Source organism: Gossypium hirsutum, chromosome D10 (assembly GCF_007990345.1).
Source record: "Gossypium hirsutum isolate 1008001.06 chromosome D10, Gossypium_hirsutum_v2.1, whole genome shotgun sequence".
NCBI lineage: Eukaryota > Viridiplantae > Streptophyta > Magnoliopsida > Malvales > Malvaceae > Gossypium > Gossypium hirsutum.
In genome coordinates this window covers 46,434,140-46,505,581 of record NC_053446.1, presented here as the reverse complement: position 1 = coordinate 46,505,581, position 71,442 = coordinate 46,434,140, and the positions used below count along the sequence as shown (strand labels likewise).

General features: G+C 34.9%; 3 protein-coding genes and 1 non-coding gene across 4 annotated transcripts; all 4 read left to right on the top strand.

Annotated features, from left to right (window-relative positions):
• The first annotated feature begins 12,321 nt into the window (after positions 1 to 12,321).
• Positions 12,322 to 13,005, top strand: LOC121222085 (beta-amylase 1, chloroplastic). The gene has a single exon (XM_041101982.1). It carries the CDS (start codon positions 12,322 to 12,324, stop codon positions 13,003 to 13,005), a length of 684 nt encoding a protein of 227 aa, XP_040957916.1.
• Positions 13,006 to 25,100: 12,095 nt separating this feature from the next.
• LOC121222749 (small nucleolar RNA R71) lies at positions 25,101 to 25,207 on the top strand. The gene has a single exon (XR_005920120.1). It is a non-coding gene; the product is annotated as a small nucleolar RNA R71 (small nucleolar RNA).
• Positions 25,208 to 40,143: 14,936 nt separating this feature from the next.
• Positions 40,144 to 43,273, top strand: LOC107941739 (beta-amylase 1, chloroplastic). The gene is made up of 2 exons (XM_016875334.2): positions 40,144 to 41,114; positions 42,749 to 43,273. The coding sequence occupies exons 1-2, from the start codon at positions 40,526 to 40,528 to the stop codon at positions 42,790 to 42,792; spliced, it is 633 nt and encodes a 210-aa protein (XP_016730823.2). The 5' UTR covers positions 40,144 to 40,525; the 3' UTR covers positions 42,793 to 43,273.
• Positions 43,274 to 61,276: 18,003 nt separating this feature from the next.
• Positions 61,277 to 64,219, top strand: LOC107914952 (beta-amylase 1, chloroplastic). The gene is made up of 4 exons (XM_016844023.2): positions 61,277 to 62,056; positions 62,709 to 62,919; positions 63,018 to 63,128; positions 63,217 to 64,219. Exons 1-4 carry the CDS (start codon positions 61,434 to 61,436, stop codon positions 64,021 to 64,023), a joined length of 1,752 nt encoding a protein of 583 aa, XP_016699512.1. The 5' UTR covers positions 61,277 to 61,433; the 3' UTR covers positions 64,024 to 64,219.
• The last annotated feature ends 7,223 nt before the right edge of the window (positions 64,220 to 71,442 follow it).

The window sequence follows — 71,442 nt, the reverse complement described above, 5'->3', positions numbered from 1 at the left end:
TTTACTGAAAATTATTAAAATTGGAGAAAAATAATTAGGGGTTAAAATTACATGTTTAAATATTAATGAGTCAGTTTCATAGAAACAAATGGAAACATCATCCAAATTTTGTACTAAGATAATTAATTTTTAGCAAAGAAGGATCGAAGCTGTCAACATAGAACAGTGGTAAGTTCGAGATTTTAACTGTACTTTTTGGCTAAACAAATTCTGAAAATTTATGGTAGAAGTTATTTAGTCTAGTTCAAAGACAGCAAGCGTTTTTAATTCAAAATTCTGTAGCTCAAGATATAAATAATTTAGTAATAGTGGCTCAAAGTAAGACAGTTTAAAGGAACATATAAGTAAATAGTGAAAACATATATGAATAATTAACTAGCACGGGTTACATTAAAAAATGGATCACGTGGCAAGGCTAATTTGGGTCAAATGGGCCACATGGCATGTGAGCCCATTTTTTTGAAAAGTTCTGTATGGTTGCACGGGTTGCCCAAGTCGACTGTAGACCTACTGTAGGGTCGATAAGCTTTACTTAGACTCCTATATGTGATCTGTCTGCTGATTCCTATACCAAGTATGACTTATGATACCTGAATGTATGTACTATTAATTGCATATGGCATGACATATTTTGTATGTTGCATTGCATCGGGGTGGGTTGAGTTACTTGGAGGGAGTGTCTGAAATGTTATTAAGCTGTCATCTTCGCAGCTCATCTGCAACCTTCTATTATGTGCCACATTTCGGGACAGCATGGTGTGTAGGAAGAGGGGTTGATTTAATCCCTACATGATGTGTAGGGTTGGACGAAGATGGTGGTAGAGGCTAGTGGGTAGGATTCTGATTTACTGGATCTGCATTATGTATTTGATATGGGCCAAGGCCAATGTATTTGAGTCTGTATCTGAATAGGCTAAGGCCAAATTGATTCTGTGATGGGCACAGGCCCCAGACTGTATCTAATGAATCTGTTGAATATCTGTAACATTTTCTGTGGGGATTATACACTGAGTTTATAAAAACTCACCATTTTTGTTTAATCTGTACAGGTAATCCTCAATTTGATGGTCAGTACAGCGGAAGACTCGATGGTGGACACATGTAAATTTTAGATTGTTTTCCGTTAATGCTAGAATTTATTACTTATTGAGGTTTTTGATGTAATTGGACTATGGACGGTTGGCTTTAAATTTGGGAATTTTACTGTTTTTATGGGTTATTTTAAACTACAACTCAACAAACACGGTTTTTCTAAAACTAAGGTTTAGTAAATACAAATGATTTTTCTTAAATTAATTGGTTACAAAAGCTTTCGCTAAGAGACAAGTTTTAAAGCAAATCAACTAGTTTTTTTCCGAATTAAATAATAGCTAACTTACTGTAGCGATTTTTAAACTCAACAATCTTGTCTTCAAATCCCTTTGCATGTGACATCGCCAGATTCGACCATAACGTCTAAGCTGGGTTTGGGGTGTTACATTTAGTGGTATCAGAGCCAGGTTGTAAAACTCGGCTGTGGATTTGGATTTTAAAACTTGGTTTTAAGGAGATTATTTTTAAATAGTTTGAAATAGTTTAGACTGAGTATGTGGCACACCGAGTCTCCAACGTCGATTCTGTAAGTGTTCTATTTTTGAAAATATGATTAGCATATTCTAAAACTACTATAGGTAGTACATTGTAACTGAAAACACTTTAGATAATATATATTGAAAACAGTAGCGAAACTAAAAACTGTAGTAAGATTGCAATTTGTGATAACAAACTCTAAACTTCTAATACTGTTTCGCATAAAATATCTACTAATAAATATCGAAACTGTAACTAATTTATAAAACTATTAACACAGATAGGCTACAAATTTTACGATGAGCGCACGAGGTATCCACGAATGGGGTATAGAGCCTAGGTAGAGGCCGTAGAGGGCTCGAGCTGATCCTCGTTGTTAGGCAGCATGGCGAATTTGATACTAGTGTGAGCCGATTTCACCTGCTACAGATACTGGGTCTCATGATCGCATAGCCGGGGATGACGCCATGTTCAGGTTATGCTAGGGATATTAGAGTGGGTCACTAGACCAATACTGATCTGAGAGCCGAGGTCAGTTACAGAACGACTCTGGTCTAATGGGGCTAAGCTATTCACGGGTGTCATTGGAGTCGCCCCTAGCGTGACCGAGTACTAGATCGAGGCCACGGAAAGAATCATGGACGATCTAGACTTTACCCTGAACAGAAATTGAAAGGGGTTGTTTCTTTGCTTCGCGATGAAGCATACCAATGGTGGCTAACCGTTAAGAAGGGCACTCAGCCAGAAACGACTGATATGAGATTTTTATAATCTACTTTCTGAGGTAAATATATGGGGCAAGCTACATTGACGCTAGAAGATGTGAGTTTCTAAATCTCACGTAAGGGGATCGTTCAATGGTTGAATATGAGGTCGAGTTTCTAAGATTAAGTCACTATGCGCGAGGAATGGTGACGACTGAATATAAGCATTGTGTCCGCTTCGAGGATGGACTCAGGGACATTTTGAGTGTTTTGTTAGCTCCGCAGAGGGAGCGTGAGCACTAGTAGAGAAGGTAAAGATCGCCGAGGAGGTGAAGTGCGCTGAGCGCCAAAACCAGGATAAGGAGAGAGGCAAGAATAAAAGGGATTCAGAGCCCTTGAGTTCTGCGATGAGACCTAAGAAAAAGGTCAGATCTGGAGGGCCAGTTAGAGTTGGGGCCCCTGTTGCATCTACTGGGATCATGCTTTGTGGGCATTGTAGAAGACACTATCTGGGCGAATGTTGGAGGATGACTAGGGCTTGTTTAAGATGTTAGTCTACTGAACACTGTGTCCGAGAGTGTCCGCTGAGGCTTATCAGGTGCAACCTGCGAGTTCTGGTACTGCACCACTGAGGGTAGTTCAACAACCGCCTAGGCCGTGGTCAGGCTAGGGGTGTAATGGTATGGTCGTGGGCAGAGAGCACCGAGCAGAGGTGCTGGCCAGGCTGAGGTGAGATAACTGCCTTAGTTATGCTACTCGCCGTCGAGAGGATAGAGATGCTCTGGACGTCATCACGAGTACGTTTCTTATTTTGATGTGACTTACATTACATTGATAGATATAGGATCTACGCATTCCTATGTTGCCTGTTCTATTTCTAAAAACCTAGGGATTCCGGTTGAGAGTACTTCTAGTGAGGTGAGGGTAATTTGTTAGAGTTAGAAAACTGTACAAGGATGTTCCTTTAAAGGTTCAAGGGACGGTATTTCTGGCTAATTTGATGGAGCTTCCGTTTGGGGAGTTCGATATGATATTGGGGATAGACTGGTTGGTCAAACATCGTGTCAGTTTGGACTGTGCGACTAAAAGGGTCGTATTGAGAACTGATGAGGGTAATGAAGTAGTTGTGATTGGGAAACGTCGAAATTACTTTGGTAATGTGATCTCTGCACTGGTAGCTAAAAAACTGGTTCGCAAGGGATGTGAGGCGTATTTGGCCTAAGTAAGCGTTTCCGTTTCTGGGGACTCTACTGTAAAGGATATCAAAACTATGAGGGATTTTCTGGACGTCTTTTTGAGGAGCTACCGGGTTTACCTCTGAATCTGGAAGTGGAGTTTGGGATTGAACTTTTCCCTGGTATAGCTCCGGTGTCTATCGCTCCCTATCGAATGACACCAAAGGAGCTTACGGAGATCAAGGCTCAAATTCAGGAGTTATTGGATCGTGGGTTTATCCGCCCTAGTGTGTTCCCGTGGGGAGCACCGGTACTATTTGTTAAGAAAAAGAATGGATCCATGAGGATGTATATCGACTACCGATAACTAAATAAGTTGACTATTAAGAACAAGTATCCACTTTCGAGGATTGATGATTTGTTTGGCCAGTTCTGAGGGGCGCTTGTGTTCTCTAAAATTAACTTGCATTATGGATATCATCAGTTGAGGGTTAAGGAGGTTGATGTGCATAAGATGGCATTTAAGACTCGTTATAGTCACTACGAGTTCCTAGTGATGCCATTTGGACTGACTAATGACCGGTAACTTTCATAGATATGATGAATCGATGGTTTCTGTCCTACCTGGATCGGTTTGTAGTGGTGTTCATTGATGACATATTGGTTTATTTGAGGACTGAGGATGAGTATGATGAGCAACTTAGGATTGTTATTCAGATTTTGAGGGAAAAATAGCTCTATGCTAAGTTCAGCAAGTGCAAGTTCTGGTTACGTGAAGTAACATTTCTGGGTTATGTGGTGTCTCTGAAGGGATTCGAGTTGATCCTCGAAAAATTAAGGTTGTATTGGATTGGAAACAACCTAGGAATGTGTTTGAGATTTGCAGCTTTTTGGAGCTAACAGGTTATTATCGACGTTTTGTGGAAGGGTTCTCCTTGATCGCAGCATCATTGACTAAGCTTCTGCGTAAGGGAGTTCCGTTTGTCTAGACTGATGTGCAAAAAGAGAGCTTCGAGAAGTTCAAGGCTGTTCTAACTCAGGCTCCTGTTCTGATACAGCTTGAGCCCGGTAAGGACTTTGTGGTTTACAGTGATGCTTCACATGTCGGATTGGGGTGTGTATTGATGTAGGATGGCAAGGTGATAGTATATGCATTTCGTCAGCTCAAAACTTATGAAGCGAGCTATCCGATGCACGATTTGGAGTTGGCCGCCATTGTCTTTGCATTGAAAATCTGGAGGCATTATCTCTACGGTGAAAAGTGTATTATCTACACTGATCATAAAAGCCTCAAGTATCTCCTCACTCAGAAGGATTTAAATCTTAGGCAGCATAGATGGGTTGAGCTACTTAAGGATTATGATTGTACCATTGAGTATCATCCCGTCCAGGCCAATATGGTGGGTGATGCGTTGAGCCGTAGAGCTATGACCGATCTGAGAGCGATGTTTACTCGACTTAGCCTATTCAATGATGGAAGTCTATTGGTAGAACTTTAGGTCAAACCGACATGGATTGAACAGATTCGAGGTAAATTGTTAGGGGATAAGTCTCTTAGGTTACGTTTTCATTAGGTTGAGAATGGTGGCACTACTGATTTTGGGATAAACAGTGATGGGGTACTTTATTTCTGCGGTTGAATTCGTGTACGAAATTATGAGCATTTAAGGCAGTCGATTCTGAGAGAAGTGCATGGTAGTCCCAATACTATGTATCCCAACAGAAATAAGATGTACCGAGATCTTCAAGAATCGTACTGGTGGCCAGGGTTGCAGCGTGAGGTTACTGACTTCGTTGCTCGTTGTTTGACTTGTCAGCAGGTTAAGGCTAAACATCAATTACTTTCGGGTTTGCTGCAGTTGGTTAAGATACCGTTATTGAAATGGGAGCGAGTAACGATAGACTTCGTTAGTGGGTTGCCTCTAACACCCACAAAGAAGGATTTTGTCTGGGTCATCGTGGATCGATTGACCAAGCCTACTCACTTCATCCCAGTAAGGACAGGCTTTTCTCTTCAGAAATTAGCTAAGCTCTACATATCGAAAATAGTGAGACTGCATGGGGTACCTATCTCGATCATTTCCGATAGGGATTCTCATTTCACGTTTCGGTTCTAGAAGAAGCTTCATGAGGCTCTGAGTTTAAGATTAGACTTCAGTACTGCTTTCTATCCTCAGACAGATAGTCAATCGGAGAGGGTGATTCAGATACTGGAAGACATGTTGAGGAGCTGTGTTATTGATTTCCGAGGCAGTTGGGAAGAGTACTTATCATTAGCGGAGTTTGCCTACAATAATAGCTTCTAGTCTAACATCCAGATGGCACCTTACGAGGCACTGTACGATCGTAAGTATCGCACTCCTTTATGTTGGACTGAGTTGGGTGAGCGACAAGTTTTGGGTCCTAAATTGGTGTCTGAGACTAAAGATAAGGTTAGACTGATTCGAGATCATCTAATAGCGGCTTCTGACAGGCAGAAGTCCTATGCAGATCAGAAGAGTAAGAATATCGAGTTTACAGTGGGGGACTTAGTTTTTCTCAAGGTCTCACCATGAAAAAAGGTTCTAAGGTTCGGTCGCAAGGACAAGTTGATCCCCCGATTTATTGGACCTTACCGCAGTCTAAAACGTGTGGGACCTGTCACTTATCAGTTAGAGTTACCTTCGGAGTTGGACAATATTTATGATGTTTTTCACGTCTCGATGTTGATGCGCTACTGCTCTGATCCCACGCATGTTGCTTCTGTTGAGGAGATTGAGGTTAGGCCAGACATGACCTTCGAAGAGGAGCCAGTTCAGATTCTGGATCGTGATGTAAAGGTTCTTTGGAAAAAGTCTATTCCCTTAGTGAAAGTTCTGTAGCGTAATCATAGCACTGAGGAGACTACGTGAGAGCCTGAGGATGCGATGCGTCAGCAATATCCTCATATGTTCTTATCAGGTAAAATTTAGAGGACGAAATTTTCTTTTAGGGGGTAGAGTTGTAACGCCCCAAAATTTTTAATTTCATTATTGTGAAAATATGACTAAAAAATCTGTCAGCTTTAGTGGTTATATGTTCTAGGAGTGTTTGGATGGTCCCAAGTTCAAGCCTTCGCTTGGGCAAATTTTGGTATTTTGAATGAATTAGGTCTTACTCTTGTTCAGTAGGTTTTTATTTGATTGTTGGGTAAATTATATCAGAATGGGCTTGCTGGTTTGGTGGTTAAATGGTGTGTTATTATGATAGAGGTCTTGTGTTCGAATCCCTATGCAGGCAAGGGTATTATTTTTGCTCAGATTTCGGGATAGAGTTGTATAATAGGGGGATTCTGAGTAGTGGATATGTAGTGGGAATTAGGGGAGAAGATTAAGGGATTTTGAGGGTTATCGAGATTTTATTTTATTTATTTCCCCATAACCGAATTTAAACTCTCTTTTTCAAAAAAAATGATGCCGTCTATTCTTCTTCCTCTCCTCTTGCCTAAATTCTCTAAGTTTTTCCATCTTTCTCTTATTTTTCTTCTTCTTGATTTTTCCCTAATCCATTTATTTCTTTCGTTTTCGTACGCAGTTAGTGCTCTCTTAGTTTCGGTAAGTGTTTCTCTTCGTTTCTGTCATGAATAGTGGTAATGTTTTTCTCTACGATTTGAGCGTAGGGGGAGGCTCGAATTGGTGAATTCAGTGTTCTTGTCTTAACAATAGTTAAACGGAGTGTTATCATTGGTGGTAAGTTGGGTTTCTGTTCGTTCTTGGTTGTCAATTCTCTTGTAAATCCATTAAATTGATGTTGAGTATCATGATTTTAGGCCTTGAAGTGCTCAGGAGTGATTAGGTATCAAAAAGATACCAGGTGTGTACCCGAAACGCAAAAATAAGGGATTCAGCAAAAATCCGAAATTGCTTGCTATTTGGACAGCAACAGTAGGCTAACTTTGAAAAATATCCATCAATTGTGGAAATCGAATTATAGGATGGAAAAAATATGAAATTAAATCTTATTTAGTCTAGTTTCTTGTAGAAGAAACGGTGTAAGTAATGGAATTGTAAATCGTGAGTTATAATAAACTTTGTGAGACAAGGTCAGAATGAATTTGAGTTTCCCTGTTCTAACTTTGGAAAATTATCAAAAATTGGAGAAAAATAATTAGGGGTTAAAATTTACATGTTTAAATTATTAATGAGTCTATTTTCAATAGAAACAAATGGAAACATCATCCAAATTTTGTACTAAGAGATAATTAATTTTTAGCAAAGAAGGGTCGAAGCTGTCAAATAGCAGAATGGGGGTAAGTTCGAAGATTTTACTGTACTTTTTGGCTGAACCAAAAATTTTAAAAATTTTATGGTAGAAAGTTATTTGAGTCTATTTAATTCAAAATTCTGTAGCTCAAGATATAAATAATTTAGTAACAGTTATTGAAGTAGACAGCTTTGAAGGAACATATAAGTAAATAGTGAAAACATATATGAATAATTATTAAAAATGGATCACGTGGCCAAGGCAATCTGGGCCGAGTGGGCCACATGGGCATGTGAGCCCATTTTTCTGAGAAGTTCTCAAAATTGGTGGTGCCAAACTGTATCGCTCCACCAAAAAAGGATTATTTTTCTAAATCCCCCAATTTTTCAGAAATAGCAATATTTCTCTAATATTTATACAGGTGGCGTTATTCTACATGACTCCACCAAAAAAATGAATATTTTTTATTTAGTTTGCTGATATGGCATGTTGTTGGTGCCAAACTCTTTGTGTCCACCAATTTTTATTGTAAATTTCGAGTCATTTACATGTATAATTAGAAAAGTTGGTCATTTTTATAATTAAATAAAATTTTAAGGCCATTTGTGTAAAAGAAAAAAAACCCTGTTTTTACTTGGGAATGTGGTAGAAGGTCGAGTTTGTTTGATAAAGAACATCTTGATATGGGCTTCATGAATATATGTCAGACTTGACGCTTTCCATATCACAAACTCTATAATCTTACAAGTGCTACTTCGATCATTATTAATGATAAGTAGTTTAAATTAATTTATTTAAGGATTTTACATAAAAATATTAAAAGATAAAAAAATGTTATTGTAATAATATTTGTTACTTTAAAATGTCACTTACCATCATAGCTAGTGTCTAAGACCCTATTAACTAACTTCCAAAATAAGAATATTGTTGGTTAGGATCTACAAAACAATCTTCTTAAAGCTATCCTCCACACCTTAACAAGAGGATAATTCTCTCTTTATGACTCTCCAAAATCATTTTTGATCACCCATTCTTAAATTGCGTATCAACTGTGATATAATACAATATTAACTTATCAATCAAGCACAAAAAAACATCTTATCAATATTATCTACCAAATTTAAAACTAGATGCTAAAATTTATTTCATAATAACGTGGACCACAACATTATTGTTAGTGTACTAAAGCCCAACTTTTAGATTGAGTTTGGATAGACGGTACGTTTATCTGCAATTAATGTAAAAATAGCAGTGATGATGAGATTAGATATTGTATCGATACTATAGTGTGAGACAAAAAGTAAGCTAAACGTATTGCATTGCACCCCACCACCGATCCAAATCCACCCGTAGTTTTTGATTGAATTTGTTGATTTGAGAAAATTAAAATACATGTATAAAAAATTTAATAGAGAAATAAATTCAATTATTTTTATTTTATTCTATTTCATTAAAGATTGTATTATCTTTTATCAAACAATCTAATTGTACTCAATATTTAATTTTAACTAATATATCAAATAAATTTTATAACTTAAATTCAACACTTAATTTTTTAGTGTTTAGTTTTTCAATTTATCGAACATTGTCTAAATAATACATATTTCCATAAAAATTTTAAAAGAGGAAAAAACATGAAAACTATTTTTTTTAATTTTTAAACTATTCGTTAGATGCATTCATGAGTCATCCAGGCTGAATTTAAGTAGGATATTAATAGACTTTATACTTGTACAAGCTCAGCCTAGCTTGAGTTGAAATATGAGTCTAAAGTTTTTTCCAAATTTCTCATATTTGCAAATGGTTGACCAAATCCATTTTAAGCTACCATATTTTCCAAACTTTTTTGAAAAATATTTATATTACTTTTTTAGTATATTTCATTTTCATTTTACAATCAATGTTTGGAGTTTATAATTGTCCCTCTTAAAAATGTCGTATCCAAGATTCAAACCCACATTTATCCAAACTTATTTTGGGCCTAATATTATTATCTAAACATGCCAAATTTCTCAGTGAACATTCAAGTTTGAATAAATAATCCAATCCTTAAACAAATCTACTATTCATAACTTCTAATCCTTAAACAAATTTACATTCAAACCCAAAATATCTAAATTATTACGATAACTAAAGTTCCAACAAGTTTTGTCGATATCCTTAATCCAGTTTATATAATTAAAAAGATATAATGATTTTTTTGGCTCTCCAACTTTCTAAAAAAGTAATTTTGACCCTCTATTTATATTTTGTCTTTTAGTACTTAAACTTGTAATTTTTTTATCAAATCACCCCAAAATGGGTGGAAAAGTTAATGTTTGGTACCTTTGCTAATGTGACATACACGTGGATAACATGCCAATATTTAATTATTTTTTTTAAAATTAAAAACATAAAAAATTACATTTTTATATTTTTAACCATTTAATTTTAGAAATAATTTTTAAAATTTTAAAAAATTAATTTAATGCTGACATGTCATTCACGTGGCAATCCACGTGTATGCTACGTCAGCAAAGTTACAAATGTTAATTTTTCAATCTATTTTGAGGTGACTTGATAAAAAAATACAAATTTAGAGGTTAGAATAGGGGCGTAGCTAGGGGCTGGCAGGGGCCTTAACCCTCTAAAATGAAAAATTTTCTACTTAAACTCTTTAAAATCTTAAAATTTTTATTTAAATTAATAAAGGTAAAATTATCCTTTGGTCCGCTTAAAAATGATAAAATTTTAATTTAATCCTTTAAAAATTATAAAGATATAAACTATTAAAATGATAAAATTATATTTTTATTATCGTAAAAATTATAATTTAATTTTTCCCCAATAAAAATTTTCTAGCTTCGTCTCATATTAGAAAGGGTGAAAAGTTAAATAAAAGGATAAAATGACTCTTTTTTTTTTGGTAATGTTAAAGGATGATTATGTGAATTAAAAAAATATTACACCGATGTAAAAATTTAATTCTCAAATATTCTAAATTTTAATTACTATCTTATCTATGATGTTTCCTACAAAGTTCAAAATTATGGGGTATGGGTCGATTTAATTACTATCTTATCTATGATGTTTCCTACAAAGTTCAAAATTATAGGGTATGGGTCGATTTCACTTTACAAATCTTAAACAAAAAGTTGGCAACAGTCCCCAGAATGTATCCAAGATTCAAGGGTGATCCACACAAGAATCAAAAGTGAATCAGAGCCACCAATTCCCAATCATATGAAATCAGGCCAGACCCTAAATTCGATTTCTACCATTGATTTATACTGAATCACCCGATATTACGGACCTTATGTGTCTTAAACCAACAGAAGGTGGCATTATCTGCTGTCCTACTGCCCCTTAAAACCATCCACCTGTCCCCCTGCTTGCCCCTTGCGTGGACATCTAGGTAGCCTTACAAACAAAACACTAAATCCTCTTATCCTATGTCTTAAGCCGAAAGGATCGGACGCGTGAATGTTCCCTTCTAAACACGTGCCTCTATCTCATTCAGTATTCTATTTTTTAGTCCCTCACTCTAAAAACACGCGTTCACAACACTTATTTAATCTAACCGTCCATTCTCACGTGAGTCCAGTAATCGTAGCTGTTGCCTCCTGGATCGCCCCTCCTCTCGCCATGTAACGAAAAGGACACGTGTCGAGAAGCTAATAAATTACAAAATTTCAACATAAACCATGAAATATTTTGTTCTAAGTTTCTAAAAACTCAAAAATTACAAAAAAAAGACTTAAATTAACTTACCAAATGAGCTTGGAACCTCAAAACCTAAATTTTCCCTTTTTCTTTCTTTCTTTCTTTCCTTTTCTGTTTCGTTTGCCTATTCTGTTTCTATTTATCTTTTTCTATCTTTTATTTCTTTTATTTAATTAGTTTAATATAATAACAATAAAATAATAAAATAATATTATTTACTTAAATAATAAGTAAATATTTAATAATTACTAATAAATGTATTTCATTTTTCCACATGTCATATGTATCATACATTTGTCAATTTTTTTCTTTATTTAAAATAATATAATATAATATATAAATATCTTTTACTTAATTAATAAGTATGTATATATATTAATTACAAATGTATACATATATTTATTACACATGTATTTATAATTATCATACACTTGTCACTTTTTATGGTTTAATTATTGGTTTAGTCCTTTCATCTTTTTCTATTCTATAATTAACTTTCACACTTAATTCAATTTAATCCTAATACTCAATTAACTTTAATTCAACTAAATTCACTTAACTAAAATTCGATTGATCATGTAACTAACTGTATAAATATTTTAAATAATTATTTACGAGTCTGTTTTGCTAAAATAGAGACTTGATAATTCACTTTTTAATGCCTACCTTTTTTAAGTCATGGATGTCCACTTATCTTGCCACATAGCGAAAATGTCACGTGTCGAGAAACTAACGGGTTTTTAGAATTAATCCTTTTAAATTTCGTTTCTATAAATAATTCATCTCACAACGCGTTCAACCCTCAGCACACATTCAAAGCCGGAAACATCCCCAACTGAATAAATTTACGCAAAACAAAAAAGAAAGAAAAGGGTGTAAGATTCATTTCCTTTTTTCTTCTCATCTCTGACAGGTAATCGGAAAAGACAAACAGTTCGAATAAATAGAAAATGGCGTTGAATTTGGCGCATCAGATTGGTTCTCTAGCCGGGACACAAATTGCAGCTGAAGTCACCACCGGAGAACAATCATCCTCAGCGACGGCTGATGTGTCGGGATTTCGGAAAGTTCCATTGGCGAATCTCCGATGCAACGCCCCAGGAGAAGCTCTGTCCCCTCCAATGTTAACTCCACCGTTGACGCCGCGAAGCGCGGCAAACAGGTCGGCTATGATGAGTCTGTCGCTGCGTCCGGATCTGTCCGCCGCTTTCCAGGCTTTCGGGACGTTATCACCGCTGGAGACGGCTGAGGAGTCATCGGCGTCGGTGGCGTGGAAGGAGGGAGGGAAGAAAGAGGAGAAGAAAGGGGTTCCGGTTTACGTGATGATGCCGTTGGATAGCGTGACGAACGGGAATACGGTGAATAGAAAGAAGGCGATGAATGCGAGTCTCCACGCGCTGAAAAGCGCGGGAGTGGAGGGGATAATGATTGACGTTTGGTGGGGTCTGGTGGAGAGGGAAGCGACGGGTGCTTACAATTGGGGTGGCTACGCCGAGCTTCTCGAGATGGCTAAGAAGCATGGCCTTAAAGTCCAGGCTGTCATGTCATTCCATCAGTGTGGGGGCAACGTCGGTGACTCTTGCATGTTCGTATTCCTCCTTACCTCTCTTTACTGTTTAACCTTTAAAAGTTAAACCCTTCTTTTTCTTCAAGATCCCGTTACTCAGCTTATGTAAATTTTATTTAAAAAAATAGTAATTTTAAATTAATTTTTGTGGGGATGGGATCCCTTTTTGAAAATCAAGAAGAAAGAAAGTTTACACGTTTGATTAATTATTGATTACAAGTCAATCATTTGCTTATTTTTGAATTTGAAAGAGACGATCAGATGAACCAACGTTTTTAAAAAAAAAATTAATTTTATAATTTTAGAATTAAAATTTTTTATTAAAGCATTAAAAAGTTTCTAATTTTAAAATTATTAAAATTTGGTGTAAACATATTAAAAGTTTCTTATTAGTTTTATAATTTTAAAATTATAAAAGTTATATAAAAAATTGATAAATACAGATACATATTCAAATAACTATAAAGTAGAATCAAATTAGTCAACATCCTCTCAATTTAATGACAAAAACATTTATGTCGTGACACGAGAGCTTAGGTTGAATTACTAGCAACTCCATCCTTACCCTCAATTATTAAAAAAATAGAATCAAATTATTTACAGATGAAGAATAAAAATGGCTATGTAGTGAAGGGTGAGTATTTGTTCCGCGTAAAAATATATGGTACACTATTTTTAAAAAAGGTATATGATAATTTTTTAAAACTGTTTGTAGTAAAAAAAACAATACACCACACCGTACTTATACTTTTTAAAAAAAATTAAAATAGTTGGATTTGGTTGCTTTTTAGAATGCAAAATTACCGAAAGGAAGCGTGGGATACTTCGGAAGATAAATTTTTGGAGAGGAAGTTTGAGATCCAAGTTCAACAAAAGGAACTCTTTTTGAACTTTGACCATAAGAGGTATTGGAAAATCATGGTTTGAAAAAAAATTGGAGTGTCTGAATATCAAATACTCTTAAGAAAGTTCTACATTCTATATGATGACAACAGATTTGCTTCCCATCAAACATATATCCCATTTCTTCCATCTTTCAATTACAAAATAAATTAAACCTCAAATTCAATCTCTTGATAAAAGTATCATTAAAGCTCTTGTGAGTTAGATTATATTTTACTTAATTAATATATGTTTGATCAAAGAACAAATTAATCAGGCAGTGACACAAATGGATCAATTTGTTCTTTAATTTAATGTATAATGGTTAATTTACTTATGTTTTGAGTAAAAGAGGAAAAATGCAATTCAACTCTTAATACAAATATTTCCACGATACTATGAGGGAGTCCATTTAGTGCTTACCGCGCATGTTCCTATGGCTTTTGCTATGGAGGCTTTGGCATGTTCTTATGTCGTTCGCTTAGCTGCTGATCTCAGCCTGCATAAGGTGACTTTTGAAAGGGATTCACTTAGTGTTATTCGCAAGGCCTGCTCTCCTCTACACAATGTATCGGCGGTGGAATGGCTTTTGCTACGGAGGCTTTGGCATGTTCTCATGTCGTTTGTTTGCTCATATTCCTCGCGATTGCTCATATTCCTCGCGAGGGTAATACTATAGCTCATTTGCTGGCTACGACGAGGCTAGTGGTTCTTCTTTTCTGAGCGGTGTCGTCCCTAGTTTTGCTTCTCTCGTAGTGGAATGGGATCGACGGGATATCGATTGGAACGAGAATGACGACTAAGGTGGTTTGTACATATCTTGTTCTTTAGATGGGTCTTTGGCAAGGGGATGCTAATGGGGTTCACTGTTTCGATTGGTTTTCGGGGGATCTGTCGATCTAGGCATCATGGGGGTTGTCCGTGATTAGCTATTGTTGATGTTGGTCACCTCTTGTTCTCTACTCTAGCTATTTGGCGAGCTTGGCTCCATTTTACATGGCTTTGGTTGCTAAGGGCCATAGCTTGTTTTGTTGACAACTCCTTCTAGGGTTTGGAATGCCTTTCCTTTTTTGGTTGGGAGTTGTTCAAACTGGGTTTTTCTGTTTTGTTTTCTTTGTTTTGGGCTTGGCCCGTTGTAACGCTCAAGTTTGTGCAAGTGTACACAGTCGTTATCAAGTAATAAGTAAGTATCGAGTTATCGTCTCCACAGGGATTGTATTTGTGCTAAGTCACTTAATTTGTAAAATTATATTAACAATTTGAAAAATAAAAATATAGTTGAGAAGTGGTATAAACTAGATGCAATGATCCCTAATGTAAATTATCCTAATATGCAGACTATATGAATGGAATAAATTTTAGTAGAATTTAACACAATTTGCAACAATTATAACATAAATAAACTAGGACAATTACTTTAATTAAACTTAATTTATAATCATCATGCTTAATAATATTCGAAAAAACATTCCATGGCAACTCGATCTTTCATGAGTTTGGAAACCAAATTAGGTCCTTTCGGAATCCTTTCCTTAGTAAACCTGCATTTTACTGATCCTTATTTACGAAGGGTTTCTTAGCATTCGTCTGAGGTAACAGGGACGTGTTAGGTTTGAAACAATTTAATCACAGAAATCTAAAAACTATGCAGATAACAGAGCCTGGTTAGGGTTGTTATGCAACCTACAATTTAATCGGGTTAGGATCTAAATTGAGCATGCACATTTCAATTATGCGTCCATTAGCCGTCGTCTGGTTAGGATCGCTCAGCTAATTCAGGTGCATTTCAATCACGTATGAACGAAATATAGACTTGATTTTAATTGAAAACATGATTGACTGAGGCACAAACATTATAAGCATGAATCAAATAAATGTTATTTAATTAAAATAATCATCCTAGCTTAAATAAAATTAAGCTATCATTGTTGTAAACAAGAACAAAGAACACATAGCAAACATCTGTGTATTAAATAAAAGAAAAGAAAGATTAAACCCAATTCAGAGTGGCTGTCACCCAAAACTCTGATTGATGAAGCTCCTTCGTTCCTTTGCTTTGCTCCTATGCTGATGGCTCTCCAAGGTGGCCGACCAAGGGCTCTTTAAGAGGCTAATTTGCTAAAAATCCTTATGCAAGGATGATGCTAGGCGTGAGGGGGAAAAGAAAGCTAAGAGTGTTGAGAGAGGAGAGAATGATAAGGGATGAGGGATGAGGGATGATTGAAAAAGTGAGAAATGAGCTCTTATTTATAGGTGATGTAAGGGAGCTAGTTTGCTAAAAATAGGAGTGTCCATCCTTTGAAACCTCCTCCAAGAGTGGTCGGCCATGAATTGAGGAAATGTGACTGATTTTTCCTTAATTTTTGGTCAATTTGAATGCCACAACAACTTAGGACTAAGACTCGGTCTTCAGCAAATCTTCAGGAAAATCTCTAATTTCTTTAACTCTTCAAGGGCCTTATGCAATTAAACCAAAAATTGGTTTATAATCAACCATGTGCAGCTGAAAATTGGGTTGGCTTGGTCCCCACTTTGGGCGGTTTTGCAATTAGAAGAAAAACTCTCAGACTTGTCAAAAATAACAGATAGTTTGGAAGACCAAATGAATTAATTTAACCACTTTAATTAATCAATTTAATTATTTAATTAAACCCAATTTTATTAATGAAATATTTAAAATGAATTATTAAAATATAACATTATATTTTATTATTTAATTCTATCATGCATTGCCCATTTCATAGCTTAAAAATATAATATGCTTAAATTAATATAAAATAAGCCATTTTATGCATAAAAACTATATAATAAAACATAAAATCACATTTTAATAATTTTTATGTCCTAATTTCATATTTTCACATATTTCATTAATTTATTAAACAATTACTTGGTTTTAACAACAATTTTAAGTAAAAATGTGATGAATTATATTGGAAAAATCCTATATACTTTTCCGTTTACACACCCCCAAACTTAAATCATTGCTCATCCCGAGTAATGTTCATGCACAACACAAGGTCTTGCTAAGGCAAATTTTGCTAAGAGTGTAAGTAGCATTAATCTTCGTCTCATAATCATGCATCAACAAATTCATGCTCATAGATCTTCTTTATTAACAAGTAACTCATATACAAACGTTTTGAAAATTTTATTCTAAGTTTCAAGATATGCTAACATGAATCATAGTTTGCATGTATGTCACAGCCATAGATAATATTCTTCATTCAACACAATTTCTCATCAATCAAGCAAACAATCATAAGGCTTATTTATGATCTTCATATGTTGAACTTAATACTTCCCCTCCAGTAATGTAGGTGACATAATCATCAAATCAGTACGTCTTTTATAAGGTTGTAATAGGGCTAGGTCAAAGGTAAAGATTCTAAGAGATGAGATATTTTAGTTTCAAAAATCTTAACCTTTAACTTGTCCTGGATTTCTCGAAATTCAACCTTTTTCTTCAAGTGAACCTTTGGAACACCCCCAAACTTATTTTGAACTCAAGCTCATACATTTTTCCTTTTTGGAGATTAGGCAAACTTTTCTTTGCTCTTTCTTTATCTTTGAGATTTTTTTTAAGCATAAGCACATACATCTTTATGAAAATTTCCTCAAATGTTGATTCCTAAGACACTTAAGTTAAGATAGGTGTACAAAATTAAGATAATTTAAAAAGATGGTAACTGGCTTATAATGTAGGTTCATTTCAAAAACAGGCCTTAAAGCTAAAAATTGTAGTTTCAAGGGTCTAATATCATAAGGTGGGCTTGAAAAGGCTCAAACGATCCAAAAAAAAAAATGGTGCCTATATCATTTTAGATTTTATGTCCCCTAGGATTTCGCCTCAAGAAAGTTTCTAAGTTAATTCTAAAGATATAAACCTTCATGCATGTCTATTCTTAAGAGAAACTAAGTTTTCATGGCAAACATTACCTAAGACTAAGATCATAAAAACATTCCATTTTTCATGATAACATATAATCACCCAGATAAAATCACCATTCATGCTTGCATACAAGCTATCTTATTAAAAAGAATTTCTCTAACCATTCATTTATTAAAACATACTTATGAAAGAAATGATTGAAACATACTTAAAAATTTTTAAAATTTGAGCAATTTATTTGCCTTACCCCCTTAAAAAGAAGCAATGTCCTCATTGCAAGAGCAAAGTAATGAATGAAAACTGAACACCAGGTAGGGTTGTAAAGAAAGAGAGGTGAGTCACTAAAACTGCTTAAATACCAAGTCTTTCTTAATAAACCAATCCTAGACATGTTCATTCCCAATACCACATCACTTAGTCTTATTTTTTTATAAGGAAGTGTTTATTCATGCTTGCTATGTTTTATTTTGCAAAAACTAAATCCTAATTACTAAAGAAATAAATTCCAAAAGACCTACAAATAATTAAATCAATAACAAGGGAAGAATCCCCCCTTTTATTTTTCTGACTCAATCCCCTTCTCTTCTTTAGCTCCATCTCCGCTTGCATTGTCAGTATCTTCCATCTATGTCTCAAAGATAGCATCTAGGAACTCAGGAATAAAAGTGTTAGAGATATTCTTAAAAGTATTTCGAATTGAATCATCCTTAATTTTTGCATATTTCTAGTAAGCTTGCTGTTGATTTGCATGAACTTGCAGATATCCATCAAAATTGACAACTCCAATTTCTTCGAAGTACTTGCAGGAGTCGGTATTGGAGTTGTAAATTCTGGTTCAACACTTAGCTTGACTGGTCCTTTTTCTAGCTCAACCCTTGGTTTAGAGTTTTTAGCTCCTTCAGCTGGTTGAGGACTATTTGGTTCCTTATTAGATTCTCCTTCTTCAGTGTTTGTAACTGAATCAGCTTCAGTTTCAATTTCATTGACTCTTCGGTTTCTGGCTCAGTTGGCTCCTCTTGCTCGCCTTGGTTTAGCTCATGCACTTTCTCTACTAACCTTTCAAGATCATGACTTGTGATGCACCTTTGTACATACTGCCCCTTCAGATTTGCTTGTGTTTTAACACGGGCTCTTAAGCAAAGTGAAGTGATTAATGATGGGAAATAAGCACTTCCTGCCTTCTCTTTAGCACAATCATGAATTCCTTGAGGATAATTTTCCCAACATTAATGGACTTCTATGTCAAAATTGCATATAATAAGAGCATTTGTTCCATCGAGATGGTGGAACTATGTGAGATAGGCATAAAACTGTAGCAAGTAAACAAAATATTCTCTTCGACAAGAATGGCTCCCATACTTTCTTATAATCCATTGGGATCCCAGATTTGTCACAACATTAAGTACTTGTTGAAGAAAATCCCAATTGATATTGTTTATCATTGGGTAGTACTCATCTTCCTCAACATTAGGTAAATTAAACAAATCATTGATGGACTTAGAAGTAAGAGGTACCTTTTTCTTTCGAACAATGAATTCAGTAACATCTTGTGTAGTCAAACTAGCATAGAATTCCTGAACTAGTTCATCATCGGGAAGTGAACGAGCATCACAGAATTGTTTCCACTTGAGAACATTGATTATCTTTCTAATCGGCACAGGGACAATCATCACGTCATTGCTCTTCAGGTTAAAACCTTTTTTCAACATCATAGATTGATGCTTGAAAATTGAATCAAATCGCTCTTTCACTTCTTCACTGATCAAAATCGGGTTTTCAGAAGTAGTTTTTGACGATCTAGTTCTTTTCTGAGACATGGTATTTTCCCAAAAATTTGGCAAAGTTTTTGCTTGCAGAAGCAAAAGAGAAATCGACAAAAGAAAGTAGAACTTGCTTCAGCAAACTTGTGATAGCAAAAGAGTTGTGGCAGCGGTAACAACGTGCGGCAGCAATGGTGGTGTGCGGCAACGATAACGACTGCTTCGATAATTCTCTTACGACGGCACTAGGTATTTTCGGCCAAAGAAAAGAAAAGGGCTAGAAATTTCTTTCGGGATTGGAGGTTGACGGCACAAAGAAGAGATTTAGGGATTTTAGAGTGGAAGCAAATTGCTTTGAGGGATATGAAAATTAGTAGAATAAAGAGGGGTTTATATAGGAAAAATTTAGGGTAACATGTAGCAAAAATTTAGCTACATTAAAGTTACTTGGGTGGTAAGTAATGGGTGTGATGGTAAGTGTTAAAATTTTCCCTCCTTTTCGTTAACTTGGGCTTCAAACTTAGACTGTATCTTAAAAGAAAACTGATTAGTACTTGGGCGAAACTTGACCCCCTTTATTAACAATAAAATTTAAACAACATAAATTAAACTATAGAAAAAAGAACATTTTAAAACTTAATTAGAAAATTTCTTCTTAACAAATTACATTAAATTAATTCCCATGAAAGATTGGAGGGGTCACAGTGGTCCCGCTTAAGTTCCAATCTCCTTAGACAGAATTAATTAAATGTACTTAATTAAGAAAAATAAATTCTAATTAATTATTTATTTACAAGACGAGTTTAAGAAAAATCAAGGGTCTGTTAATTTGAACTAGGATTCAACTCGCTCAACTTTACCATCCCAGTAGTGTTTGAGACGTTGACCATTAACTTTAAACATACCTTTGTAATTGTCGTACAATTCAATAGCTCCATAAGGATAAACTCGATGGATAGTATAAGGTCCTTTCCATCGGGATTTCAGCTTCCCAGGAAATAACTTCAGCCTTGAATTAAACAACAACACTTTCTGACCTTCTTTAAACTCGTGAGGTTGTATATGACTATCATGCCATCTCTTTGATCTTTCTTTACACATTTTGGGATTCTCATAGGAAAACAACCTCAGCTCTTCCAACTCATCGAGTTGTAACATCCTTCTCTCATCGGCTTGCTTAAGATCAAAATTTAACTGCTTCAAAGTCCAATGAGCTTTATTCTCCAATTCTAATGGCAAATAACATGCCTTTTCCAAAGATTAACCGATAAGGAGTCATTCCTAAAGGAGTCTTGAATACTGTTCGATAGGCCCATAATGCATCATCGAGCCTTCGAGACCAATCTTTTCTGTTAGGGCGTACAACCTTTTCAAGGATACCTTTGATTTTACGGTTCACTCTTTCAACTTGCCCATTAGACTGGGGGTGATAGGCAGTAGCAATCTTTTGCTTCACATCATATTTATCAAGCAACTACTTCGGCTATTTGTTCACAAAGTGAGAACCTTCATCACTAATAATAGCTCTTGGTGTCCTAAATCGTGTAAACACATGCTTATGTAGGAATCGCATGACTACCTTAACATCATTTGTAGGGTATGCTTCAGCTTCAACCCACTTGGATGCATAATCCACAGCAACTAAGATGTATTTGTTCCCATATGAAGAAGGAAATAGGCCTAAAAAGTCAATGCCCCATACGTCGAACAACTCAATCTCTAAAATGTTTGTCAATGGCATCCCATTCCTCCTTGATATATTTCCAGTCCTTTGGCATTTATCACAGTTCTTCACATAAGCATAAGCATCTTTAAATAGTGTAGGCCAAAAGAAACCTGCTTGTAAAATCTTTGTTGCGGTACGTGAACAACCAAAGTGTCCCCCACTTAGAGATGAATGGCAATGATATAAGATTTCAGCAATCTCAATTTCAACCACACACTTTCGGATTATATTATCTGCACACTATTTAAACAAAAATGGATCCTCCCAAAACTAATACTGACTATCATGAAGGAATTTTTTCCTTTGTTAGTATGTTATTTATCGAGGAATTATTCCACATGCAAGACAATTGACAAAATCAGCAAACAAGGGTATTTCATGAATCCGACTTACCTCAAATAAGTGCTCATCTGGGAAATTTTTGTTGATAGGCACACCCGACTGGGTTACCTTATCTTACTCCAACCTCGACAGATGATCAGCTACTTGATTTTCAACACCTTTTCTGTCTTGGATCTCAAGGTCAAATTATTGGAGTAAAAGTGTCCAACAAATTAGCCTTGGTTTTGCATCTTTCTTTGTGAGCAAGTATTTAATGGTCGCATGGCCAATAAATACTATAACTTTAGTACCTATAAGATATGAACGAAATTTGTCAAAAGCAAAAACTATAGCAAATAGTTCCTTTTCAGTTACCGTATAATTGAGTTGGGCTCCCGTCAAGGTTCTACTTGCATAGTAAATGGGGTAGAACACTTTATTTCTTTTTTGACCCATCACAGCTCCAACAGTATAATCACTTGCATCGCACATCAACTCAAAAGGTGAGTTCCAATCAGGGGTAACGATTATTGGGGCTGTAATTAACCAACTCTTTAGATCTTCAAAAGCATCCACACATGCTTTGTTGAAATTGAACACTGTATCTTTCTCTAACAACAAACACAACAGCTTAGAAATTTTCGAGAAATCTTTGATAAATCTTCAGGAAAAATCGACATGGCCTAAGAAACTTTTGACTCCTTTTCACATTAATTGGGGCCGATAATCTTTCAATTACGTCTACCTTTGCTTTATCGACTTCAATTCCTTTCTTTGAGATCTTGTGACCTAAGACAATTCCTTCATTGACCACAAAATGACATTTTTCCCAATTAAAGATAAGATTCATCTCTTCGCATCTTTTCAGTACTTTAGCCAACTTACTCAAACAAATATCATAAGTGTTACCAAAAACAGAAAAATCATCCATGAAAACCTCAACAAAATTTTCAACAATATCAGTAAATATTGCCGTCATGCATCGTTGAAAAGTTGCAGGTGCATTGCATAAACCAAAAGGCATTCGCCTAAAAGCAAACATACTATACGGACAAGTAAAGGTTGTTTTATGTTGGTCCTTCGGGGCTATAACTATTTGGTTGTATCCCGAATACCCATCTAAAAAATAATAGAATTCATTACCTGCTAGTCGATCTAACATCTGATCCATAAAAGGCAACAGAAAATGGTCCTTTCGAGTGGCTTTGTTTAACTTTCTCTAATCAATACAGATTCTCCAACTGGTAACAGTTCTCGTTAGAATTAAATCGTTACGCTCATTTTCAACAATCGTGATTCCACATTTCTCCGGCACACACTGTACTGGACTTACCCACGAACTATCTGAAATAGGATAGATGATTCCTACATCTAACCATTTAATCACTTCCTTTCTCACAACTTCTTTCATACTAGGATTGAGCCTCCTTTGCCCATCAATTCGAACTCTTTCACCTTCTTCTAAAATGATTTTATGCATGCAAAATGAAGGGCTTATACCTCGAATATCAGCTATGGTCCAACCAATTACTTTTTTTAAATTTCTTTAGAACAACAATTAGTTGCTCCTCTTAATCTTTTGTTAGTTTTGCTGAAATAATCATAGGTAAAGTAAAACAGTCACCTAAATAAACGTATTTTAAATGGGAATGAAGTACCTTTAGTTCGAGTTTAGGTGGTTCTTCGATTGACAACTTGGGTTGCACAAATTCTCTGACTTTCAACTCCAACGGTTCAAACCGTGTGGATTAAATATAATTTCTCGGACTGGCTTCCATCAAAGCCATTTTTTCTTCACCTTTTTCATCCTCCAAAGGGTCAAGATCTAAAGCTCTCTCCAATAGATCTTCTTCAAAATTGCTTTCCATAGAAACCAAGGTTTCTATCTCTTACATAACTGAATACTCCTCTGCCAGATCAGGAAATTTCATTGCTTTAAGAATGTTAAAGGTTACCTGATTGTCTTGAACTCGCATGGTGAGTTCACCTTTCTGCACATCAATTAACGTTCTCTCTATGGCTAGGAAAGGTCTCCCAAGGATGATCGGCACTTCTTTGTCTGCTTCAAAATCTAAAATAATGAAATCAATATGAAAATAAATTTATTAACTCTTACCAAGACATCCTCGATCTTTCCTTCGGGATATGCTAAAGATCGATCCATTAGCTGAAGCGTCACAGTTGTAGGTCTTACTTCACCTATCCCTAACATCTTAAAAATATACTTAGGCATCAAGTTGATACTCGCTCCTAAGTCATACAAAGTTTTACCACAGTAAGATTCACCAATGTTACAGGGTATAGTAAAGCTTCCTAGGTCTTTCAATTTTGGTGGCAGTTCGTTTTTCAGGAGCACACTGCACTCCTTTGTCAAAGCAACAATCTCATACTCACTCAGTCGTTTCTTCTTGGACAGTATATCCTTCATAAACTTCACATAATTTGGCATTTGTTCTAAAGCCTCCACCAATGGAATATTGATATGTAACTGCTTTAGAACATCTAAAAACTTCTTGAATTTCACCTCCTGTTTCTGCTTGTGTTGTTACAATCGTTGCAGATATGGAGGTGATGCAAATTTCAGTTGAACTAGACAACTTTTCTGAGTAGGTAAATCTGCATCCAAAGAAGATGTTCAAATATCTGAATTTACTAGATCAGGGTTTACCTTGTCAGACTTTGCAGATTCTAATTCTTCTGGTATAGGAACTTCAACAACTGGTTGACTTTCCTCCTTTTCAACATGCTCCTCTTCGACATCAATTAATCAAGGTTCTAGAGTTTTACCACTACGTAATACCACTACCTTGATATGTTCTTTACCCAAATTTCTTGGATTCTCAGTATCACTCTGTAAGGTTCCTTGTGACCTATTACGAAGCTCCGTAGCTAACTAACCCATTTGGTTTTTTAAATTTTCCAGTGTTGCTGCTTGGCTTTGGATCAAAGCGTCATTCTTTTCCATGTACGCTTTCAACAACTTCTCCAAACTGTTTGATGCCTCAGCTTGAGGTGGTTTTGGAGCTTGTTGATTAAACCCTTGAGATTGGTTGGGTCTTTGCTGCAATAAGTTGTTGTTTGGTCCATTTCCTTGGTTGCTCCAAGAAAAGTTAGGATGATTACGCCGTGAAGGGTTGTAGAAGTTGGACTGGGATCCTTGTCCACTCCTATTTTGATATTGGTTCCCCACATATTACACTAACTCGGGATTTGATTGACAATTCTCAAAAGAATGACCTTCCCCACAGTACACACAGGAAACTACTTCAAACGGACTTGGTGGCTGAGCTGCAAAACTATTAGTACTCTTAGCAGTTAACTGTTTAAACATAGAGGAAATGGACAATACCTGAGCCGATAATGAAGTGACAGAGTCAACTTCATGAACTCTGGTTACTCATCTTCCTGAAGCTGTTCGATTTGTTGGCCATTGGTAGTTACTACTCGCAATCCTCTTGATGATCTCATAAGCCTCATTATAAGACTTAGACAAAATTACACCATTCACAGAAGCATCTACCATCAATCTTGTATGTGCATTGAGACCATTATCGAATGTCTCCAACTGGATACAATGAGGAATCCCATGATGAGGACACTTACGAAGTAACTCCTTGAATCGCTCCCAAGCCTCATACAATGACTCGTCATCCAATTGTTGGAAAGTTGTGATCTCGTTCCTCAACTTAGCATTTTTTCTAGGTGGAAAATACTTAACCAAAAATCTCTCTGCTAATTCTTTCCATGTAGATATGGAACTTGGTGGCAATGAATTGAGCCATGCTCATGCTCGATCTCGCAATGAGTACGAAAACAACTTCAACCTCAGTGCGTCTTCAGTCACACCGACTATCTTAAATGAATCAACCATCCCCATAAACAATCGAAGGTGGAGATGCGGATCTTTCGTGGGAATACCACTAAATTGGCCTACCATTTGTAGCATTTGAAACATCACTGGTTTCAATTCAAACTGGGTTGCCTCAATATCTGACCGTCTAATTCCTGGGTTTAACTCACTAAAAAGTGGAACAACATATTTTCTGATGCATTGATCCCTATCATCAGCAATAAGGATGGGATTCCGTACATGACATGCTTCATTACCTTGGTTTTGATTCTGATTTCCAAAGTCCATCTCGACTTGTCTTTGAGCTGTTCGTTCACGTCTTCTTCGTCTAAAAGTTCACTCAATTTTAGGGTCTACATGGAGTAAATCGATAATTCGATCTATGCTCATAAACACCAGAGAAGAAATTCACAAAAAATAAAAAGAATAAGTTAGTAATGTTAAAAATAAATCAAATTGAAAATAAATAATTTCACGAAAAAAATGACTACCGCAACAGCTGACAATCCTCGGCAACGGCACCAAAAACTTGAAACGCTCAGGTTTGTGCAAGTGTACACAGTCGTTATCAAGTAATAAGTAAGTATTGAGTTATTGTCTCCACAGGAATTGTATTTGTGCTAAGTCATTTAATTTGTAAAATTATATTAACAATTTGAAAAATAAAAATATAGTTGAGAAGTGGTATAAACTAGATGCAATGATCCCTAATGTAAATTATCCTAATATACAGACTATATGAATGGAATAGATTTTAGCAGAATTTAACACAATTTGCAACAATTATAACATAAATAAACTAGGACAATTACTTTAATTAAACTTAATTTATAATCATCATGCTTAATAATATTCGGAAAAACATTCCATGGCAACTCGATCTTTCATGAGTTTGGAAACCAAATTAGGCCTTTCGGAATTCTTTCCTTAGTAAACACACATTTTACTGATCCTTATTTCCTAAGGGTTTCTTAGCATTCGTGTGAGGTAATAGGGACATGTTAAGTTTGAAACAATTTAATCACACAAATCTAAAAACTATGCAAATAACAGAGCTTGGCTAGGGTTGTTATGCAACCTACAATTTAATCGGGTTAGGATCTAAATTGAGCATGCACATTTCAATTATGCGTCCATTAGCCGCCTTCTGGTTAGGATCGCACAGCTAATTCAGGTGCATTTCAATCACGTATGAATGAAATATAGACTTGATTTTAATTGAAAACATGATTGACTGAGGCACAAACATTATAAGCATGAATCAAATAAATGTTATTTAATTAAAATAATCATCCTAGCTTAAATAAAATTAAGCTATCATTGTTGTAAATAAGAACAAAGAACACATAGCAAACATCTATGTATTAAATAAAAGAAAAGAAAGACTAAACCCAATTCAGAGTGGCTGTCACCCAAAACTCTGATTGATGAAGCTCCTTCGTTCCTTTTCTTTGCTCCTATGCTGATTGCTCTCCAAGGTGGCTGACCAAGGGCTCTTTAAGAGGCTAATTTGATAAAAATCCTTTTGCAAGGATGATGATAGTCGTGAGGGGGAAAAGAAAGCTAAGAGAGTTGAAAGAGGAGAGAATGACGAGGGATGATTGAAAAAGTGAGAAATGAGCTCTTATTTATAGGTGAGGCAAGAGAACTAGTTTGCTAAAAATAGGAGTGTCCATCATTTGAAACCTCCTCCAAGAGTGGTCGGCCATGAATTGAGGAAATGTGGCTGATTTTTCCTTGATTTTTGGTCAATTTGAATGCCACAACAACTCAGGACTAAGACTCGATCTTCAGCAAATCTTCGGGAAAACTCTGATTTCTTTGACTCTTCAAGGGCCTTATGCAATTAAACCAAAAATTGGTTTATAATCAGCCATGTGCAGCCAAAAATTGGGTTGACTTGGTCCCCACTTTGGACGGTTTTGCAATTAGAAGAAAAACTCTCAAACCTGTAAAAAATAACAGATAGTTTAGAGGACCAAATGAATTAATTTAACCACTTTAATTAATCAATTTACTTATTTAATTAAACCTAATTTTATTAATGAAATATTTAAAATGAATTATTAAATATTTTATTATTTAATTCTATCATGCATTGCACACTTCATAGCTTAAAAATATAATATGCTTAAATTAATATAAAATAAGCTATTTTATGCATGAAAACTATATAATAAAACATAAAATCACATTTTAATAATTTCTATGTCCTAATTTCATATTTTCACATATTTCATTAATTTATTAAATAATTACTTGGTTTTAACAAAAATTTTAAGTAAAAAGGTGATGAATTATATAGGAAAATTCCTATATATTTTTCTATTTGAATCCATGTGTTTTGTTTACTTGGTTTGGGTTTGCTGTTTCAACTTTATTTGCTTTGTTTGTTGATAAAAGGCCTAGTTTGAATTAAAAAAATTTATTAAAGAAAAACGTGTTTAGTATAAAATGTGATTAAAAATATTGAATTGTTAAAGAAAAACACATTCGATGTAAAGTGCTTGTGACATACTTTTAATGGCGACTACAAATGTGGAAGTCACACTATGGGGGAGACTGACCTAGAGGACCAACATATGGTGGAGCTCGACCCAAAAAACCAACCTCTAACAAACGCACTTCACTCAGAAGACCGATATACTCTGTCACTTAGAAATTTTCTAGGTTCTGGGAATATAGTTCTGTATTCATTAACCTCGCCCTCTGAGTGTTCTCTTTCATGACATTCCTGACACCTTTGACATGCACGTGTTTTGCCTCCAACTGTTTTGCTTGTCTCAACCCTATTTTTGGCATCAAGGTTGCCAGCCTGTAAAACGTGGCTAAGAAAATTGATGAAATTGGTAAGTGACATGTATGCCTCAAGATAGAATTAACAGCCTTAAAGAGGTTGGTCGTCATATGACCATATCGATTCCCATCATCAAAACATTTAGCCCATTTCCACAACTCCATTCTACCCAACTATTACCTTAGAGAAGGATGGATAGAACCCCTCCATATCAATCTCTAACCTTGCCAGCTTATGTCTGAATTGATGTGGTTCCAACTCGTACCCTATGTATGTATTTTGATAAAAACACTTTACCATCCCTTTTAGTAAATAGATTTAAATTATTTACATATACAAATTTAAATACGATATTTTTACCCATGTTCACGATTTGTTTACGCTAGTCTTTGTTCTTATACTCATTGTGGAAGTTGACAAAGTTATGGCGAATGTAGTAGATGGACCTCCATGGAACCTCGTATTGTCAAATTGCAGCAACAAGGTCCTTTGATCCGTTGAAGACAATGCAAATGTTGTTTTTCCTGACAACATGCCTCCATAAGTTCCTAATGAAAAATTCCCATGATTTGGAGTTCTTAAACTCTATGATGGAGAAAACAATCGATAGTACATTTCGGTTATCGCCTTGCACAACAGCAATCAGAAGTATCTGCGTGTATTTTCCAAAAAGCCACGTTCCATCAACCTGCACAGTTGTTTGCAGTAGGAGAAGGCCCTAACATATGGATCGGAAGTCTAGAACAATCGGCGAAAAACTCTTCTCCCTGGTTCAAGTAGTTCATTCGGGCCCCTGTAAGGCAACGTTTGCAAGTCCACAACAGTCCTTAGGACGTACTACACCATCATTGAAATCCACCCCTGAAGTTTATTGTATGACTCATCCCAATCGCCGTACAATTGCTGCATGGCCATTTATTTTGCCCACCATGCTTTCCTGTTTTACACTTTGTGCTGCAATCAAAGTCGACGCAAGAATAGTTATGCTTTCCTTCACTAGTGGCATGATGCAGATACTTTTGACATCCAATTTCCAGTGGTCTTCAGTCATACGTACGACAATGCATGTATGACATCCTTCTGATTTTTGTATTTGCCACTGTTGAGTCATCTGTATAAATGCAGCCCGAACTCGTCAGCTACACCCATCGCCGGCTCTTCAACATTCCCTAACATATAATGTCAATGTAGACTTAGTGACTTTGTAATTAATCGACACCTTCATGCTGTACTATTTGATGGCAAACACATAATATGCCTTGTTTTTGAATCATAGCGCAACGAATAATTCTTCCAACTGTAAATTTGATGTCAATTTGTGAGCAGTGACTATATCGGCATACTCAAGGAACTCAGATGCATGTGTTGCATCTAGATCTACACTCAACATGTCGCCCCAAGGTCATTTCGTAAAACAATGCCACGACTCGAGTTACTGAAAGAAGGGGCGTGAGCATCTTCAACCTCCTTTAGGACTTCATCGTTGATATCGTTTGGAACCTCATTAATATCGGTGTCACTAAAATATTCAACGTCCTGATTAGAATTTTCACTATTATTGGTTCCTTCTCCGATGTCTACCTCAATACCTATCACCTCTGGATGTAATTTTAGATAGGGACCAAGGGCAAGGTTGTTATTCAAACTTACACCATAATTTGGATTTTTAGGCATCTGCGATGTCCCTTCGTAGTCTAACTGATCTGTCCATCCGACATTAAGATCAAAGTCAAATATGCGATGTTGACTTATTGGACTAACATTTTTATTGGGCTCTAAGTCCGTTAACTCAGTAAATAACTCAACCTATTGGAGGTTGTAATGTCCCAAAATTTCTAATTTCGTTATTGTGAAAATATGAAACAAATATTTTTCAGTTTTAGTGTTTATGTATTTTGGGAGTGTTTGGGAGGTCCCAAGTTCAAGCCTTCGCTTGGGCAAATTTTTGTATTTTGAATGAATTAGGCCTTACTTTTGTTTAGTAGGCTTTCATTTGATTGTTGGATAAATTACATCAGAATGGGTCTGCTAGTCTGGTGGTTAAATGGTGTGTTATTATGGTGAAGGTTTTGTGTTCGAATCCCTATGCAGGCAAGGATATTATTTTTGCTCAGATTTCGGGATAGAGTTGTGTAATAGGGGGATTCTGAGTAGTGGATGTGTAGTGGAAATTAGGGGAGAAGATTAAGGGATTTTAGGGGTTCTAGAGATTTTATTTTATTTTATTTTTTCCCCATAACTGAATTTTAACTCTCTTTTTCAAAAAAATTCTGCCGTCTATTCTTCTCCCTCTCCTCTTGCAAGAATTCTCTGAGTTTTTCCATCTTTCTCTTATTTTTCTTCTTCTTGATTTTTCCCTAATCTATTTCTTTTTCTTCGTTTTCGCATACGTTTAGTGCTCGCTTAGTTTCGGTAAATGTTTCGTTATGGTCACTATGAGTTCCTAGTGATGCCATTTGGACTGACTAATGCACCGGTAGCTTTCATAGATCTGATGAACCGAGTGTTTCAGCCCTATCTAGATTAGTTTGTAGTGGTTTTCATCGATGACATATTGGTTTATTCGAGGATTGAGGATGAGCATGACGAGCACCATAGGATTGTTGTTTAGATTTTGAGGGAAAAGCAGCTTTATGCTAAGTTCAGCAAGTGCGAGTTCTGGTTACGTGAAGCAACATTTCTCGGTCATGTGGTGTCTGTTGAGGGGATTCAAGTCGATCCTCAAAAAATTGAGGCAGTATTGGATTGGAAGCAGCCTAAGAATGTGTCTGAGATCCGCAGCTTTTTGGGGCTGACAGGTTATTACCGACGTTTTATGGAAAGGTTCTCATTGATCGCAGCATCGTTGACTAAGCTTCTGCGTAAGGGAGTTCTATTTGTCTAGACTGATGCGCAACAAGAGAGCTTCGAGAAGCTCAAAACTATTCTGACTCAGGCTTCTATTCTGATATAGCCTAAGCCCAATAAGGACTTTATGGTTTACAGTGATGCTTCACATATCGATTTGAGGTTTGTATTGATGCAGGATGGTAACTCGTCAGCTCAAAACTAGTGAAGTGAACTATCCGATGCACAATTTGGAGTTGGTCGCCGTAGTCCTTACATTAAAAATTTGGAGGCATTATCAGTACGGTGAGAAGTGTATTATCTACACCGATGCATGATGGTAACTCGTCAGCTCAAAACTAGTGAAGTAAACTATCCGATGCACAATTTGGAGTTGGTCGCCGTAGTCTTTACATTAAAAATTTGGAGGCATTATCAGTACGGTGAGAAGTGTATTATCTACACCGATCATAAAAGCCTCAAGTATCTCATCACTTAGAAGGAGTTAAATCTTAGGCAGCGTAGATGGGTTCAGCTACTTAAGGATTATGATTGTACCATTTAATACCAACCTGGTAATGCCAATATGGTGGCTGATGTGTTGAGCCGTAGGGCTATGACCGATCTAAGAGTGATGTTCGCTCGACTTAGCATATTCAACAATGGAAGTCTGTTGGCAGAACTTCTGGTCAAACCAACATGGATTGAACAGATTCAAGGTAAACAGTTGGGGGATAAGTCTCTCAGGTTGCGTTTTCGTCAGGTTAAGAATGGTGGCACTACTGATTTTGGGATAAATAGTGATGGGGTACTTTGTTTCCACGGTCGGATTTGTGTACAAAATTATGAGGATTTAAGGCAGTCGATTCTGAGAGAGGCGCATGGTAGTCCTTATACTATGTATCCCGGCTGGAACAAGATGTACCGAGATCTTCAAAAATTGAACTGGTGGCTAGGGTTAAAGCGTGAGGTTACTGACTTTGTTACTCGCTGTTTGACTTGTCAGCAGGTTAAGGCTGAGCATCAGTTACCTTCGAGTTTGCTGCAGTGGGTTAAGATATCGTTATGGAAATAGGAGCAAGTAACGATAGACTTCGTTAGTGGCTTACCTCTAACACCCACTAAGAAGGATTATGTCTGGGTCATTGTAGATCGATTGACCAAATCTGCTCACTTTATCTCGGTAAGGGCAGACTTTTCTCTTTAGAAATTAGCTAAGCTCTACATATCGAAAATAGTGAGACTGCATGGGGTACTTTTCTCTATCATTTTTATAGAGATCCTCGTTTCACGTCTCGATTTTAGAAGAAGTTTCATGAGGCTCTGGGTTCAAGATTAGACTTCAGTACTGCTTTCCATCCTCAGACAGAAAGTCAGCCAGAGAGGGTGATTCAGATACTGGAAGACATGTTGAGGAGCTGTGTTATTGATTTCTGAGGTAATTGGGAGGAGTACTTGCCATTTGTGGCGTTTGCCTACAATAATAGCTTCCAGTCTAGCATCCTGATGGCACCTTACGAGACACTGTACGATCGTAAGTGTCGCACTCCTTTATGTTGGACTGAGTTGGGTGGGTGACATGTTCTGGGTCCTGAATTGGTGTTAAAGACTGAAGATAAGGTTATACTGATTCGGGATTGTCCTAAAGCGGCTTCTGACAGGCAAAAGTCTTATGCGAATCTGAAGAGAAAGGATATCAAGTTTACGGTGGGGGACTTAGTTTTTCTCAAGGTCTCTCCATGGAAAAAAGTTCTTAAGTTCGGTCGCAAGGGCAAGTTGAGTCCTCGGTTTATTAGATCTTACCCCATTCTGAAACGTGTAGGACCTGTCGCTTATCAGTTGGAGTTACCTCCAGAGTTGGACCGCATTCAAGATGTTTTTCACATCTTGATGTTGAGGCACTACCGCTCTAATCCCACGCATGTTGTTTCTGTTGAGGAGATTGAGGTTAGGCTAGACTTAACCTTTAAGGAGGAGCCGGTTCAAATTCTAGAGCGTGATGTAAAGATCCTTCAAAAAATGTCTATTCCTTTAGTAAAAGTTCTGTGGCATAATCATAGCGTTCAGGAGGCCACGTGGGAGCCTGAGGATGTTATGCGTCAAAAATATCCTCATCCGTTCTGATCAGGTAAAATTTCAAGGACGAAATTTTCTTTTAGGGGGTAGAGTTGTAACGCCCCAAAATTTCTAATTTCATTATTGTGAAAATATGACACAAATATCTGTCAGCTTTAGTGGTTATGTGTTCTGAGAGTGCTTGGGAGGTCCCAAGTTCAAGCCTTCGCTTGGGCAAATTTTGGTGTTTTGAATGAATTAGGTCTTACTCTTGTTCAATAGGCTTTTTCTTCTTCATGATTTTTCCCTAATCGATTTATTTTCCTTCGTTTTCACAAGCGGCTAGTGCTCGCTTAGTTTCGGTAAGTGTTTCTCTTCGTTTCTATCATGAATCTCTTAGTGGCTGCAGTCGTAATGTTTTTCTTTGTGATTTAGGCATAGGGGGAGGCTCGGACAAGTGAATTCAGTGTTCTCGTCTTAACAATAGTTAAACAAAGGGTTATCGTTGGTGGTAAGTTAGGTTTCTGTTCATTTTTTATTGTCAATTCACTTGTAAATCCATTAAATTGATGTTGAGTATCTTGATTTTAGGACTTGAAGTGCTCAAGAGTGATTAGGCATCAAAAAGATACCAAGAGTGTACCCGAAACGCAAAAATAAGGGATTCAGCGAAAAGCCGAAATTGCTTGTTGTTTGGATAGGTGCAGTAGGCTAACTTTGAAAAATTGTCATAAATTGATGAAATCAAATTAGAGGATGAACAAAATATGGAATTAAATATTATTGAGTCTATTTTCTCATAAAAGAAACGGTGTAAGTAATGGAATTGTAAATCTTGAGTTATAATAAACTTTGTGAGACAATGTTAGAATGAAATCGAGTTCCCTAATTCTGACTTTGGAAAATTATCAAAAATTGGAAAAAAATAATTAGGGGTTAAAATTTACATGTTTAAATTTTTAATGAGTCCATTTTCAATAGAAACAAATGAAAACATCATCCAAATTTTGTACTAAAAGATAATTAATTTTTAGCAAAGAATGGTCGAAGCTATCAAACAGCAGAATAGGGGTAAGTTTGAAGATTTTACTGTAATTTTTGGATAAACCAAAAATTTTGAAAATTTTATGGTAGAAATTTATTTGAGTCTAGTTTTAAAGACATCAAGCAGTTTTTAATTCGTAATTCTGTAGCTCAAGATATAAATAATTTAGTAACAGTGACTCAAGTTGACAGTTTTGAAGGAACATATAAGTAAATAGTAAAAACATATATGAATAACTAACTAGCACGGGTTACATTAAAAATAGATCATGTGGCCAAGGCCAATTTGGGCCGAGTGGGCCACAGGGGTGTGTGAGCCTAGTTTTTTTGAAAAGTTCTGTAAGATTGCATGGGTCGCCCAAGTCCACTGTGGACCTACTGTAGGGTTGATAAGCTTTACTTAGACCCCTATATGTGTGATTTGTCTGTTTGATTCCCATACCGAGCATCACTTATGATATCTGAATGTATGTACTATTAATTACATAATGACATGACATATTTTGTATATTGCACTGCATCAAGTGAGTTCGTGTTATTTGGAGGGTGTGTCTGAAAGGCTATTACGCCTATCATCTGGCAGCTCAGCTGCAACCTTCTGATTATGTGCCGCATCTCGATACAACATGGTGTGTAGGGATAGGTGGATTGATTTAATCCCCAAATGGTGTGTAGGGTTGGACGGAGATGGTGTGTAGAGGTTGGTGGGTAGGATTCTGATTTATTGGATCTGCATTCTATATCTAATATGGGCCAAGGCCCTAATGTATTTCTGAATCTGTATCTGAATGGGCTAAGGCCCAAACTGATTCTGTGATGGGCTAAGGCCCTAGACTGTATCTAACTGAATTATGTTGAATATCTGTATGCATGTTCTCTGTGGGGATTATACACTGAGTTTGCGAAAACTCACCGTTTTCTGTTTAATTTGTACAGGTAATCCCCAGACTTGACTGGTCAGTGCAGCGGAGGACTCGACAATGGCCACACGTAAATTTTAGACTGCTTTCCGTTAATGCATAGAATTTATTACTTATTTGGGGTTTTTGATGTAATTTGGATTATGGACTGGTTGGTTTTAAATTTGGGACTTTATACTATTTTTATAGTTTTTTTTAAACTGCAACTCAAGAAAACACGATTTTTCTAAAAATTAAGGTTTTTGTAAATAGAAACGATTTTTCCTAAATTAATTGGTTACAAAAGCTTCCGCTAAGAGACAAGTTTTAAAGCAAATCAACTAGTTTTTTTTCCGAATTAAATAAAAGCTAACTTACTGTAACGGTTTTTAAACTCGACAATCTTGTCTTCAAATCCCTTTCCATGTGACATCGCCAGATTCGATCATAACGTCTAGGCCGGGTTTGGGGTGTTACAGATGTTCTCACTCCCAGTCGACCACCATATTTCCATCATAGTGCCCAAGTCATCATCATCTAACAGTTGCATCTCAAAAAATTTCAATGGATTTGTAGAGACTGGAAACTTGTAAAATAATCTGGACATCGCCCTTCCACAACATATAACTATTTTCGCACTGATCTTCATTTTCATTTCTTCCAGCTTCAAAGTTTTACTGAATTGCAACCTTACTCTTTGTCGGCTTTGAAATACATAACCAACATCACCTTCTACAATTTTGCCATAAAAAGAATGTACACTAAAAGCATTGAGTTATTCATCTTTACCAGAATTTTTGAGCTCTCCTACTAAACACAACAATTTCTTTTTCTTCTCTTCCAGTTCAACTATTACAAAAAAAAAAACATCAACAATATCTATATATGTAGGAAAACCAAGGTGGTGGAGCCAAAAATATCATTTTTAAAATTTTTAGATTAAAAAAAACGACACATTTAAAAAAAATCCATGCAGTACACTCGTGGCGCCATTCTATATGGCTCCACCAAATAAAATATTATTTTTTAAAATTTTAAAATAAAAAATAACACATTTAAAAATATACTATACATAGTATACTGGTGGCGTCATTCTATATGGATCTGCCAAATAAAATATTGTTTTTTTAAAATTTTTAAATTTAAAAAAACACATTTAAAAAACAATCCTACTAATAAAATGGTGGCGCCATTTAGAATGGCTCCACCAATAAGAAAACATTTTTTATAGTTTTAAAATTAAAAAAAAATAACATTAACACATACAAAAATGCTGGTGCCAAACTCTATGGCTCCACCAAAAAAGGATTATTTTTAAAGCCCCCAATTTTTCAGAAATAGCAATATTTCTCTAGTATTTATATAGGTGGCATTATTCTACATGACTCCACTAAAAAATGAATTTTTTTATTTGGTTTGCTGACGTGGCTTGTTGTTGGTGCCAAATTCTTTAGCTCCACCAATTTTTATTGTAAATTTTGAGTCATTTACATGTATAATTAGAAAAGTGGGTCATTTTTATAATTAATTAAAATTTTAAGGCCATTTGTGTTAAAAGAAAAAAACCCTCTTTTTACTTGGGAATGTGGTAGAAGGTCTAGTTTGTTTGGTAAGGAATGTCTCGATAGGGCCTTCGTGAATATAGGTCAGACTCGACGCTTTCCATATCACAAAATCTATAATCTTACAAGTGCTACTTGGATCATTATTGATGATAGGTAGTATAAATTAATTTATTTAAGGATTTTACATAAAAATATTAAAAGATAAAAATATGTTATTGTAATAATATTTGTTATTTTAAAATGTCACTTACCATTCCAACTAGTGTCTAAGACCCTGTTAACTAACTTCCAAAATAAGAATATTGTTGGTTAGGATCTACAAAACGGTCTTCTTAAAGCTATCCTCCAGACCTTAACAGGAGGATAATTCTCTCCACTCGACCTCTCTCTTTATGACTCTCCAAAATCATTTTTGACCATCCATTCTTAAACCGCGTATCAACTATGATATAATACAATCTTAACTTATCAATCAAACACAAAAACATCTTATCAATATTGTCTACCAAATTTAAAACTAGATACTATAATTTATTTCATAATAATGTGGACCATAACATTATTGTTAGTGTACTAAAGCCCAACTTTTAGATTAAGTTTGGATAGGCGGTACGTTTATCTGCAATTAATGTAAAAATGGCAGTTATGATGAGATTAGATATTGTATCGATACTGTAGTGTGAGATAAAAAATAAGCTAAACGTATCGCATTGCACCCCACCACCCATCCAAATCCACCCTTAATTTTTGATTGAATTTGTCGATTTGAGAAAATTAAAATACATGTATAAAAAATTTAATAGAGAAATAAATTCAATTATTTTTATTTTATTCTATTTTATTAAAGATTGGATTATCTTTTATCAAACAATCTAATTATACTCAATATTTAATTTTAACTAGTATATCAAATAAATTTTATAACTTAAATTCAACACTTAATTTTTTAGTGTTTAGTTTTTCAATTTATCGAACATTGCCTAAATAACACATATTTCCATAAAATTTTCAAACAGGAAAAAACATGAAAACTATTTTTTTTAAACTATTCGTTAGATGCATTCATGAGTCATCCGGGCTGAATTTAAATAGGATATTAATAGACTTTATACTTGTACAAGCTCAGTCTAGCTTGAGTTGAAATATGAGTCCAAAATTTTGTCCAAATTTCTCATATTTGCAAATGGTTGACCAAATCCATTTTAAGCTACCATATTTTCAAACTTTTTTGAAAAATATTTATATTACTTTTTTAGTATATTTCATTTTCATTTTACAATCAATGTTTGGAGTTTATAGTTGTGTCCCTCTTAAAAATGTCGTCTCCAAGATTCAAACACACATTTATCCAAACTTATTTTGGGCCTAATATTATTATCTAAACATTCCAAATTTCTCAGTGAACATTCAAGTTTGAATGAATAATCCAATCCTTAAACAAATCTACTATTCATAACTTCTAATCCTTAAAAAAATTCACATTCAAACCCAAAATATCTAAATTATTACGTTAACTAAGGTTCCAACGAGTTTTGTCGATATCCTTAATCCAATTTATATAATTAAAAAGATATAATGACTTTTTTAGCTCTCCAACTTTCTAAAAAAGTAATTTTGACCCTATTTATATTGTCTTTTCGTCCTTAAACTTCTATTTTTTTTATCAAATCACCCCAAAATGGGTGGAAAAGTTAATATTTGTTACATTTGCTAATGTGGCATACACGTGGATAACATGCCAAAATTTAATTAATTTTTTAAAAAATTAAAAACATAAAAAAAATTACATTTTTATATTTTTAGCCATTTAATTTTAGAAATAATTTTTAAAATTTTTAAAATTTTAAAAAATTAATTTAATGCTGACATGTCATCCACGTGGCAATCCACGTGTATGCTACGTCAGCAAAGTTACAAATGTTAATTTTTCAATCTATTTTGAGATTACTTGATTAAAAAATACAAATTTAAAGGTTAGAACAGGGGCATAGGACCCCCAAAAATAGAAAATTTTCTACTTAGTCTCTTTAAAATTTTAAATTTTTTATTTAAATTAATAAAGGTAAAATTATCCTTTGGTCCCCTAAAAGTGATAAAAATTTAATTTAATCCTTTAAAAATTATAAATATATAAACTATTAAAATGATAAAATTATATTTTTATTATCGTAAAAATTATAATTTAATTTCGCCCCAATAAAAATTTTCTAGCTTCGTCTCATATTAGAAAGGGTGAAAAGTTAAATAAAAGGATAAAAAGGATAAAATGACTTCTTTTTTTTTGATAATGTTATAGGATGATTATGTGAATTAAAAAAATACTACACCGATATAAAATTTTAATTCTCAGATATTCTAAATTTTAATTACTATCTTATCTATGATGTTTCCTACGAAGTTTAAAAGTATAGGGTATGGGTCGTTTCCACTTCACAAATCTTAAGCAAGAAGTTGGCAGCAGTCCCCATAATGTATCCAAGATTCAAGGGTGGTCCACACAAGTATCAAAAGTGAATCAAAGCCACCAATTCCCAATCATATGAAATCAGGCCAGACCCTAAATTCAGTTTCTACCGTTGATTCATGCTGCATCACCCGATATTACAGACCCTATGTGTCTTAAACCAACAGAATGTGGCATTATTTGCCGTCCTACCGCCCCTTAAAATCATCCACCTGTCCCCTGTCTGCCCCTTGCGTGGACGTCTAAGTAGCCTTACAAACAAAACACTAAATCCTTTTATCCTATGTCTTAAGCCGAAAGGATCGGACGCGTGAATGTTCCCTTCTAAACACGTGCCTCTATCTCATTCGGTATCCTATTTTTTAGTCCCTCACTCTAAAAACACGCATTCACGACACTTATTTAATCTAACCGTCCATTCTCACGTGAGTCCAACAATTGTAGCCGTTGCCTCTTAGATCGCCCCTCCTCTCGCCACGTAGCAAAATGACGCGTGTCAAGAAGCTAATAAATTACAAAAATTTAACATAAATCATGAAATATTTTGTTTTAAGTTTTTAAAAACTCAAAAATTATAAGCAAAAAACTTAAATTAACTTACCAAATGAGCTTGAAACCTCAAAATCTAAATTTTCCCTTTTTCCTTTTCTTTCTTTCTTTCCTTCTCTGTTTCGTTTGCCTATTCTATTTCTATTTCTCTTTTTCTATCTTTTATTTCTTTTATTTAATTAGTTTAATATAATAACAATAAAATAATAATATAATATTATTTACTTAAATAATAAGTAAAGATGTAATAATTACTATTGTATGTATTTCATTTTCCACATGCCATCATATCCATCATACATTTGTCAACTTTTTTGTTTATTTAAAATAATATAATATAATATAATATATAAATATCTTTTACTTAATTAGTAAGTATGTATATATATTAATTACAAATGTATACATATATTTATTACGCATGTATTTATAATTACTACACACTTGTCACTTTTTATGATTTAATTATTAGTTTAGTCCTTTCATCTTTCTGTATTCTATAATAAATTTTCACACTTAATTCAATTTAATCTTAACACTCAATCAACTTTAATTTAACTAAATTCACTTAACTAAAATTCGATTAATCATATAACTAATTCTATAAATATTTTAAATAATTATTTTACGAGTCCGTTGTACCAAAACAGAGACTCGAGCTAACATTCAAAGTGGGAAACATCTCCAACTCAGGGTGAGTTTGGATTAGCAGTATGTTTACCTGCGGTTAGTATAAAAATAGCAGTGGCGGTGAGATTAGATACTATAACGATCGTGTAGCGTGAGACAAAAAAGTAAACTAAACGAACCGCACCGCACCCAATTGTCCATCCAAATCTACCTTCAATAAATTTAAACAAAACAAAAAAGAAAGAAAAGGGTGTAAGATTCATTTCCTTTTTTCCTCTCATCTCTGACAGGTAATCGGAAAAGGCAAACAGTTCGACTAAATAGAAAATGGCGTTGAATTTGGCGCATCAGATTGGTTCTCTAGCCGGGACACAAATTGCAGCTGAAGTCAGCACCGGAGAACAATCATCCTCAGCGACGGCTGATGTGTCGGGAGTTCGGAAAGTTCCATTGACGAATCTCCGATGCAACGCCCCAGGAGAAGCTCTGTCCCCTCCAATATTAACTCCACCGTTGACGCCGCGAAGCGAGGCAAACAGGTCGGCTATGATGAGTCCGTCGCTGCGTCCGGATCTGTCCGCCGCTTGCCAGGCTTTCGGGACGTTATCACCGCTGGAGACGGCTGAGGAGTCATCGGCGTCGGTGGCGTGTAAGGAGGGAGGGAAGAAAGAGGAGAAGAAAGGGGTTCCGGTTTACGTGATGATGCCGTTGGATAGCGTGAAGAATGTGAATAGAAAGAAGGCGATGAATGCGATGATTGACGTTTGGTGGGGTCTGGTGGAGAGGGAAGCGCCGGGTGCGCTTACAATTGGGGTGGCTACGCGGAGCTTCTCGAGATGGCTAAGAAGTATGGCCTTAAAGTCCAGGCTGTCATGTCATTCCATCAGTGTGGGGGCAACGTCGGTGACTCTTGCACGTTCGTATCTCCTCCTTACCTCTCCCTTCTTTTCTTTCAAAATCCCGTTACTCAGCTTATGAAAATTTTATTTAAAAAAATAGTAATTTTAAATTAATTTTTGTGGGGATGGGATCCCTTTTTGAAAATCAAGAAGAAAGAAAGTTTACACGTTTGATTAATTACTGATTACAAGTCAACCATTTGCTTATTTTTGAATTTGAAAGAGACAATCAGATGAACCAACTTTTTTAAAAAAAATTATAAAAATTTAGTGTAAACATGTTAAAAGTATTATTAGTTTTATAATTTTTAAAATTATAAAAGTTATATAAAAAATTTATTTTTATAATTTGTTTATAATTTTTATGATTTTTAATATTTTTAAATTTTAAAAGTATAATTGATTTTTTAAAATTTGTTACTAAGGTCTTTTTGATCCTTTAGTTTTGTTAGTTTAAAAATTACTTCCAATAAAAGAGTATGAGTCAAATTAAATAAATGTGGCAAGGTTAATTATTGAATTTGTTATTATGCCTTATATATAAATATCATATTTTAATAGAGAGGTGGCTTTGCTCACTCATCTAGCATAAAACCGCTAATTTACAAATTTATTCAGTAGAAAGGCTAAAATGTAATCTAAAATATAATACAAGAGATTTTGTGATACTTTTATCATATTTATAATAAAATTGCTAAATACAGATACATATTCAAATAACTATAAAATAGAATCAAATTAGTCAACATCCTCTAAATCTAATGACAAAAATATTTATGTCGTGACACGAGAGCTTAGGTTGAATTACTAGCAACCTCATCCTTACCCTCAATTATTAAAAAAATAGAATCAAATTATTTACAGATGAAGAATAAAAATGGATATGTAGTGAAAGGTGAGTATTTGTTCCATGTAAAAATATATGGTACACTATTTTTAAAAAAGGTATATGATAATTTTTTAAAATTTTTTGTAGTAAAAAAAGCAATACACCACACCGTACTTATATTTTTTTAATTTAAAATAGTTGGATTTGGTTGCTTTTTAGAATGCAAAATTATCGAAAGGAAGCGTGGGATATTTTGGAGGATAAATTTTTTGAAAGGAAGTTTGAGGTTCGAGTTCAACAAATCTTTTTGAACTGTGACCATAAGAGGTATTGGAAATTATGGTTTCAAACAAAATTGGAGTGTCTGAATATCAAATACTCTTGAGAGAGTTTTACATTCTATATGATGACAACAGATTTGCTTCCCATCAAACATATATCCCATTTCTTCCATCTTTCAATCACAAAATAAATTAAACCTCAAATTCAATCTTTTGATAAAAGTATCATTAAAGCTCTTGTGATAGGAGTTAGATTATATTTTACTTAATTAATATATGTTTGATTAAAGAACAAATTAATCAGGCAGTGACACAAATGGATCAATTTGTTCTTTAATCTAATGTATAACGGTTAATTTACTTATGTTTTGAGTAAAAGAGGAAAAATGCAATTCAACTTTTAATACAAATAATTCCACGATACTATGGGGGAGTTCATTTAGTGCTTACCGCGCATGTTCCTATGGCTTTTGCTACGGAGGCTTTGGCATGTTCTCATGTCGTTTGTTTGCTCATATTGCTCGCGAGGGTAATACTATAGCTCATTTGCTGGCTACGACGAGGCTGGTGGTTCTTCTTTTCTGAGTGGTATCGTTCCTAGTTTTGCTTCTCTCGCGGTGGAACGACATCGACGAGATATCGATTTGAACGAGAATGACGACTAAGGCGGTCTGTACATATCTTGTTCTTTACATGGGTCTTTGGCAAGGGGATACTAATTAGGTTCACTGTTTCGATTAGTTTCCGGGGATCTGTCAATTTAGGCATCGTGGGGGTTGTCCGTGATTAGCCGCTGTTGACGTTGGTCACCTCTTGCTCTCTACTCTAGCTATTTGGTGTGCTTGGCTCCGTTTCACATGGCTTTGGTTGCTAAGGGCCCTAGCTTGTTTTGTTGACAACTCCTTCTAGGGTTTGGAATGCATTTCTTTTTTTGGCTGGGAGCTGTTCAAACTGGGTTTTTCTGTTTTGTTTTCTTTGTTTTGGGCTTGGCCCGTTGTAACGCTCGGGTTTGTGCAAGTGTACACAGTCGTTATCAAGTAATAAGTAACTATCAAGTTATCATCTCCATAGGGATTGTATTTGTGCTAAGTCACTTAATTTGTAAAACTATATTAAAAATTTGAAAAATAAAAATATAGTTGAGAAGTGGTATAAACTAGATGCAATGATCCCTAATGTAAATTATCCTAATATGCAGACTATATGAATGGAATAGATTTTAGCAGAATTTAACACAATTTGCAACAATTATAACATAAATAAACTAGGACAATTACTTTAATTAAACTTAATTCATAATCATCATGCTTAATAATATTCGGAAAACATTCCGTGACAACTTGATCTTTCATGAGTTTGGAAACCAAATTAGGTCCTTTCGGAATCCTTTACTTAGTAAACACGCATTTTACTGATCCTTATTTACTAAGGGTTTCTTAGCATTCATGTGAGGTAATAGGGACGTGTTAGGTTTGAAACAATTTAATCACACAAATCTAAAAACTATGCAGATAACAGAGCCTGGTTAAGGTTGTTATGCAACCTACAATTTAATCGGGTTAGGATCTAAATTGAGCATGCACATTTCAATTATGCGTCTATTAGTCGTCGTCTAGTTAGGATCGCTCAGCTATTCAGGTGCATTTCAATCACGTATGACCAAAATACAAACTTGATTTTAATTGAAAATATGATTCATTGAGGCACAAACATTATAAGCATGAATCAAATAAATGTTATTTAAATAAAATAATCATCCTAGCTTAAATAAAATTAGGCTATCATTGTTGTAAACAAGAACAAAGAACACATAGCAAACATCTCTATATTAAATAAAAGAAAAGAAAGATTAAACCCAATTAGAGTGGTTGTCACCCAAAACTTTGATTGATGAAGCTCCTTCGTTCCTTTGCTTTGCTCCTATGCTGATGGCTCTCCAAGGTCCGACCAAGGGCTCTTTAAGAGGCTAATTTGCTAAAAATCCTTATGCAAGAATGATGCTAGGCGTGAGGGGGAAAAGAAAGCTAAGAGTGTTGACAGAGGAGAGAATGATGAGGGATGAGGGATGAATGAAAAAGTGAGAAATGAGCTCTTATTTATAGGTGATGTAAGGGAGCTAGTTTCTTAAAAATAAGAGTGTCCATCCTTTGAAACCTCCTCCAAGAGTGGTCGGCCATGAATTGAGGAAATGTGGCTGATTTTTCCTCTAAGTGTTCTCTTTCATGACATTCCTGACACCTTCAACAGGCACGCGTTTTGCCTCCAACTATTTTGCTTGTCTCAACCCCATTTTTGGCATCAAGGTTGTCAGCCTGTAAAACGTGGCTGAAAAAATTGATGAAATTGGCAAGTGACGTGTATGCCTCAAGATGGAATTAATGGCCACAAAGAGGTTGGTCGTCATATGACCATATCGATTCCCATCACCAAAACATTTAGCCCATTTCCACTGCTCTATTCTACCCAACTATTACCTTAGAAAAGGATGGATAGAACCCTTCTATATCAATCTCTAACCTTGCCAGCTTATGTCTGAATTGATGTGGTTCCAACTCGTAGCCTATGTATGTATTTTGATAAAACACGTTACCATCCATTTTAGTAAATGGATTTGAATTATTTACATATACAAATTTAAATACAACATTTTTACCCGTGTTCACGATTTTTTTGTGCTAGTCTTTGTTCTTATACTCCTTGTGGAAGTTGACAACATTATGGCGAATGCAGTAGATGGACCTCTATGGAACCTCGTTTTGCCGAATTGCAGCAACAAGACCCTTTGATCTGTCGAAGATAAAGCAAATGTTGTTTTTCCTGACAACATGCCTCCACAAGTTCCTAATGAAAAATTCTCATGATTTGGAGTTCTTCGACTCCACGATGGAGAAAACAATCAATACTACATTTCAGCTACCGCCTTGCGCGACTGTAATTAGAAGTATCTGCGTGTATTTTCCAAAAAGCCACGTTCAATCAACCTGCACAAGCGGGTTGCTGTAGGAGGAGACCCTAACATATAGATCGAAAGTCTAAAACAATCGGTGAAAAACTCTTCTTCCTGGTTCAAGTACTTCATTCAGGCCTCTGTAAGGCAACGTTTGCAAGTCTACGATAATTCTTAGGACGTACTAAACCATCATTGAAATCCACCCCTGAAGTTTATTGTATGACTCATTCCAATCGCCGTAAAATTGCTGCATGGCCATTTATTTTGCCCACCATGCTTTCCTGTACTACACTTTGTACTGCAATCAATGTCGACACAAGAATAGTTATGCTTTCTTTCACTAGTGGCATGATGCAGATACTTTTGACATCCAATTTCCAGTGGTTTTCAGTCATACGTACGACAGTGCATGTATGACATCCTTCTCATTTTTGTATTTGCCACTATTGAGTCATCTGTATAAATGCAGCTCGAACTCACCAGCTACACCCATCGTCGGCTCTCCAACATTCCCTAACATATAATGTCAATGTAGACTTAGCGACTTTGTAATTAATTGACACATTCGTGCTATACTATTTGATGGCAAACACATAATCTGCCTTGTTCTTGAATTATTGCCCAACGAACAATTCTTCCAACTGTAAATTCGATGTCAATTTATGAGCAGTGACTATATCGCCGTGCTCAGGGAACTCAGATGCATGTGTTGCATCTAGATCTACACTCAACATGTAGCCCCAAGGTTATTTCGTAAAACAATGTCATGACTCGAGTTACTGAAAGAAGAGGCATGAGCATCTTCAACCTCCTCTAGGACTTCATCGTTGATATCTTTTGGAACCTCATTAATATCGGTGTAACTAAAATATTCAATGTCCTGATTAGAATCTTCACCATTATTGGTTCCTTTTCCGATGTCTACCTCAATACTTATCACCTTTGGATGTAATTGTAGACAGGACCAATGGCAGGGTTGTTATACAAACTCCCACCATAATTTGGATTTTCAGGCATCTGCAATGTCCCTTCACAGTCTAACTGATCTGTCCATCTGGCATTAAGATCAAAGTCAAATATGCGATGTTGACTTATTGGACTAACATTTTCAATAGGCTCTAAGTCCGCTAACTCAGCAAATAACTCAACCTGTTGGAGGTTGTAACGCCCCAAAATTTTTAATTTCCTTATTGTGAAAATATGACACAAATATCTGCCAGCTTTAGTGGTTTTGTGTTTTAGGAATGTTTGAGAGGTCCCAAGTTCAAGCCTTCGCTTGGGCAAATTTTGGTATTTTGAATGAATTAGGCCTTACTCTTGTTCAGTAAGTTTTTATTTGATTGTTGGGTAAATTACATCAGAATGGCCCTGTTGGTTTGGTGGTTAAATAGTGTGTTATTATGGTGGAGGTCTTGTGTTCGAATCCTCATGCATACAAGGGTATTATTTTTGCTCAGATTTCGGGATAGAGTTGTATAATAGGGGGATTCTGAATAGTGGATGTGTAGTGGGAATTAGGGGAGAAGATTAAGGGATTTTGAGGGTTATCGAGATTTTATTTTATTTTATTTTTCCCCATAACCGAATTTTGACTCTCTTTTTCAAAAAAAAAAATCTGACGTCTATTCTTATCCCTCTTCTCTTGCCAAAATTCTCTGAGCTTTTCCATCTTTCTTTTTTTTTTCTTCTTCTTGATTTTTCCCTAATCCATTTACTTTCTTTCGTTTTCACATGCGGTACATGCTCGCTTAGTTTCAGTAAGTGTTTCTCTTCGTTTCTGTCATGAATCTCTTAGCGACTACAGTGGTAATGTTTTTCTCTGTGATTTAAGTGTAGGGGGATGCTCGGATTGGTGAATTCAGTGTTCTCGTCTTAACAATAGTTGAACGGAGGGTTATCGTTGGTGGTAAGTTGGGTTTCTATTCATTTTTGGTTGTCAATTCGCTTGTAAATCCGTTAAGTTGATGTTGAGTATCTTGATTTTAGGTCTTAAAGTTTTCGGGAGTGATTAAACATCAAAACGATACCAGGCGTGTACCCGAAACCCAAAAATAAAGGATTTGGCGAAAAACTAAAATTGCTTGCTGTTTGGACAATAGTAGTCAACTAACTTTGAAAAATTGTCATAAATTGCGGAAATCAAATTAGAGGATGGAAAAAATATGGAATTAAATATTATTGAGTCTAGTTTCTCATAGAAGAAACGGTATAAGTAATGGAATTGTAAATCATGAGTTATAATAAACTTTGTGAGACAATGTCAAAATGAATTTGGGTTCCCTTGTTTTGACTTTGGAAACAAATGGAAACATCATCCAAATTTTGTACTAATTAATTAGCAAAGAAGGGTCGAAGCTATCAGACAGCAGAACAGAGATAAGTTTGAAGATTTTACTGTACTTTTTAGCTAAACCAAAAATTCTAAAAATTTTATGGTAGAAAGTTATTTGAGTCTAGTTTCAAAGACATCAAGCAATTTTTAATTCGGAATTCTGTAGCTTAAGATATAAATAATTTAGTAGCAGTGACTCAAGTAGACAGCTTTGAAGGAACATATAAGTAAATAGTGAAAACATATATGAATAATTAACTAGCACGGGTTACATTAAAAATGGATTACGTAACACCCCTAACCCCTATCCGTTACCGGAACAGGGTTACGGAGCATTACTGAACTTTACAAATTAAATACGGACATTTCTCAACTTTTCAAAAATTTTCTTAAATGTAGGGGATACAGGCCCGTGTTTCTGCCCATGTGAATGAAAATAGACTATCATTATACAAAATACCTATTCATGCCATTATATCCAAAATCCAAACATTCGAACATACCGATAGAACCAATGGATAGTGTGATATGTCTCTGACAAGCTTCCAACCTAATCGAGCTTCCGATAATATGAAAAGTAGAAGAAATGTTCGTATTTAATTCGTAAAGTTTAGTAATGCTCCGTAACCTTGTTACGGTAACGGATAGGGGTGTTACATTTAATGATATCAGAGCTACGATTTAGTCGGTTCTCGGACCGAATGTAGCATATGTGAAGTCTAGAAATACATGTCATTATATAACCTGTGATAGTGTGATATCTCCCGACTCTGATGAAATTTGTTTTACTTATAAACAGAGATGCTTTCCCAACCGAGCTAATTCCGATAATGTTGAAAGCAATACTTAAATATATGAGTAAAAAGTTGATTATGATGAATCAGAACTCATAAAGGTATGGATAAATTTTTATAATACATGACGATGATGAATGTTATGTTATATGTGTTATTAAAAGAAAAATATATTGCTACAAGAAATATTATGCTGATGATTAAATTGCAAAATATATAAAAGTGATATATGAAGTACATGATAAGGATTATTAGTGAATTATGGATGAATAGTGAATTTTGAAAGAAGATATAAATATACGGATTATTGGTACAAGAATTAAATTATAAAGTAGTTAAATGCATTATGCGAAAAGTGTAAAAGTGATATGCGTGCATGATATAATTTTCCCAAGTAGGTGAGATTAGAACTACTAGGATATTAGTGGTATATCATTAAGGGACCTTACCGCACTCTCTGATTAATAGCACATTAGTGCTCTCCGATTATTAGCACATTTATACTCTCTGTATAACACTTTAGTGTTCTCTGTTTAATAGTACATAAAAATACACCTCTGAATCAGTTCCGTATATCCTAAGTGTTCTGTTTAATGTACTGGGCCTCTGCTGAAAAGAAGAATATTATTGAAAAGGAAGTACAAAATGATATAAGAACTAGAAATGTTAATGATAAGAATGGATAGAAAAGGATAATCGAAAGAATATAGAATTAATGAAGTTCATGATCAAATGAAAACAAGGAAATTTCGAGGATGAAATTTATTTTAAGGGGGAGAGAAATGTAATACCCCGAAAATTTCTACAGTAAGAAAGTAAGGTAGTATCCTTGATATAGTAAAATAAGGAAATAAAGTGAAAAAAAAGGGAAATTTTGATTTATGTTAAAATTAGGAAGTATATTATGACATATTAATGCAAGAAAGGACTAATTCGTATAAGTGAGAAAAGTTTTATTGCCCAAGAGTAGATACTTAAAATTTGAGGGGTTAAAGTGTAAATATGAAAAATTTTAAGGATCAATAGTGCAACTGTTTTAAGGGTGGAATGATCTAGAAACTAAGGAAAATGGATGAATTAGGACCAAATTAAATAAGTGAAGAATTATGAGGGACTAAATCTTAATTTTACCAAATTGAGTGATGGCTCAAGGATGGAATTTTAAAAGATCATAAAGGGAAAAATGGTCAATTAGAAGGAGAGAGAAATCTAGAAGGCAATGATGATGTTGGTGATATTTTAGATAATTAAATAAATATTAGTTTATAATATCTTGATTTGAATTTTTTTAATGATATTTTATTATTTTATTTAGAATATATATATGTGGAAAGAAAGATGAAAAGCCACCATCCCATTATTTTTCCCATGCACTAACGTGAGAAGAAGAGAGAAATAAAGAAAGTTTTGCTTTCTTTACAATTTGGTCCTTCCACCAAAAATGTACTATTTTGACCTAGAAATCAAAAGAATTTCCATAGCTACCAAGAGAGAAAAATGTTAGAAGACTATGGGGAGCTAGAATATCAAGTTAGATTCAAGAAATAGAAGCTAGAAGAGAGAGAAAATCAAGTTAAAGGTTGAAACCAATAGGACAAGGTAAGAACATCAAGATTTCAACATATTTTTAAGTTTGATATTATTGAAAAAGCATGGAAATGATGTTATAGTAGAGTTTAATTATATAAGGTCTTATGTTCTTGATATATTAGTGAAGGAAAATAAGAGAAAGCCATGGGAAATATTATAGAGAAAGGGAATAAGGGTGTTATAAAGTTAGCAATCAACATCTTGCATTAAAATTGTTTTGGACAGCAGCAGTAGTCTAACTTTGAAAAATCATAAAAAATTTTGGAAATTTAATTAGAGGATTAACAAAACATGGCATTAAATCTTATTAAGTCTAGTTTCTCATAGAAGAAATTGTGTAAGTAATGGAATTGTAAATCATGAGATATAATAAATTTTGTGAGACAATGTCAGAATGAATTCGGGTTCCCCTGTTCTGATTTGGAAAATTATCAAAAATTGGAGAAAAATAATTAGAGGCTTAAATTTATATGTTTAAAATATTGAATTAGTCTATTTTCAAGAGAAATAAACAGGAATATCATTTGAATCCCGTACGAGGAGATAATTAATTTTTAGTGAAGAAGGGTCTGAATTGTCAGACAGCAGAACAGAGGTGACTTTAAAGAATAAACTGTACTTATTGGCTAAACTAAAAATTCTAAAACTTTTATGGTAAGAAGATATTTGTGTTTAGTTTCAGGGAAAATTTACAAATCCTAATTTGGAGTTCTGTACCTCAAGATAAAAATAATTTAGTGACATTGACACGGATGGACAACTTTGAATAAATTTATAAGAAAATAGTGAATTCATAGATAATGTTACTTATAAGCATGTTATATAAATTAAGGATATGTAATGGAGAGGAGGAAGAGGAAAATATATATATGAATATTCAGCTAGCATGGCTAATTTGCATGTTTTAGTCTCAGGGACTAAATTGAATAAAAGTAAAAATTTATGGGAAATTTTGTAAAAATGCTGAAAATTACCAAATTGCATGAAGTAGATTGTTTTATTATTTAAATTACAAATTTAAATGAAATTATTAATTTAGATCAAGATCGGGTGAAAACATTTTTTAGGGATTAAATTGAAAAGTGTTGAAATTATGGAAAATTCTGATATTTCATAGAATTCATAGGTTGTTATCAATATGTATGAGAATGATTAGGCTTGAAACAAGGATTAAATTACAAGAATTTTATTTTTCTGAGCCTATGGATAAAATCGTCATTAATTAAAAGCTTAGGGGGAAATTGTAATTTTACCTAAAGCATTAATTGAATGTATCAGAATATGAAATGAATGAAAATAATGGTCAACTTTATTTATAAAGATCTGGATGACTCAAATACGAGACTTGAATATGGAAAAGAAAAGATATCGGATTAGTGAAATTATAAACACGAACAAGCAACGAGGTAAGTTCGTGTAACCTGAATTATACTCTTAAATGGTTGAAATATATGTTATTGATGTGAATATGATTTAAATGTTCATTATATGAAAATTGATGAAACATTGATATATTTGATAAAAAGGGGAAGAAATCCCGGTTGAATGAAAGGAAAATTCGATAGATCTTTGAAAAGGAATTGACGGTAAAAAAGATCTAGCCCGGGCGAGTGATCCTATTCTAATATAGCCCTCCCGAAGAATATCTGTAAAATGGATTTAGCCTGGACGGGTAATCCGAATTAGGGTCTGAATTTAGCTTGGACTGGTAATTCATATCCAAGCTCATTAGAGTAATTGTCATTGCAGGGGATTTAGCTTGGACTGGTAATCCCAAAAATACTCTATGAGTTTATATTATAGGGGATTTAGCCTGGACTGGTAGTCCCGTTGTAAGGATGAGGTTCGCGGGAGTGTGCTCTCTGAAATGGAAATGTGCGCACATGAATATGAATTGACGGGCCCAGAATTGTACACTAAAACTGTACCTCCGAAAATCCATCGAAATTCTGAGAAATTCAATGGGATAAATATGGGAAATAATAGGATAATTAAGTGAAATGTTAAATTGAACGAAATGAATCAGTTGAGCTAATGAAAAGAAACGTGATTGTGGAGTATAATTTGAAAATGTGAATTGAATATGAAAATGTGAATAGAAAGCATGAACTAAATATCCATGAGATAAATAAAGGCTCAATGTAATAGTATATAATGTTAACAAATGAAAGCCGAATTGAATTGTAAATATTGAGAAATAAATTATTATTGGAAATATATTATCGAATTTAATACTCAGTTTGGATTGAACGCGGGATTGAGTACAATCGTTCTGTGGCAAAAGATGAATTAACGGATAAGACCATAACTGGGTTATGGCATTATGAACTTAAGACCATGTTGGACCATGGCAGTGTTTATATGTGCAAGATCATAGTTGGACTATGACACAAAAGAACGATGTACTCATATCCGTAAGCCGTTTTTCGATTCATAAAGAAACGGTAAAAGACTTATGTGATTGAATTGAAAGATTTATAGATCATTATTGGTATTGATCTAAAATAAATGTAACCATTGATATTTAAATAATATAACGGGCAAAGTTCTAAAGTGAGATAACATGAGTTTGAAATGAACTATTACCGGTATGTACGTGAAATTCATGAAAATAATGGTACATGAAATATCGAAATAATGAAATGAATGATATATGCCTATGAAGAATCGACAAGAGAATGATATGTATCATGACATGTAAATGTATTATTATCTTTAATATGTTGATACAAGAAAATTATGTATGGTGAGTTTAAATGTAATATGTGCAAGTACGCTAACCAATGTTGTTGCTTGATGCTTAAGGAAGTGCCAAGCTATTGGTTAAATGGTAATATGTTTAATTATAAGATGCATTGAAATGGTAAGTGCTCAAATGAAAATATGCTTGTGTTCATGAAAGAGTGGTAAGTTTAAAGTTATGTAATTTCTTATGAAAAGACTTATTATATGATTAATTCGAAAAATGCTATGTTTAAATGCATTAATTTGTGGCTATGGTTGAATGATATGTTTATGACTGGTGTGTTATACATATGGAATGAGTGTAGAAAGTAAAGAAATGCAAATGAAAATAAAGAAATTGGGAAGAGTATAAAGTTGTTTAAAATCCTATTATGCTAGGGATAATATGTACAAGTGATGTTGAGGATTTATTCACCTTGTGAGTTGTTGAATATAGCTTCATGAGTATTGTAGTATTAATAGTGGATTATTCTTGATATGTATAGATTTCATATTTGAAATGAACGAATATGATTAAAGTCTATATGAGCTTACTAAACATTCATTTCTTATGTAATCGCTTTCTTCTACTTTTCAGATTACCGAAAGCTCGATTAGGTTGGAAGCTTGTCGGAGACATATCACACTATCCATTAGTTCTATCGGTATGTTTGAATGTTTGGATTTTGGATATAATGGCATAAATAGGTATTTTGTATAATGATGGTCTATTTTCATTCACATGGGCTGAGACACGGGTTGTATCCCCTACATTTAAGAAAATTTTTGAAAAGTTGAGTAATGTCCGTATTTAATTCGTAAAGTTTAGTAATGCTCTGTAACCCTGTTCCGGTAACGGATAGGGGTTAGGGGTGTTACAACATGGCCAAGGCCAATTTGGGCCGAGTGGGCCATATGAGCGTGTGAACCCTTTGTTTAAAAAGTTCTGTAAGATTACACGGGTCGTCCAAGTCGACTGTGGACCTACTATAGGGTCGGTAAGTTTTACTTAGACCCCTATATGTGTGATCTGTCTGTCTGATTCCCATACCGAGCATCACTTATGATATCTGAATGTATGTACTATTAATTGCATAATGGCATGACATATTTTGTATGTTGCATTGCATCGAGGTGGTTTGATGTTATTTGGAGGGAGTGTCTGAAAGGCTATTAAGCTTGTCATCTGGTAGCTCAGCTGCAACCTTCTGATTATGTGCCGCATCTCGGTACAACATGGTGTATAGGGATGGGTGGGTTGATTTAATCCCCACATGGTGTGTAGGGTTGGACGGAGATGGTGTGTAGAGGCTGGTAGGTAGGATTCTGATTTACTGGATCTACATTTTGTACCTGATATGGGCCAAGGCCCTAATGTATTTCTGAGTCTATATCTGAATGGGCTATGGCCCAAATTGATTCTGTGATGGGCACAGACCCTAGACTGTATCTAACTGAATTATGTTGAATATATGTATGCATGTTTTCTGTGGGGATTATACATTGAGTTTGCAAAAACTCACCATTTTCTGTTTAATCTGTACAGGTAATCCCCAGACTTGACGATTCGGTACAGCAGAGAACTCGACGGTAGCCACACATAAATTTTTGACTGTTTTTCGTTAATACTTAGAATTTATTACTTATTTGGGGTTTTTGATGTAATTTGGACTATGGACTAGTTGGCTTTAAATTTGGGACTTTATACTATTTTTATGGTTTTTTTTTAAAACTGCAACTCAATAAAACACGATTTTTCTAAAAACTAAGGTTTCGTAAATAGAAACGATTTTTCCTAAATTAATTGGTTAAAAAAGCTTCCGCTAAGAGACAAGTTTTAAAGCAAATCAACTAGTTTTTTTCGAATTAAATAAGAGCTAACTTATTGTAACAATTTTTAAACTCGACAATCTTGTCTTCAAATCTCTTTTCATTTGACACCGCCAGATTCGACCATAACGTCTAGGCCGAGTTTGGGGTGTTACATTTAGTGGTATCAGAGCCAGGTTGCAAAACTCAGGTGTTGATTTGGGTTTTAAAACTTGGTTTTAAGAAGATGATTTTTAAATAGTTTGAAATATTTTTGACTGAGTACTTGGTGCACCGAGTCTCCGACGATTATGTAAGTGTTCTAAAAACTCTGATAAGTTTTTTGAAAATATGATTAGCATATTCTGAAACTACTATAGGTAGTACACTGTACTGGAAACCTTGTAGATAGTGTATACTGGAAACAGTAACGAAACTGAAAACTGTAGTAAAACTGTAATTCATGATAACAAACTTTAAACTTCTGATACTGTTTCGCATAAAATATCTACTAATAGATATCAAAACTGTCAATGGTTCATAAAACTATTAACACAGATAGGCTACGAATTCTACGATGAGCGCACGAGGTATCCGCAGACGGGGTACTAGAGGTTGTAGAGGGGCTCGAGCTGAGTCATCGTCGTTAGGCAGCATGGTGAATCTGGATACGAGCGAGATGTCAGTTTCACTTGCTACAGAGACTGGGTCTCATGATCGCATGGTCAGGGACGACGCCTTGTCCCAGGCTATGCTGAGGATACTAGAGAGGGTCACTAAACCCAACACTGGATTTGAGGGCCGAAGGTACAATTACGGAACGACTCCAGTCCAATGGGGCTGAGCTATTCAGGGGTGTCACTGAAGTTACCCCTAGTGTGACTGGGTATTGGATGGAGGCCACGGAAAGAATCATGGATGATCTGGACTTTACCCCTGAACAAAAATCGAAAGGGGTTGTTTCTTTGCTTCGTGATGAAGCATACCAATGGTGGCTGACCGTTAAAGAGGGCACTCAGCCCAAGCGACTGACAGGGGATTTTTATAAGTCTACTTTCTTAGATAAATATGTGGGGGCAAGCTACATCGACGCTAGAAGACGTGAGTTTCTGAATATCACGCAAGGGGATAGTTCAGTGGCCGAGTATGAGGCTGAGTTTTTGAGATTGAGCCGCTATGCGTGAAGTATTGTGCCGACTGAATATGAGCATTGTGTTTGCTTCAAGGATGGACTCAGGGATAGTTTGAGAGTTTTGATAGCTCCATAGAGGGAGCGTGACTTTTCAACACTAGTAGAGAAGGCAAAGATCACCGAAGAGGTGAAGTGCGCTGAGCGCCAAAACTGGGATAAAGAGAGAGGCAAGGATAAGAGAGATTTGAGGACCTCGAGTTCTGCAATAAGGCTTAAGAAAAAGCTAGATCTGGTGGGCCAGTTAGAGTTGTGGCCCATGTTACATCTACTGGGATCACGATTTGTGGGCATTATGGAAGACGCCATCCGGGCGAATGTTGGAGGATGACTGGGGCTTGTTTAAGATGTTGGTCTACTGAGAACCGTGCCTAAAAGTGTTTGCTGAGGGCCGATCAGGTGCAAGCTGTGGGTTTTGGTACTGCACAGCCACCGAGGGTAGTTCAAGAGCTGCCTAGGGGTCGTGGTTAGGCTAGGGGTGGTAATGGTATGGGTCGTGGGCAGAGAGCATCGGGCAGAGGTGCTTCCAAGCTGAGGTGAGATAGTCGGCCCTAGTTTATGCTACTTGTTGTCGAGAGGATAAAGATGCTCTAGACGTCATCACGGGTACATTTCTTATTTTTGATGTACCTTACACTGCATTGATAGATATAGGATCTATGCATTCCTATGTTGCCTGTTCTATTTTCAAAAACCTAGAGATTTCAGTTGAGAGTACTTCTAGTGAGGTGGTTGTGCTAAGCCCGCTGGAGCAATCTGTTAGAATTAGCAAATTGTACAGGGATGTTCCTTTAGAGGTTCAAGGGACGGTACTTCTGGTTGATTTACTGGAGCTTCCGTTTGGGGAGTTCAATATGATATTGGGGATGGACTGGTTGGTCAAGTATCGTGTCAGTTTGGACTGTGCAACTAAAATGGTCGTATTGAGAACTGACGTGGGTAATGAAGTAGTTGTGATTGGGGAACGTCGAAATTACTTGGCTAACGTGATCTCTGCACTGGTAGCTAAGAAACTGGTTCGTAAGGGATGTGAGGTGTATTTGGCCTACACAAGTGTTTTGCTTCTGGAGATTCTACTTAAAGGACATCAGAACTGTGAGGGATTTTTTAGACGTCTTTCTAATGAGCTACCGGATTTACCTCTGAATCGAAAAGTGGAGTTTGGGATTAAGCTTTTCCTTGGTACAGCTCCGATGTCTATCGCTCACTATCGAATGGCACCGAATGAGCTTATGGAGCTAAAAGCTCAAAATCAAGAGTTATTGGATCGTGGTTTCATCTGCCCTAGTGTGTCCCCGTGGGGAGCACCGATACTGTTTGTTAAGAAAAAAGATAGATCCATAAGGATATGTATCGACTACCGATAACTAAATAAGTTGATTATTAAGAATAAGTATCCACTTTCGAGGATTGCTGATTTGTTTGACCAGTTCTGAGGGGCGTCTGTGTTCCCCAAAATTGACTTGTGTTATGGGTATCGTCAGTTGAGGGTTAAAGAGGGTAAAGTGCATAAGACGGCATTTAGGACTCATTGTGGTCATTATGAGTTCCTAGTGATGCCATTTGGACTGACTAATGCACCAACAGCTTTCATGGATTTGATGAACTGAATGTTTCAGCCCTACCTAGATCGGTTTGTAATGGTATTCATCGATGAATATTGGTTTATTCGAGGACTGAGGATGAGAATGACGAGTACCTTAGGATTGTTCTTCAGATTTTGAGGGAAAAGCAGCTCTATGCTAAGTTCAGCAAGTGCGAGTTCTAGTTACGTGAAGTAACATTTCTGGGTCATGTGGTGTCTGTTGAGGGGATTCGAGTCGATCCTCAAAAAATTAAGGCTGTATTGGATTAGAAGCAGCCTAAGAATGTGTCTGAGATCTGCAGCTTTTTAGGGCTAACAGGTTATTATCGATGTTTTATGGAATGGTTCTCCTTGATCGCAGCATCATTGACTAAGCATTTGCGTAAGGGAGTTCTATTTGTCTGGACTAATGCGTAACAAGAGTGCATCGAGAAGCTCAAGACTATTCTGACTCAGGCTCCTGTTCTGATATAGCCTGAGTCTGGTAAGGATTTTGTGGTTTACAGTGATGCTTCACATGTCGGTTTGAGTTATGTATTGATGTAGGATGGTAAGGTGGTAGTATATACATCTCGTCAGCTTAAAACTCATGAAGCGAACTATCCGATGCACGATTTGGAGTTGGCCGCCATAGTCTTTGCATTGAAAATTTAGAGGCATTATCTGTACGATGAGAAGGGTATTATCTACACCGATCATAAAAGCCTTAAGTATCTCCTCACTTAGAAGGAGTTAAATCTTAGGCAGCGTAGATGGGTTTAGCTACTTAAGGATTATGATTGTACCATTGAGTACCATCCTAGCAAGGCCAATATGGTGGCCGATGCATTGAGCCGTAGGGCTATGATCGATCTGAGAACGATGTTCACTCGACTTAGCCTATTCGACGATGGAAGTCTGTTGGCAAAACTTCAGGTCAAATCGATATGGATTGAACAGATTCGAGGTAAACAGTTGGGGGATAAGTCTCTCAGGTTGCGTTTTTGTCAGGTTAAGAATGGTGGCACTACTGATTTTGGGATAAACAGTGATGGGGTACCTTGTTTCCGCGGTCGAATTTGTGTACGAAATTATGAGGATTTAAGGCAGTTGATTCTGAGAGAGGCGCATGGTAGTCCCTATACTATGCATCCCGACTGGAACAAGATGTACCGAGATCTTCGGGAATTGTACTGGTGGCCAGGGTTGAAGCATGAGGTTACTGACTTTGTTGCTCGCTGTTGGACTTGTCAACAGGTTAAGGTATATCATCAGTTACCTTCGAGTTTGCTGTAGTGGGTTAAGATACCATTATAGAAATGTGAGCGAGTAACGATGGACTTCGTTAGTGTGTTGCCTCTAATACCCACTAAGAAGGATTCTGTCTGGGTCATCGTGGATCAATTGACCAAATCTGCTCACTTCATCCCGGTAAGGATAGACTTTTCTCTTCAAAAATTAGCTAAGCTCTACATATCAAAAATAGTAAGACTGCATGGGGTACCTGTGTCGATCATTTCTGATTGGGATCATCGTTTCACGTCTCGGTTCGAGAAGAAGCTTCATGAGGCTCTGGGTTCAAGATTAGACTTCAGTACTACTTTCCATCCTCAAACAGATAGTTAGTCGGAGAGGGTGATTCAGATACTAGAAGACATGTTGAGGAGCTGTGTTATTGATTTCTGAGGCAGTTGGAAGGAGTACTTGCTGTTAGCAGAGTTTGCCTACAATAATAGCTTCCAGTCTAGCATGCAAATGACACTTTATGAGTCACTGTACGGTCGTAAGTGTCACACTTCTTTATGTTGGACTGAGTTGGGTGAACGATGTGTTCTGGGTCCTGAATTGGTGTTTAAGATTGAAGATAAGGTTAGACTGATTTGGGATCGTCTAAAAGCGGCTTCTAATAGGCAGAAGTCCAATGCCGATTTGAAGAGGAAGGATATTGAGTTTACGGTAGGGTACTTAGTTTTTCTCAAGGTCTCGTCATGAAAAAAGGTTCTAAGGTTCGGTCGCAAAGGTAAGCTGAGCCCTCGGTTTATTGGACCTTACCGCATTCTGAAATGTGTGAGACCTGTCGCTTATCAGTTTGAGTTACCTCCAGAGTTGGACCACATTAAAGATGTTTTTCATGTCTCGATGTTGAGGCACTACCACTTTAATCCCAAGCATGTTGTTTCTGTTGAGGAGATTGAGGTTAGGCCAGACTTGCTCTTCGAGGAGGAGCCGATTTAGATTCTAGAGTGTGATGTAAAGGTCATTCAGAAAAAGTCTATTCCTTTAGAGAAATTTTTGTGGCATAATCATAGCATTAAGGAGGCCATGTGGGAGCCTGAGGATGTGATGCGTCAGCAATATCCTCATCTGTTCTGATCAAGTAAAATTTTGAGGATAAAATTTTCTTTTAGGGGGTAAAGTTGTAACGCCCCAAAATTTCTAATTTCGTTATTGTGAAAATATGACACAAATATCTGTCAGCTTTAGTGGTTATGTGTTCTGAGAGTGTTTGGGAGGTCCCAAGTTCAAGCCTTCACTTAGGTAAAATTTTGTATTTTGAATGAATTAGGTCTTACTTTTGTTTAGTAGGCTTTTATTTGATTGTTGGGTAAATTACATTAGAATGAGCCTGTTGGTCTGGTGGTTAAATAATGTGTTATTATGGTGGAAGTCTTGTGTTCGAATCCCTATGTAGGTAAGGGTATTATTTTTGCTCAGATTTTGGGATAGAGTTGTCTAATAGGGGGATTTTGAGTAGTGGATGTGTAGTAAGAATTAGGGGAGAAGATTAAGGGATTTTTGGGGTTATCGGGATTTTATTTTATTTTATTTTTTCCCCATAACCGAATTTTGACTTTCTTTTTCAAAAAAAAATTTGCCGTCTATTCTTCTCCCTCTCCTCTTGCCGAAATTCTCTAAATTTTTTCATCTTTCTCATCTTTTTCTTCTTCTTGATTTTTCCCTAATCCATTGATTTTCCTTCGTTTTCGCATGCGGTTAGTGCTCACTTAGTTTGGTAAGTGTTTTTCTTGTTTCTGTCACGAATCTCTTAGCGACATAAGTGGTAATGTTTTTCTCTGCGATTTGGGCATAGGGGGAGGCTTGGACTGGTGAATTCAGTGTTCTCGTCTTAACAATAGTTAAACGGAGAGTTATCGTTGGTGGTAAATTGATGTTGAGTATCTTGATTTTAGGCCTTGAAGTGCTCGGAAGTGATTAGGCATCAAAACAGTGTGTACCCGAAACGCAAAAATAAGGGATTCGGCGAAAAGGCAAAAAGCCGAAATTCCTTACTGTTTGGACAACAGCAGTAGGCTAACTTTGAAAAATCGCCATAAATTGTGGAAATCGAATTAGAGGATGAATAAAATATGTAATTAAAGCTTATTGAGTATAGTTTCTCATAGAAGAAACGCTGTAAGTAATGAAATTGTAAATCATGAGTTATAATAAGTTTTTGTGAGACAATGTCAGAATTAATTCCGGTTCCCCTATTCTAAATTTAGAAAATTATCAAAAATTGGAGAAAAATAATTAGGGGTTAAAATTTACATTGTTAAATTATGAATGAGTCTATTTTCAATAGAAACAAATGAAAATATCATCCAAATTTCGTACTAATAGATAATTAATTTTTAGCAAAGAAGGGTCGAAGCTGTCAGATAGCAGAACAGGGGTAAGTTTGAAGATTTTACTGTACTTTTTGGCTAAACCAAAAATTCTGAAATTTTTATGGTAGAAAGCTATTTGAGTCTAGTTTTAAAGACATCAAGCGATTTTTAATTCAAAATTTTGTAACTCAAGATATAAATAATTTAATAACAGTGACTCAAGTAGATAACTTTGTAGGAACATATAAGTAATATAATAACAATAAAATAAAATAATATTATTTACTTAAATAATAAGTAAATATGTAATAATTACTAATATATGTATTTCATTTGTCCACATGTCATCATATACATCATACATTTGTCAATTTTTCTTTATTTAAAATAACATAATATAATATATACATCATACAGTTTTTAATTCTCGCCACGTAGCGAAAAGGACACGGGTTTTTAGAATTAATCATTTTAAATTTCATTTCTATAAATACTTCATCTCACAATACCTTCAAGCCTCAGCTCACATTCAAAGTGGGAAACATCCCCAACTCAATAAATTTACGCAAAACAAAAAGGAAAGAAAAGGGTGTACGATTCATTTCCTTTTTTCTTCTCATCTCTGACAGGTAATCGGAAAAGGCAAACAGTTCGAATAAATAGAAAATGGCGTTGAATTTGGCGCATCAGATTGGTTCTCTAGCCGGGACACAAATTGCAGCTGAAGTCACCACCGGAGAACAATCATCCTCAGCGACGGCTAATGTGTCGGGAGTTCGGAAAGTTCCATTGGCGAATCTCCGATGCAACGCCCCAGGAGAAGCTCTGTCCCCTCCAATATTAACTCCACCGTTGACGCCGCGAAGCGCGGAAAACAGGCCGGCTATGATGAGTCCGTCTCTGTCCGCCGCTTGCCAGGCTTTCGGGACGTTATCACCGCTGGAGACGGCTGAGGAGTCATCGGCGTCTGTGGCGTGGAAGGAGGGAGGGAAGAAAGAGGAGAAGAAAGGGGTTCCGGTTTACGTGATGATGCCGTTGGATAGCGTGACGAACGGGAATACGGTGAATAGAAAGAAGGCGATGAATGCGAGTCTCCACGCGCTGAAAAGCGCGGGAGTGGAGGGGATAATGATTGACGTTTGGTGGGGGCTGGTGGAGAGGGAAGCGCCGGGTGCTTATAATTGGGGTGGCTACGCCGAGCTTCTCGAGATGGCAAAGAAGCATGGCCTTAAAGTCCAGGCTGTCATGTCATTCCATCAGTGTGGCGGCAACGTCGGTGACTCTTGCACGTTCGTATCTCCTCCTTACCTCTCTTTACTGTTTAACTTTTAAAATTTAAACCCTTCTTTTTCTTCAAGATCTCGTTACTCAGCTTATGAAAATTTTATTTAAAAAAATAGTAATTTTAAATTAATTTTTGTGGGGATGGGATCCCTTTTTGAAAATCAAGAAGAAAGAAAGTTTACACGTTTGATTAATTATTGATTACAAGTCAATCATTTGCTTATTTTTGAATTTGAAAGAGACAATCAGTTGAACCAACGTTTTTAAAATTTTTTTTAGATGTAGGGATAACGTAAGCTTCCATTGCATCTTTTTACAAAAGTTGGGTAAAAAGGGGACCGAAAGAAGTTAAAATTGAAGATAGATATGGAAATAATTTTTCAGAACCTATTTTAGAAGTTCATGAATCAGAACAAATTTTTTTTTACGAAGGATAAGGACCCATTTTCACGGAGGGTACGGTGGTAGCTTTCATTTCTCTCCATCTCTCCAGGCAGAGAATATGGGGTTTGTATGGAAATTTTCATAGGCCCCCATATGGTGGTCCAAATCCTATATTTTTTATCTAAATCTTTATTGAATCAAATACTGGGATGTATTGATTTGATGTTATGGAGCTACTCTTTTAAAGGAAAAAATATGGTTGTTTTTGTACAGTATTCCTTTGCCCAAGTGGGTTACAGGGGAGATCGAGAAGGACCCAGACCTCGCATACACTGATCAATGGGGAAGAAGGAACTACGAATACCGTTCACTTGGTTGCGATACCCTTCCTGTCTTGAAAGGCCGTACGCCTGTTCAGTGTTATGCTGATTTCATGCGTGCCTTTAGGGACAATTTCAAACACCTCCTTGGTGATACCATTGTGGTAATTCTTCTAATTTACTAATAATTGTTGATCCCATTTTGTCTCATCCTCTTGGAAGAATTCAACTGCTAAGGAATTACCATTATTTTTCACTACAGGAAATCCAAGTCGGAATGGGTCCGGCAGGTGAGCTTCGGTACCCTTCGTACCCGGAGGCGAATGGGACATGGAAGTTCCCTGGAATTGGAGCCTTCCAATGTTATGATAAGGTACCCTGACATTGCACTGCTCTCTCTTGTTTCTATTTCAGATTAGGTTCTGTTTTGGTGTTAATAATACGGATGTTATTTGATGCAGTATATGCTTAGCAGCCTAAAAGCAGCGGCTGAAGCGGCGGGTAAGCCAGAATGGGGTAGCACTGGCCCAACTGATGCTGGTCACTACAACAATTGGCCAGAAGATACGCCTTTTTTCAAGAAAGAAGGTGGTGGTTGGAATACTCCATATGGTGAATTCTTCCTTACCTGGTACTCTCAGATGCTGTTAGAACACGGGGCGAGAATTCTATCGTCCGCAACATCGATTTTTGACGGTGCAGGTGTGAAGATCTCTGTGAAAGTTGCGGGAATCCACTGGCATTATGGAACCCGATCCCATGCTCCTGAACTCACAGCTGGGTACTATAACACAAGGTACCGAGATGGTTACCTCCCGATCGCTCAAATGCTAGCACGTCATGGTGCCGTTTTCAACTTCACTTGCATAGAGATGCGGGATCATGAGCAGCCCCAAGATGCCTTGTGTGCACCGGAGAAGCTAGTGAAGCAAGTTGCTTTAGCAACAGGAGCAGCACAAGTTCCACTTGCCGGGGAGAATGCACTTCCCCGTTATGATGAATACGCCCACGAGCAGATCTTACGAGCTTCATCGTTGAATGTCGATGGCTCAGCAGTTGATAGAGAGATGTGTGCATTTACGTACTTGAGGATGAACCCATCGCTCTTTCATCCGGGCAATTGGAGACGGTTTGTTGCATTCGTGAAGAAGATGAATGAGGGAAAAGGAGCTCGTCGGTGTTGGGAAGAGGTGGAGCGGGAAGCCGAACAATTCGTGCATGTCACGCAGCCTTTCATTCAGGAGGCCGCCGTTGCCCTTATGCATTAGCGTAGCTTAGTAAAGAGTTTGTATTAATAACAGTTCCTCAAGGATTCTGAAATGATATAGTTTTTCCTTTCACATTTTTTCCTATGCAGTGGCTAGGGAAAAAATGCATGTTGTATGATTTGGTATTCGATTTTACTTTGTACCAAATAGTTCCAACTCTTTCCAATTTTAAGCAAGGATGATATACATTAGATTATTTATTTGCCTTTTTTTAAAAGATATTAGGATTTGAATTTTTTAAAGAAAGGATTTTACGTTTATAAATATGGTAGAAGTATCACAATGTTTATAACGACTGTTAAAATATATTTGTATATTTAAATTTAGTCTTCAATTTTTATATATTTATGTAATTTGATTTATTCTTTTATTGAAAGTAAATTAAAAAATTTCGAATCTAGTTGCCTGGCTAGCAAATTAAAAAGAAAAATCTAAGCTCTCATAAATTTTTAGAAAATTATAAATTAATTGTTAAAAATTTAGAATTAAAATTTTTTATTAAAGCATTAAAAAGTTTCTAATTTTAAAATTATAAAAATTTGTTGTGAACATATTAAAAGTTTCTTATTAGTTTTATAATTTTAAAATTATAAAAGTTATATAAAAAAATTAATTTTTATAATTTGTTTATAATTTTTATGATTTTTAATATTTTTAAATTTTAAAAGTGTAAATGATTTTTTAAAATTTGTTACTAAGGTCTTTTTGATCCTTTAGTTTTGTTAGTTTAAAAATTACTTCCAATAAAAAAAATATGAGTCAAATTGAATAAATGTGTAAAAGTTAATGATTGAATTTGTTATTATACCTTATATATAAATATTATATTTTAATAGACAGGTGGCTTTGCTCACTCATCTAACATAAAACGGCTAATTTGCACATTTATTTAGTAGAAAGGCTAAAATGCAATCCAATGTATAATACAAGAGATTTTGTGATACTTTTATCATATTTATAATAAAATTGATAAATACAGATACATATTCAAATAACTATAAAATAGAATCAAATTAGTCAACATCCTCTAAATCTAATGACAAAAACATTTATGTGGTGACAGGAGAGCTTAGGTTGAATTACTAGCAACTCCATCCTTACCCTCAATTATTAAAAAAATAGAATCAACTTATTTACAGATGAAGAATAAAAATGGATATGGAGTGAAGGGTGAGTATTTGTTCCACGTAAAAATATATGGTACACTATTTTTAGAAAAAGTATATATATGGTACACTATTTTTAGAAAAAATATATGATAATTTTTTAACACTGCTTGTAGTAAAAAAAATAATACACCACACCGTACTAATACCTTTTTTTATTATTACTTAAAATAGTTGGATTTGGATGCTTTTTAGAATGCAAAATTACCGAAAGGAAGCGTGGGATACTTTGGAGGATAAATTTTTGGAAAGAAAGTTTGAGATCCGAGTTCAACAAAAGGAACTCTATTTGAACTGTGACTATAAGAGGTATTGGAAAATTATGGTTTCAAACAAAATTGGAGTGTCCAAATATCAGATACTCTTAAGAGAGTTCTACATTTTATATGATGACAACACATTCGTTTCCCATCAAACATATATCCCATTTCTTCCATCTTTCAATTACAAAAGAAATTAAACCTCAAATTTAATCTTTTGTAATAGGAGTTAGATTATATTTTACTTAATTAATATATGTTTGATCAAAAAACAAATTAATCAGGCAGTGACACAAATGGATTAATTTGTTCTTTAATCTAATGTATAACGGTTAACTTACTTATGTTTTGAGTAAAAGAGACAAAATATAATTTAACTCTTAATACAAATATTTTCACGATACTTTACCCATTTTTTTTATTTAACAAATCATGTTATGTTACCTCTTCTTTCACGTTTTAATCCTCCAAATTGGTAACACTATTATTGTAGAGAAAATTTATCCCTCAAAGAACCGACTTTTCTCAAATCATGATCTTTTCTATAGCATTGGCAAGAGTTCTAGAGAGGTCTACATTTTGGAGTCAGATGGCCATCTTTCATGACTTCAAAAAGGAAAATGAAAAACACTTTTTCCATGGATTAAAAAAAGGGTTTCACATGATTAACCATTTGCTACTTCCCCCTTTTTTTTTATTTTAATTTTGTGGACGGTAATGTGATAAAGTCACATGAATTAAATGCTCAAGAGGTTGCCTTTTTCCTTCTTTTCTTCACCACTATTTAGCATATTTTTCATCTCCACCTTCCTTAATATATATTTTATTGAAGTTTTAAACAAAATGTTATTCTAATAAAAAATAATTTTACATGATGTGCTGGAAAATTTTTTGTAAAAAATTCTACAATAGCTTTCAAAATTATCTAATAAATTTACGTTCATTGGAATGTTTTTTATTACATGATCACCATATATTTAACAAAAAAATTAAAATATCACTCCAACAAATTTAATAAATAATTTTATTAGTATTAAGAATTGGAATTGAATTGGTAAATCTAAAAACTCAAGGGTTTTAACCCTCAAACACGAACACTATTAGAATGTCCTAAACCTTAAACTTTTATCCCGCAAACCCTAATGTGCCTCCTAAAAATTCTAAAAGAAAAGCTTTAAACAGGTTCAGTAGAGATAATGGGAAAACACGTCTAGTTGAAAGTGTCTTGTTGACAGAATAGAAAAGCACATCTACCTGGCAACGTTTTCTTACAACTTACGTTAAAAACCGTTCAGTTTAACACGTTTTCAAAAATCGACATAGTCCTACAAAAATTAAAAAAAAAAACCTACCTAATCTCATAAATATTTTAAAAAATGATATTTTTTTTATTCATATTTGATATATTGATTGGATTAGGATAACTTAACTATGTGACAAAAATTAGGTTTTCAAGACATAAAAGTAGTGGCTGAAAAGCAGAGGCAATTCTAAGGGGGCTGGCATGGGCCCCGGTCCCCCTAAAATGAAAAATTACCATTTAGGCTCTCTAAATTTTTTAAAAAATTTAAATTAGTAAATGTAAAATTGCACTTTGGCCCTCTAAAATTATAAAAATTTGATTTAATCCTTTAAAAATTATAAAGATGTAAACTATAAAAAATTAAAATTTCATTCAGCCCCTAAAAAATTGTTCTGACTTCGCCCTACTGAAAAGTAATAATGGCAATGCAGTTTCCAAGAAGCCTCATGGGATAATTTGAACTTTTATTATGTTGTCATTGCACCAAACGTTACTAACTTATTATGATGGAAGAGTTTATGGATCAAATTAAATTAGGTGTAGACGATGTATTTCGTGTTACTTTTGGCTGTTCGTAATTTTGTTGACAATTAAAATATTATTAATTAAAGAGATTTTGTTTCCAAAATCTATTTTAAAAAATGCTTTTCCAATAAAAAATAAAAGTTTTGTTTTCTAGTAAAAAGCATTTTTGAGCATATAGTTTACTTTCATATCTATTAACTAATAATGTATTTACATATTTGCTATATTTATATTGTACAAAATTTCAAGGCCAATGAGATTTGAAAATTTGGAAGAAATCAAGGAATTTTATTTATCAAATTATGAGTTATAATCTTTAGATAAATCCTTTGATTTTTTCTTTAATGGAGATTCGATTTAAAGGTTGTCTTGAACTAATCTTGGATGAATTCAATCCTCTTGAAGAGTTTTCAAGACTTGATCTTAGAAATAAGTTTAGGGAGAGTTTGGAACGAAGATTTGATCTTGAATGATTGAGTCTGTTTCAATGGTCATCAAAGTTTGATCTTGAAGAGAAAATTTATCTCCTTTGTGTTGATGCCAAGGAACTAAGAGGAGGTTTAATCTAAGGGTTATTTATACTTGATCGTGGATGGATGATTCCACTTCAACAGGATCAAGGAGTAGCTTTCTTTAGAACTAATGCAACATTCTTTATAATTTCTTTGAGTTGTTTGATTTCTTCAGAGATTTATGAGAGAACTTCTAGTTTTCAAAACCTTTTCCTCGGGCTTCGATTTCTAGACTTTCAGATTTATGAACTTGTGAAGTTTTGTTGAATGCGTGGAGGTGGCCCTCTTTTATAGTATTAGCTAGACAAGTAAAAGATAGCTCTTATAGAATATAATCCCTTCATTTGAGTGATCTACAAGGCATAAGCTATTTTATTTATTATTTATAAAGAAAATGAATTCTCTATAAACGAGTTATAAAAGGATTTAATTGTTTTATTTTATCTCTTAATTTAATTAGAGGTAAACAATAATTACATAAGATAAATCTTATTGGTCCAAAACTTTTCCTTCTACATATATAAATTATATTATATTTTAAACAAAATTTATTATACAATTATGACATATTTATAAAGTATGGGATTATTAATATAGGGAATAAATATTAAAATTATACATGAAGTTTGATCTAATATACAATTATACTCATGAAATTTTGATTGTGTTTCAAATGTATACACTAAACTTAGATTTTGATTCAATTATATACATTTAAAGAAATAAATACATTAATTTATTTAGTATAATTATTTGTGTATACATTATGTAAACGTAAAATGTTGCTATATTGTCAATAATGTTGGTGGCTTGTGAAAATTGCACAAAATTAAACTTCATGTATAACATTAAAAATTGGGTGAAAATTCATGTTCAATTTTGAGATTTATCCCTTAATACAAAAATAATGTTAGAATGAAATGATTTTTATTTTTTTAAAAAATTAAAAATAATTTTTATATAAAATTAAAAATAAAAGAGCATATTTATATAGGTTTAATACTATTAAGTTATTCAATTATCATTACAAATAATCTAATAATATTATTTCTAGCATGATGTCATTTTGAGACATTTTGTCTTCCCATAATAATGTCAAACCCTAAAAATCTCACAACACATGTTATATACATTTTCCCCTAATTGAATTTTTTAACAAAAATAGTAATACTAATGGTATCAATATCTTATCTAAGCTTGATTACTTTCAATTTGATGTTCATGGCAGTCCATTTCACTTTTGATCTTCACAAACGAATTTACTCGCCGGCTTCAATTTCATACATCCAGTTTTCCATCTTCATTTGGAGTCCCAAATCTCATCTTCACCTTGCTTACCCAAAATCTTCCATCTTTGCCTTAGATGGAAAATAGTCATAGTTGATACGTCATCAGAAATCTGATTTTCCATGGCTACAGCTCCATTATTCATCGTAATTTCGAAAACATTAATAAGAAAATTGAAACAAATAATAATAATAATAATCGTCAATGGTTTTAAGTGGTGTACAACATTTTCCCTTAAAAGGCTTTAATATATTTTCCAAATACAACAAAACTTTCAACCCTCCAAGTAGAATAGTGAAAATGACTAATAGGAAGATCTTTTATATAGATATAAAATAGATGTATTTTTCCATAATATTCCTTTCATAATGATATATATATATATATATATATTAATGAGATACCCTTTCATAAGGGCAGGGATGTATCCAGGATTTTACTCTAAGGGAGACGAATCTTCTAAATTTAAACGACATTTTATTTTTAATGTAAAAAAAGTGCCAATTCTTCTTGAATACTTGTTCTTCTCATCAAATAAATCAATTTAATATATTTTTTAAAAAACATGAATGATTTAACTGTAAAAAAAATAAAAAAAAACTCACACTATATAAAATTAAGCATTTCTTTCCAATATGCAAAAAAGAATAACTAATATATACTATACAAAAAATTTCATAAATATCATTATAATTCCAAAAATTAAATTAAGAAACTTGGCCTTAGTCCTATTTCTCAATACTAGGAATCCTAAATTGCACTCTTCCCTTTTTCATAAGATCAAACTCATCAATGATAGAATCTGTTGAAAATTCTCGAGCTATCTCTTTTTCGATGTATGCCACCAAGTAAGTTGAAAGAAAATCATCCTCCATTCTGTTGCGAAGTCATGTGTTCACAATTTTCATTGCTAAAAATGTTCGTTCGATTGTTGTAGCAAACACGGAAAGAGTTTGTCGAAATCACTTTTTGAAAAAAAATTAGAGTAGACTTAAGGAAATGAAAATTGGAGTCGCCACCGATCTTTTATTAAGGTGTGACCGGATCACCTTAAAAATGATTTTGGTCTACAAATTTCAGAAAGAATGGATTCGGGAGTCAGTTACGTACGAGGAAGGATTAGCACCCTCGTAACGCTCAATATTGGTACCGTATTCACTAGTTAATGTCTTAAAGTCGAATGTCGAAAGTTTTAAAAGATTAAAAATGATTCCCCTTCTATTAATGACATATTTTTTCAAAGAAAAAAACGTTTGGATAAATTTGAATGAGTGTAAAAGGCTTTCTTATCTCGAGGCAACAAAATGTCTTACCCCGTAAGTTAGGATGCAACATTTGAATCCTCAAAAATAAGCTAACCTTCAAAAACTTTATTGAAATTTAACGATTTTGAAAAATAAGAAATGTTTAGCCGTTTTAGTTCGACGAGAAAATCGAAACCCCGTAAGTTAGGGTACGATCCCTCGAAGTTCCAAAGACAACATGTAGTTTGCTTTTAACTTTATTAAAAAACACATGTTTTTGAAAATAAAAAAAAGGTCATTTTAAGTTAACAAGAAAATCGAGACCCTGTAAGTTAGGGCACGATTTCTCGAAACTTCGAAAAGCATTATAAAGCCGACTCAAAATGTATTTAATTGATTGGCTTGACATAAAGAAAAAAAATTAATAATGATCACATACATTGGAATTTGGCTTACGACACGATAACGAAAAATAAGAGCGTAATTGTATACATGACATAATAATACATAGCAAGAATATAAATAACATGTAAATACAAAAGAACAAATTAAGGTATACATATATATATTAATCTAAATAAATAATACTTATGGAATGAAAGACTCAAAATAGATAATAATATATATAATAATATGTGTAAAGAGTTGAAAAAAGTAAAATAAAAAAATAGAGAATTTAAAAAAATAATATCTTTGCCTTAGATGGAAAATAGTCATAGTTGATACGTCATCAGAAATCTGATTTTCCATGGCTACAGCTCCATTATTCATCGTAATTTCGAAAACATTAATAAGAAAATTGAAACAAATAATAATAATAATAATTGTCGATGCACTACACTAAAACAGGTTTTTAGCGGCGCTTTTTTAGGCCTTTAGCGGCGCTAAAAAGCGCCGCTAAAAGTATTGCGGTGCTTTGACAAGCGCTGCAAAAAATGCCGCTATTGAATGTGTCGCTAACTTTTGCGGCGTTTTTGGAACTAAACGCAGCTAAAAGTCATGACCTTTAGCGACGCTTTCCCACAAACGCCGCTAAAGACTACGACCTTTAGCGGCGTTTTTTCCACAAAGGCCGCTAAAGACCATGACCTTTAGCGGATCTTTTTCTACAAACGCCGCTAT

Excerpts from the sequence above, each read along its gene's own strand:
- LOC121222085 (XM_041101982.1), top strand. The coding sequence starts at position 12,322 with ATGGCGTTGAATTTGGCGCATCAGATTGGTTCTCTAGCCGGGACACAA.
- LOC107941739 (XM_016875334.2), top strand. The coding sequence starts at position 40,526 with ATGGCGTTGAATTTGGCGCATCAGATTGGTTCTCTAGCCGGGACACAA. Across the intron at positions 41,115-42,748 it reads AACGTCGGTGACTCTTGCAC|CTCATTTGCTGGCTACGACG; the intron begins GTTCGTATCTCC and ends GTAATACTATAG.
- LOC107914952 (XM_016844023.2), top strand. The coding sequence starts at position 61,434 with ATGGCGTTGAATTTGGCGCATCAGATTGGTTCTCTAGCCGGGACACAA. Across the intron at positions 62,920-63,017 it reads TCCTTGGTGATACCATTGTG|GAAATCCAAGTCGGAATGGG; the intron begins GTAATTCTTCTA and ends TTTTCACTACAG. Across the intron at positions 63,129-63,216 it reads CCTTCCAATGTTATGATAAG|TATATGCTTAGCAGCCTAAA; the intron begins GTACCCTGACAT and ends TATTTGATGCAG.